This window comes from Pelobates fuscus, chromosome 1, assembly GCF_036172605.1.
Source record: "Pelobates fuscus isolate aPelFus1 chromosome 1, aPelFus1.pri, whole genome shotgun sequence".
NCBI classification, from domain to species: domain Eukaryota; kingdom Metazoa; phylum Chordata; class Amphibia; order Anura; family Pelobatidae; genus Pelobates; species Pelobates fuscus.
In genome coordinates, this window is record NC_086317.1 from 321,854,054 (window position 1) to 321,926,142 (window position 72,089).

The 72,089-nt window shown below is 42.4% G+C and overlaps 1 protein-coding gene across 1 annotated transcript; it reads right to left on the minus strand.

Moving 5' to 3' along the window:
• Positions 1-9,355: 9,355 nt before the first annotated feature.
• Positions 9,356-35,387, minus strand: LOC134594741 (cytokine receptor-like factor 2). The gene is made up of 6 exons (XM_063444663.1): positions 35,324-35,387; positions 30,253-30,401; positions 24,038-24,224; positions 14,227-14,356; positions 13,015-13,099; positions 9,356-9,838 (listed from the first exon to the last, which is right to left on the minus strand). The coding sequence occupies exons 2-6, from the start codon at positions 30,292-30,294 to the stop codon at positions 9,524-9,526; spliced, it is 759 nt and encodes a 252-aa protein (XP_063300733.1). The 5' UTR covers positions 30,295-30,401; positions 35,324-35,387; the 3' UTR covers positions 9,356-9,523.
• Between the last annotated feature and the right edge of the window lie 36,702 nt (positions 35,388-72,089).

Below are 72,089 nucleotides of genomic sequence, written 5' to 3' on the forward strand. Positions count from 1 at the left end.
ATGGATTTTGCCAAATAAAGAACTACTTGAAAATCCCAGAATGCCCGTTTTTTTTTTTTTAATATTTAGAATTCATGTGACTTGGCACCGGGTAGTGATTTTTAAGTTGGTGTGCATGGGCCTGGACATTGTATGTATGTATGTGTGTATATATATGTATAATATATATATTGGTATATTTGGTTTTCTAATTCAAAATATTGGTCCTTTTAGGGTAATTCAATTTTACAGTAAAGCATACTCACATGCAGACACAGGCAATCTCACTGACACAAGATCCTTGATGGCTTCCCCTGACTTCGGCATTCCACAACTACTCTTCTGGTAATCCTTGCCTGAAGGCTCACAGACAATCTCATTGATATTCATAAGCTCATTGACATAAAAACACAAGCTCACTGATGCACACAAATAGGCTCAATGACAGACAATCTCACTAACACACACAGACAAGCTTACTGGTACACACACAAATTTAGTACAGACAAACTCTGATACACACACACGCTTACTAAAGACAAGCTTACTGACGCTCACACGCTCCCTACAGAAAAGTCTATTTACACACACATGCTCCCTACAGAAGAGCTCACTAACACACAGGTTCACTACAGACAAGCTCACTGACACACACATACTAACTAGAGACAAGCTCACTGACACATACATGCTCACTACAGACAAGCTCACTGACACACACATGCTCACTACAGACAAACTTACGGTCACACAAATGCTTACTACAGAAAAGTTCACTGCACACACATGCTCACCACAGCCAAGCTTACTGACACACACATGCTCCCTACTGACAAGCTCAGACACACTCATGCTCCCTACAAACAAGCTCACTGACACACACATGATCCCTACAGGCAAGCTCACTGACACACATACAAGCTCACTCACTAGCAGACACATAAGCTCACTCACTAGCAGGCACACACACTAAAGCTTACTCACTAACAGGCACACACACACAAACTCACTAGCAGGCACACACACACACAAGCTCACTCACTAGCAGATGCACACCCACACACATAAACTCCCACACTAGTAGACGTACACACACAAACTCACTCACTAGCAGGCGCACACACACAGGACCTCACTCACTAGCAGACGCACACACACAGAAGCTCCCTCGCTGCCACACACACACACACACACACACACACAAACAAGCTCCCTCACTAGCACACACAAGCTCACTCACTAGCAGGCACACACACACACACACAAACTCACTAACTGGAACACACACATACAAGCTCACTCACTATCAGGCACACACTCACAAGCCTCCTTACTAGCAGGCACACACATACAGAAGCTCATTCACTAGCAGATGCACACACACACACACACACAGAAGCTCCCTCACTAGCAATATGTTTGGAAGTATTGTGTGTGTGTGAGAAGGATGGTGTGTGTGTGTGTGTGTGTGTGTGTGTGTGTGTGTGTGTGTGTGTGTGTGTGTGTGTGTGTGTGTGTGTGTGTGTGTGTGTGTGTGCGAGGGGGGTTCTGTGTGTGAATATGTTTGGAGGGATTGTGTGTGTAAGGGAAGGCAGATTAATATAAATATATTAAATATGTATTTATTTATTTTTAATTAAAAACAAAACATTTCTCCCCCCTCCTTTATTACCTTTTGCCTGGGAGGGGGGAGAAAATAGTGGTGAGTGGTAGCTAGAGTTCACTCTCGCGAAGTCGAGAAAGTTACCATGGTAACCGTGGCAACGCTCCGACCTTGTGCAAGGACCTTGGCGGAGCTGCAGCCAGCAGGTCCTCTCTGCACCAGCTGTCTAGTAAACTGCCTGTGGGCTGGTAAGGGAGATGTTTGATCTCCACACCAGCCCTTGAAGGCACACAGCAGTGCCGGCGCTCGGAGAGTGCCAACCCAGTATGGGCTGAAAGGGGAGATCCCTAGATCTCTCCTGCCAGCCTCAGCCCATGGCCATTGTGGCCCACTGAGCTTTTGACCTGGTTTTGTCTTGTCTGAAACAATGCCCACAATGAAGCATAAGACTGGAAGCCAAGATAGAGGCTACTGAATAATAATAAGAATATGCCCATATTAGAGACTCTGGAAACAGTTAAACAAAAACTGACAACACTGGCAAACAGACTGAGCAGATACACTAGAGAAACAGAGGCTAAGAGAATGCATGACCTGTTATCAAAGTACCATCCAAGATGTATGCACTTAAGACCCAATCACAGCAGAGACTGAACAATACTGGAAGAACATCTGGAAGAACCAAGCATCACATAACACCTAGACATGAAAGCAGACCATGCTCCCAGAACAGGAACCAGTCACCATCACAGTGGGAGATATCCAACAACGAGTTGCCCACATGAGGAGTTGGTCAGCCTAGTAGCACAAATGAACCAGTTACAAGCAACAGGCTCCCACTCTGACTCGCTAACTCAAAGCAGAACAATACTGGTCGTGAAGGACTCTCACAAAGGAACAATGCGATCTAATTACCGACCAATCACCTGCCTTCCAACAACATGGAAGGTCCTGTCAGGCATCATAGCCTCCAAGATTGATGGGCATATAAGTCAGTACATGATCAATACTCAAAAGGGGATTGTAAACCAAACTGGTAAACCAAGCAGACACATATGATTCTAAGTCCAGACCGACCAATCTGTACAAAGCCTAGATTGACTACAAGAAAGCCTATGACATACACATGAATACTGAATGCTTGGCCTTATACAAGGTCAGCAGTGCACCAAAAACCTCCATGAACAACTTGATGGGTAAGTGGAAAAAAACCCTAGAAGTCAAGGATATTCTTCAGGCAATGGTTCACAGTAGAATGATGATGGAATGGGACATATGAAATCACTAAAGGAGGCCATTAGTGATCACTGTGTTACGATCTCCATCATGACATCTGGAAGGCCAGGTGGCTTCAAACTCTGGATTCTTGATGCTTTGGTCCTGGTCTCTTTCCTCTGAGCCACCCATCTATTCATGTTTTTGCCTAATGTCCATCCTTGCCTTGTCTCCAGCACTGGGGGCTGAACTTAACCCATGGCTGTTCATGTGTTATCTAGCACACCTGAAGCAGATCATTATTAGCTGGATATATAAGCACTGTCTCACGCTGGAAGCTTGGTCAGTTCATTGACTCTGGTTCTGCGGTTTGGTTCCTGATATTCCTATCTTGATCCAGCGCTCGTTCAGAGTGACTCCGGCTTCCGGCCTTGGCTTATTAACTCAATTACTCTGACCTCTGGCTTCCCCTGACTTTGTCTTTCCACAACTACTCTTCTGGTAATCCTTGCCTGTACTGCGACTTGGAACACTATTCCTGCACAGCCCCCGTGCACAGACTCACAGCCCAGGTGACTTCTTGCCTGGTCACCTTGGTCTGTGATTATTTGCAAGGGTGAGCGTAAAACTCTGCAAGTCGGACTCCACACAAGGTAAGATCCTGACACTCTGTAGTAAGTGTAAAGCACAAGTAATAAAAATATACTAACAGTGGATGGAACAGACTAATCACTCTCTGTATCAGGCGTGGGTGGTATAACCCCCACCTAGGATTCTTTGTGCGGTCGTCCATAGGGGTATATTTATAGTAACTGATGTGAGATCTTCCAAGCCCGCATCCACAAAGCATTTGTAGCTTCGCATATCCTTCTCTTACAATAGGTTAGTAATCCCATTCGTGTGTTCCTGCATCAGCCTGATACAGAGAGCGGTTAGTCTGCTCCATCCACTGTAAGAATATTACTATTACTTGCGCTTTATACTTACTACAAATAGAGAACACTCTTGGCCTCCTTTTACAATCAGCCACCTACTCTACATGGACGAGATCAAGCTGTATTCAAAAAGTGTGAGGGGCATTGACTCACTCACTAGGAAATACAATTTTCTGGAGCTTAAAATCAGCTCCAGATGTATTCGTCTGGACGGTATGATCCAGTGGTGTACACAACCCATGAGGCCCCAGTGCGAAACTGATCCATGGCCCCCCGACAGACACACACATACAGACAGAGACACACACAGAGACAGATACATACATACACACACGACACATACAGACAGACAGACACATACATTCAAAGACACATGCACACAGACAGACAGACACACACACACATGACATACATACAAACAGACAGGCACACAAACATACATACAAACAAACACACACACATTATATTTAAGTCACCCTCCTGTTTCCTACCTTTTAGGTGCAGGAGGGTGACTTTCCCTGGGGTCCAGTTGTGTCTCAGGCTGGTGGGAGTCAGAGTTCCCACTCTTACTCCCTCTGCTTCCTCCCGCGTGGGCTCTCAGTGTTAGCTGGCAGGAGTGACGTGCAGTCACTTCCTCCCAGCGTGTGATGATCTCATCACAGGGGGCTCGGTCAGCGTTGGGTGCTTTACCAGCGCAACCGGGCCCCCTGACAATCCATCTCCATTGGGTGGCACATGCTGTCAAGGCCACCAGATGGGCACCTTAACATGCGGCCCCTGTAGTATACCAGTGAGGGCTGTTTTCCTACTACACTACCAAAGCCAGAGAGCCGAACTGTTCAGGGCCGGACTGGGGACACAAAGCAGCCCTGAAAAAAAATAATCTATGCCAGCCCCATAAGTCATTGCGCCATGTATTGTTACATGTAATATGTAAGGCTATGTACTGTATACAAGGGCGGTAAATGTGATAAAGTGCAAAACAGTGCAGGATAGCCACTCAAATTAGGGGATCACTACCAAATCCCAGAAAGACACAAGTGGACAAGTAGTATAGTTAAAAAACATATACCAGTGAGGGCGCCACAGTCACAAACGTGTGTATATAGTTACCATAGTTGAGTTAAGCATGTATGGAGACAAAAGGGAATATATACATAGTGAAGTATTTAATGGCACAGTAAAAAAAAATATAAAAAGCAATAAATACAAAAGTAGTGTCACAAAAAGAAATACTTCTGTGCTAAAAAGCTTGTCAGCCACTGCTGGGCTAAATCCCCTTACGTGGAGTTTCAGCCCCAATGCCTCAGGATGTCTGTTTGTTCATTTTTCAATCTCTTCAGATGGAGTGAGAAGGTTGATAAGTCAGGCAGGTACAGGCTGTAAGGTAAAAGGAAGATACCACGTAAGCTTTATAGGATTGAGCAAAACTTCACTTTGCTCTCCTTTTGTGAGTATACCTAATTTTATCCTTTTTATTTCCTATTTATCCATATAGAGAGTGCTATTTTCTGTTTTTATATTTCTCTGCTGGTGTACCTTTGCTGCTGAAATACAATGCACTGAAAGAAAACATCCCCTTTAACTGGTAATTGCTGCCCACTGCTGACAGGCCTGAGGATATCTCCTAACAGAGAACCAGGACCTATACCAGCATATCCATAGACAGGGATCATACCACTGGCATACATACCGCGGTTGCAGGGGTTGCTACTGCGACCGGGCCCGTCACTCCATCATCATTATTAATGCTTTCCTATGGACACTGGCGTCTTCTCACTGTGAAAATCACAGTGAGAAGCGCGGAAGCGCCTCTAGCGGCTGTCAATGAGACAGCCACTAGAGGCTGGATTTACCCTATTGCAAACATAGCAGTTTCTCTGAAACTGCTATGTTTACAGAAAAAAAGGTTAAACCTAGATGGACCTGGCACCCAGACCACTTCATTAAGCTGAAGTGGTCTGAGTGCCTATAGTGGTCCTTTAAACACAGCATCGCTCTAACAAATTTAACTCCCATAAAAACGTAACCCCGCCCCTACTGTATCTAACCCCGCCTCTCCCCATCTGAAACATTTTAACCCCAGCCTGCCTTTGCCCCCTCCTACCAAGAGCCTACTTACAGTCATCATGTCCTTTGAAGAGGAGGACAAAGCTTTCCCATGCTGCACCGGGCAGGGAGTGTATCTCCAGCAGTCATACCAGGATGATGTAAACGGTACTGACTGCAGTTCACAGGGAGGTGTCAGGAGCGGCAGCATCCAACCGCTCCTTACAATGCTCAGGACTCATGGCCACCATGGGATTTGGCGGCCAACATGCTGTAAATGCCAGAATGAGCATGGGACAGGCTGCTGCTGGTAATTTGTGCTGTGTGTGAATGTCAGACAATGTGTACTTGGTGTGTGTATTAGTCATTGTGTGTGTCAGTGTAGGACCTGCCTAGCGGGGGTCTGCCTTGACGTTGACAGGCGGGCATTCCTTCCAATTGCCATTGGAGTAACTAAATGACCTCTATTTGTTTAAATATACATAGGGATTCAGGAGAGAGAGCAGGTAACTTTTTCTTTAGTTTATAAAAATGCTGATTTCAAAAGAAATCAGACCTTTTATTATTGGGGCAAAAACACCTCTTTGTCTGTCAAAAACCTAGGAAGATTTTCTTTCACTTCCTTTAGCAGAGCTATCAAAAGAGGTAGCAGTGCTGTTCTAGTGTTCGCCTGCCTTCACCCTTTCTCAATGAGCTGAACTAAAGCTCAATGGAAAACATAGCAAAGCTCTGATCTAGTGTGCATGCGCACAATTATGGATTCAGCACAAATGTGCGCATGCACAATTAGAAGCCTCTGATTGGAGGGCATGCAGGAAAAAAGCACATTTTCTTTGTGGGTGTATCTACTGAAATGTGGGGTGGGGAGGGGAGAATCGGTGGAATGCTTCCTTTTCGCATATAGTGAATACACTTGTGACACAGTGGAAATCTCAAGAGGGGGCACCAAATGGATCTTTGCCTAGGGAGGCATAATTTCTTGCACTGGCCCTGGGGGGCTCCAGTAAAATCTTGGCACCATAAAAACTACAGGGTTACTGCTATATTCTTAAGTCCTTTATCAAATTGGATTGCAACTAAATTATTATAGTTGGCTTCTTGCTTACATGATTTTTTTTTCATTTTTAAATTCACAGATATTACACACATTGCATTTATTTAGACAATTGGGCAGACTAGATGGGCCGAATGGTTCTTATCTGCTGTCACATTCTATGTTTCTATGTTTGCATTTGCAATCTTCTCTCAGCAGTGAACACACTCATTGATAAGGTTATTAAATTAAGATTTATTTTATTTGCAATCCTATTATCTAGTTGTCTATTTTATACACCACAATTAAATGATTACTACTATTAAATAAGGACTATATTAAGGTTGGTTCCAAAATCGCACATTCTTATGTCATTGTTATCATAACTGTGGCTTCCCGGCTACAAATTGCACAAATTACTCGGTTCTTTGTATTGAAGATATGATGATGATCATGGCTTAGATATAGACAGGGCTGGATTAACATAAGGGGTGATGGAGCTGAAGTACCAAGTCCATGCCCATGGAATAGGCACAGTGATAAAATAATAACAATATATATTATATGTTTTCACTTTTCACACGTTCTAGCATTGTGCAAAGGAAATTAAGTATGGAAACTTAAGAAGGATGTAGAGAAACACTTGCGTGAACTGGTTGACTATAAATTAATGTAAAGCGGACTTGGCACACTGTGCAAATGCTCTTGATGCTTCAGTCTCTAACACTGTGACATGTTCCCTTTCTTCTACACTCAATACATCTACCTTTTCTCTGTCCCAGGCTGTATACCAGGAGCTTCTGACTGCTAATAAGAAGGTAAGAAGAGGAGTGAGCAAGTGAGTGCTAGGGGAGAGTCCACAGAAAGCGTAAAGCGAGTGCATCATTAGACGCATTTATGCCAAGCTCAGGGAGCTGTCTGCATAGTACGGCCTTAGTTGGCCAGCCTGCATGACTGCTGAGCATTCTTGCATGCATTCACGCCAGGCTGGCCTTCCAATTATTTGCCCCCTTTCTGGGCATGTGTGCCCTTTTGGGTGATGTCGGTTATATGATTCCACATGCCTGTGGTCCATTCTTTAACTCCGTCCACTGATGCTCTGCTTCACTGGACACTGCTGTTTAAGGGGAGTGGGGACAATTTGCAGGTATGCATTAAGGACAACAGAAGCCAGACGGAGGCATCAGATAAGGTGAGATGGGGCGGGATCAAGCGGACAAGTGGTGAGGAAAGAGGAAAGGCGATGTACAATCACCTCCTATTCGGTAGCTGGGGACAGTCCAAGTGCGGTTGAGAGAAACAGAAGCGAAGAAGGGAGAATTATTCCCTTAACTTGTTATACTATTATGACTATGTTTTGACTTTCACGGAACAGGGTATTCATAGTGAGCACCCTAACACTGGTTTCTGAGTGGTTTCTGTTTTGGTTTTTTTGAGTAATTCATTCTGTGGTGTGGTATATCAGCATCTAAACAACATCCAACATGCTATGTAATCTAGTACAATGATATTTACATTTCATACTACATGATAAATAGACAATATTACACTTCGGTTTCTGTTTTGCTTTTTAATTGACTTCATACAAAGTCAAACACATTCTACATGCAAGTAGATTAAATGTAATTTTATAAGCAGCATTTCCAAAAAGTGCAATTATACTCTTCAGGAGAGAATGAAAACTGCCAGAATAATGAATAATGTTATTATGTTAACATTAAATAATATGAGCTTTCTTTAAAGGAACACTTTAAGCATCATACTTCCTACAGGACATTGATGTAGCCTTTGTAGAGGGCCTTGGTGCCCTACCAATGTAAGTAATAAACCATATAAGAACAGTTTGACCATTTGCAGAAAAACCCGCCGCCACCTATACACCCTAGACATTCCTGCACTGAACAAAGCCAAGTAGTGCAGGGAGGGATTCAAAGGTTTAGAGCAATCAGTTTGACACTTTTGGCCAGGGTACCAACCCTGAACTGGAGGGCTTAGCTTCATGAAGCTAACAATAGCACCTTGCAAGAGCTTCACACTCCAGAGGAGGAGTTGGAAGACGGCTGGCAGACACAAGGTAAGTTTCAAACCATTCTTAAACAGTATGCCTACTTGTACTGGTATGGTGCCAGGGCACTCCTGACTCCATAATCAATGCAGTGAGCCATAGTGGTTTTGGTGATTGGAGAGTTCCTTTAATTGGTGAAACAGTATATATAGTGTATATGTTAGCACTGAAAATCTTTATTTTATTTACCCTTAAACATCTTAGAAAGCCTTATGAGCACCCATCCTACTTATTATTTTAATTAATACAAATCCAATATTTCTCATTCTGTTAATGCGACACTTACTCAAAAAAATAAAGCATACCTCCCAGCAGTCCCATAATCAGATTTGGAGTCCTCCTGTCCTGCCATCTCGGGTTTGTGCTCATCGACAGTCCTTAGTGATGGTGGTCAACATGGCTGTCAGTCAGCCTGGCGTGTTTTCACACCACACTGATTGGTCCCATTTCTGGGTGAGACCATCTAAAAATATTACTTTCATGTGGAATGTCACACCCCATCATTCCAATTACAGTTTTGGAAGGTATGACTAAATACTGCTATATCCATACATTACCTTGCTATTTACACACATATTTACGATTACTTTAGCTTATCTGCTCTTGATACCGTTCACCCAACCCTTTTCAGTATTTTCCATTTATTAAAGCATTATATACATGCTGTCATTCATTGTGTATGTCACATTTCCAATGCAAATATCAGAATCATTCTCCAAAGGTTCTGCAGAAGTCATCATAATATTTTTCATTTGTTCTATTGCTATATGGTGAATATCTGGCAAAACAGTGTAGTCTTTCTCTGGAGTATGCTTTTCTTCTTTGCACTCATCTTCAACAAAATACTCTTCTTTTTCCATTTGCTTTTGCTTGTCACACCTTTCTTCAATAATGTCCTCATTTTCAAGGAATTCCAATTGTACATGTTTTGTTTCATTTCCAGAAATCTTTGTCCACTCCTATAATAAAAATCAGTGAATATATGTAAGTAGATAAACTAGATACTCCACAGTAACAAAGCAATTGTTTTAGAAAAGTACCGTATTTTTCTATGTATGACTTTTTTTTTCCTAACATTTTTTAGTCTAAAATTGGGGTTCTTATACACAGACTGTCTCTGCAGGGGTTAAAAAACAAAACTCTTAGGCGCGAGGCTTGACCGCTAACTAAGCTAGTCGCATGTGGCTGGTCCTTTAAAAATCTAATTATTAAGCCAAATACTTAAGGCATTACTCCGCACAATTTCAGCACAAAACTTGGCTACTCGCTGACAGAATAGTCAGCTGGCTGTTGTGTTTGCTACTGTCAGGCTCCTGCGGGCATAGGCTGTGTTGTACACCTCTGACACCTTGTGACATAATTGAAGCAGAGGATGTGCTTCTCTGCGAATTTGATTGATTTTGTGCGCTCGGCAGGGCCGCCATCAGGGGGTGACACCATGACGGTTGTCACGGGCCCGGCGGCCCTGGGGGGCCCGGACTGCTTTGGCAGTCCTGGGCCCCACTTTCCCTCTCTGCACACATAGATAGCGAATATCGCTATCTATGTGTGCAGCCGCGGGCCCCCCGGCTTCCCTGTTACTGCAGAGGGGGCTCAGGCAGCACACAGCCTCTTCTCTTCTCGTCTCTGCTAATAACTCTCGCGCGACCCGGTTGCCATGGCAACGCTCCGCGGGTCTCGTGAGAGTTATTGGAGGAGAGAAGAGAAGAGGCTGTGTGCTGCCTAGGCCCCCTCTGCGGTAACAGGGAAGCCGGGGGGCCCCACCATGGATGGAATCTCCCCCATCCCTGGACAAAGGTAAGCAGGGAGGGGGGAGAAACAATTTTTTTTATTATTTTTTTTAATAATTTTTTTATAATTATTATTTAAGGATCCTGTCATATACAAAATGTACTTTATTTTATTTACATATACCCCCATTTGAAAAAATATATATACATTTCTTTTCAAAGCTTGATGACAGGATTATTACATTAAAAATTGTTTCGAGTTGACAGTTGTCCTTAAGTATCAAATAAACATTACTATATAAATCTCTCTCTGTGGTAGATAGATCTGTCATAACTAAGCTGCTCAATACCTTCACACATAGTGGTTGCATTCAACCATCCTAGGCACCAGAGTCCTAACACTCTAGCACAAGCGTGTCAAACATAAAGGCTAGCACGGGCCAAATAAACAAGGTTTAAGTTTACGTGGGCCGCAAAAAAAAAAAAACACTATGTCATAGAAATGTAGGTTTATTTTGAAAAGTAGAGTATAAAAACACACCAACACCCCCCTCTACTAAACCCCAGCACCCTCCTTTACCAAACTCTAGCACCCTACTCTACTAAATTGGGGGTATACCCCCAAAGGCGCCCTCCGCACTCTGTTCCAAAGCAGATCCTCCTGCTACTCCTTGAAACCCTGTGAAGGTGGAGCCCATTGACGTCACGTCGGAATTTGATGCGGCGTTGCATGCCTCCGTGCACCTCCAGGTCCTCCACTGTTCAGCCACGGCCATCGCAACACTGACTGACACACTCTCACTGACCAACACTGATGCTAGCCTCAGCAGCTCTGGCCAAAGGGGACAGAAAACTCGACGTTAAGCGACAACAAATAGGCAAACAAAGGCCACCCAGCGTAAGGGGACATCGGGGAAAACACACAGATACCAGTCAGGTGACACATTAAACTGTACGCACCCGACACCCTGGTGGGGCCCACCAGCATGAGATGGCTGCCATGAACAGCCCGAAATCTGACCCAGCGCCGTCGTCCGACCCACCCCACCCTTATGGCCCGGCGGTGTTTATCCCGGACCGCCCACTGACGAGCTATACACAAGCAAGACAAACCAGAAGTCCTGAGGTCACAGCTAAGGTCTACAAAATGGCAGACAGCTCACGCAAGGCAGACATATGCAATGTCAGAAAAGAAATAGAGCTCCAACTCATGTATATCTTTGGATTATTCTAGGAGAAGCTGGAGGCACTTGGTTGGCCCCTGGAACCGGAGGCACCACCGACAGCACAATGCAGGACTCGACACGGAGGTCAAAGAGAGGGGGAGGGAGACCCCCCCAAGACCCCACTCCCATGGTAGGCAGGCACGGAAAAGAGCCCCCCTAAAAGCAGCAGCATGGAGACCCGCTACGAGAAGACGCGGCCTGGGAAAAAACGGCCAAGCCAAGGGAACACCAGTGAGCAAGCACCAAATGCTGCATCACCTACAAGCAGTGTCACAATGAAGGCCCCAGAAAGGCACGGCTCACCACGACCAACAGACGACGGCGGAACACAAGGCCAAACATAGAGGCAGCAACAGAGCAACCGCAGGGGACCAACTGCAACCCGCAACCACTCCTAAAAAGAAGGCCCATAAACGGGTCTATAACCTACCAAGCCAGACCTCCACAACTGGACGGCTCTACCCCGGCACTCCCGAGCCGCCGGGGTCGAGACACAGACCACCACAACAGGACGCCACTGAGATCCCACAGGGCATCGGCTGACGGCCATAATCCTTGGGCAGCCGCACGCACTCTGAAACTGCAGCCTCTTCCAAAGGCACACACAACTCTTAGGGGACCACCACACACACTTACAACTTAATGGCCGAGTTTAAGCCCACTCCACGTACCTACACCCACTAGACCTCACACACTAGAAAATGAAAACTACCACCTGGGGGACCACCACCACTACTATATCACGACAAGCACCTAAAAGCCGACGCAGGACACCACACAACCATCAACAGCATCCCAGTCAGCTTGCATACCCTATATACACGTACACTGAGATAACGAACCGCTGACACCCTGATAAATACTTGCATATCTTTATTTTTATCAACCTGACGCTCAAGCTTGAAACTCTTGAACTTTCGTCAGACCATACCACTGTTCTTATACTTAAAATTGTGCCTATGTCTCTTAATGCTACTATTGCAGTGCATGAAAGATGCTAGAGGACTGCTGTTGGGGCACCCCGAGCTTGCATGTTATAGTCATTATGCACAACAAAAATACAAAATTTAATTATTTTTTAAAAAGACAGCTTTAGAATGCTAGACTTATATGAAATAACACTGTGTGACACACATTTGTTATTTTCAAACGCAGAATTTACAAATAAAAACACCGTACCTGAAAATTTCCTCTATAGACTTCAAATAGACTAGAAAATGTATGTTTCGGGTCAGGTATAACTGGAAACACATGTTTTTTTAATCTGTAACATAAAATACAAATGCACAGATTATTCTGAACAAAATATTATATCCATATTACACATTTAACCTCTCCATTGATAGCTAACCAAGACACTGTTTATATGTTTATAAACTTACTTCCAAACACCTAAAGCGATTCAACTTGCAGGGTCATTCACTAAAGTGAGAATTCAAAGTGAATTCAACATGAATTTCAAATTTAAGGTCAAAATAGCCACCTGGAAAAAATCTCTAAGTCAACCATGCTTTCCATTCAGCTTCCCTGCCCTTAAATTTGAAATTTACTTTGATTCACTTTGAATTCTCATGTTAAGCATGTTAGTGTGTATATGTGTTTATAAAAGTGTGTGCACGATAGTGTGCATCTGTGTGTGTGACAAATGCGGATGAATGTCTGTGGCAGTGTATGTCTGGGAATGTATGTGTATCTAGATTAGTGTTTATTTGTCTGTTAGTATGTCTGTGAATGCATGTATTTGTGTTTGTTATTGTTTAGAAATGCATACATATAGCACTGCATGTGTATCTGTGTTTGTGTGTCTGGGAGAACACATCCATGTGTGCACATATCTACAAACATATGTGTCTGTGAGTTTATATCTGTCTGAATGTGTGGTTGTGTGTGCCAGGATAGAAACACAAAATGGTTTGGTAAGGACCCTGCGATATCTGATGGTAGCTCACATGCTCTCTATTCTCACTAGTAAGTATCTCCCTGGGTGGAAAGGAGCCGCAGCAAAAAAACTCTTTAGAGGTAAGTGACCTCTAACGCAGCATTGCTGGTGTTCATCGGGAGCCCTCTGTATGAAACAAATCTACTCGACTGGCAAAAAAAAACATAAGAGTACAAGAAAATAGACCAGCAAAGTTGAGAGATGGGACACTAATGCAATTAGTCTGCCCTTTTGGGAAGATAACACCGGTCAATAATGTGCACTCTGCCAAAACAGCCAGAGGGCAGACAGAGTGAATTTCATCTGATCGAGAGTGCAGAAATATGGCAACTGAAAGTAAGGGAGGCAGGTAATTTACCCACAAATGCTTTAACAGCATCATAAATTCTTTTTTTTCTTCACTTTTGATGGGTAGTATATCTATAGATTAAAAAAAATAAGCTAGCACGTACCTTTTCGTAGCACATGCAAGTGACGTAATGAAAATTACCAATAAGAGAAGGGCAGATGAAATATACAATAAATTGGCAAATCCGTAAGATACAGAATCTTTGCGAATATCTTCATTCTTCATACAGGTGTCTAACAAAGAGACATAAACAGAAATAAGTAATACAACCAATAACTAAATAGGCAACCCTGTTTTTTTATAATTTTCTGTAATATGTGCCACTCATATTTCGATTGATGCATAATTTGTCTTTCTTTTACAATGCATTCTCTATGTCTGACTGTGGCATAAATAAAGAATGTAAAAAAAAAAGCAACCTAAATAAACAAAACACAACCATAGAAATTCATGAACAGGGTTTCCAAGTACTCTGGGGTTATTTTTAACTATTTGGGATTTTGGGAAACCCCTGGTTCTATTTGTGCAGAGCTGCAGACCATGTGACTCGCGAGATTTGGCCAATCAGAGCGTTGCCGCGGGTTACCACGGCAACGCTCTGAAATCTCGCGAGATTACACGGTCTGCAGCTATGCGGAGCTGCAGACCGGAAGCAGTGGCCACCGGACCACCAGGGAACCCACTGGACCACCAGGGAAAGGTAGGCTCTCCCTCCCCATCCCCACCACCCTCACCCTCACCCCCCACCACCATCACCACCCTCAGCCTCACCCCCCACCACCATAACCCCCCACCACCCTCACCCCCACCACCCTCAGCCTCAACCACCATCACCCACCATCACCCCTCCCCACCATCACCCCCCACGACCCTCAGCCTCACCCCCTACCACCATCACCCCCCACCACCCTAAGCCTCACCCCCTACCACCATCACCCCACCCTCACCATCACCCCCACCACCATCACCCCCCACCACCCTCAGCTTCACCCCCACCACCCTCAGCTTCACCTCCCACCACCCTCAGACTCACCCCCACCACCATAACCCCCCACCACCCTCAGCCTCACCCCTACTACCATCACCCCTCCCCACCCTCACCATCACCACCCCCACCATCACCCCCCACCACCATCACCCCCCACCACCCTCAGCTTCACCCCCCACCACCCTCAGCTTCACCCCCCACCACCCTCAGCTTCACCCCCACCACTCTCAGCTTCACCCCCCACCACCCTCAGCTTCACCCCCCACCACCCTCAGCTTCACCCCCACCACCCTCAGCTTCACCCCCACCACCCTCAGCCTCACCCCCACCACCCTCAGCTTCACCCCCCACCACCCTCAGCCCCACCACCCCCCCACCACCCTCATCATCACCACCACCCCCCACCACCCTCAGCATCACTCCCCCCACCACCCTCAGCATCACCCCCCTCACCACCCTCAGCCTCACCCCCCACCACCCTCAGCATAACCCTCCATCACCACCCTCAGCCTCACCCCACTCACCATCACCCCACTCACCATCACCCCCCTCTCACTCTCACATTACCCCCTCTCACTCTCACATTACCCCCTCACTCTCACATTACCCCCTCACTCTCACATTACCCCCTCACTCTCACATTTGCCACCTTACTCTCACATTAGCCCCCTACTCTCACATTAGCCCCCTACTCTCACATTAGCCCCCTACTCTCACATTAGCCCCCTACTCTCACATTACCCCCCCACTCTCACATTACCCCCTCTCACTCTCACATTACCCCCCTCACTCTCACATTACCCCCCTCACTCTCACATTACCCCCCTCACTCTCACATTACCCCCCTCACTCTCACATTACCCCCCTCACTCTCACATTACCCCCCTCACTCTCACATTACCCCCCTCACTCTCACATTACCCCCCTCACTCTCACATTACCCCCCTCACTCTTACATTACCCCCCTCACTCTCACATTACCATCACCCCCCGCTCCCTGTCACATTACCATCACCCCCCGCTCCCTCTCACCATCACCCCCCGCTCCCTCTCACCATCACCCCCCGCTCCCTCTCGCCATCACCCCCCGCTCCCTCTCACCATCAACCCTCCGCTCTCTCTCACCATCAACCCTCCGCTCCCTCTCACCATCACTCCCCGCTCCCTCTCACCATCACCCCCCGCTCCCTCTCACCATCACACCCCCCGCTCCCTCTCACCATCACACCCCCCGCTCCCTCTCACCTTCACACCCCCCGCTCCCTCTCACCTTCACACCCCCCGCTCCCTCTCACCATCACACCCCCCGCTCCCTCTCACCATCACACCCCCCGCTCCCTCTCACCATCACACCCCCCGCTCCCTCTCACCATCACCCCCCGCTCCCTCTCACCATCACCCCCACACCATCACCCCCCTTTCACCATCACCCGCCTCTCACATCACCCGCCTCTCACCATCACCCCCCCCCATACACACAACACACTTCAAGCAGCTACCCCATACACATAGGGTCTCAGACAAAAACGCAAACATGCTCACAGAGACATACATTCAGACACACAAGGATACTCTCTGTCAGATACACTCTCAGGCACATACACAGGTAGACAGTGCATCAATGTGTATATGTGACACTTTTTTGTTAGTGGGGCCTCATGTTTGCGTTTCGCCTAAGGCCTCATAAAGTCTAGAGCCGCCTCTGCTACTGTCCTTCCAGCTTAAAGACGCCATCATGAGAGCAGCACGTGCTCAGACCATCACCTTCCAAGATGCCGCTGTTTCGCTCTACCAGGACCTGTCTACCCTCACCCTGGACGCAAGAAGGGCGCTGCGGCCACTCACGCATATCCTCCAGGAGAAACGTATACCCTACAAATGGGGTTTCCCCTTCAGCCTCCAGGCCAAGCGGGGGAACACGTGGTGCTCCCTGAGGTGGCCCAACGACATACCCAGCTTCCTGAGATCGATGGACCTGCCACCTGTCAACGTTCGCAATTGGATACTGGACCATCCTCCGCCACGCCCGGACCACCCTGAGGTTCCAGAGCCGCTCCGCAACCGAGCACGTAACGACACGCAACCTATCCGCTGGGGAGGCCCTAATGGGCCCGAAGAATGATTGAACCCGTTTTGATCCCGACCCCGGTGTCACCTGGCCCTCCAGAACTGCCCCCGTATGATGATGTGCCTATCTGAAAGCATCGACGACAGCTAAGTACACACACTGAACCTCATGTGGGGGGCATAGTTATTACCCTCTCCACGCAGGCCATGGGGACCCGGGGCCGACATTTTGGGGACACTCCAGATATGGGGGGGGGGCTCTCTTTCACACACCGTTTATTGCTTTTGGGTGGGGAGCGGGAGTAGGCCCCCACTATTTTGTATCGGGACTGCCCACCGGCGGATTTTTCCCCGACCAGGGGACTGGGGTACTCTGCCTCTTTCTGACATCCGACTCCACCAGGGTCGGAGATCGGGACGCTACCCAGTTTTCAGCCCAGAACCGCCCGACTGCCCACGCCGAATGGCGAGACTCCCCTTAATTTTACAGGACTCCCTGGAACCGTTAGCTGCTTCAACGGCTAGAATTGGGGGGGTCCAGTGTCAGGTTGGGGTGGGGCGCTGGATGGGGGGGGGGGAATTGGGAGATTCTGGTTATGAGTGTTATATTGCATGCCAACTGCATTGTAGCCCGTTATGTAAGATACTAGTAAATTCGCCACTGTATGCATGTCTTAGCCTGTATAACCACCATACACCCCACCCTTCTGAAGTTGCCATTTTCCCGGATCTGGCACGTCCCCTTGCTGTTGATGGAGCGGCCGCCCGCTCCTTAGTTGGGGGGGGGGGAGGGGGGCTTGCGGGGAGTTTCGAATGGGCCTGGGAGTTGCACGCTGCACGGGGCGTTGCATATAAGATAGTGAGCAGCCTGCACCGCCCACGCCCTGTCAGACACAGTACGATCCCAGGATAGCCGTTATACCGGTTGCGCCCCGTAATGCCGCAGTTCTCAATGACCACGGGTACTGGCGGACCTCCCTTTGCCCAGTAGCTAAGACATGGGGAACTGTGAGCATAAGGGGAACTTTGCTAAGGTTTATTTACTGTTAAATCTGAATAATGTTGCCTGTACTGTATGCTCTCTGCAAAATTGTTCTCCCTTTATCAGAATGTGTGCAATTTCCCTGCCCCGCGCACCCCTCCCCTCCCCCCCCCCCCCCCCCCTGTTTCGCCCCGACCGACTGAAGTCACCCCAAGTTCCGGATACTGAGACCATTATTGGAACCCCGCCCTCCCAGCCACGCTTGGGATACCCAGGAGACGTCCCCCCCCCATGGAAACCAGCCTGACGAGACTGGGCGCCCCCCCGGCTCCGACTCCCGCCGTACCACGGCTTAGTCCCCTGTTCCGCCCCACGCCAGCCCGCACGGAACGCCCAACGTCTGATGATTCCGTAGCCCCTCAATAAGACCGTTGACTTCACATATATTGTTTATTCTATTCGTCCTGATTCGCACGACCCCTGAGTGTTGCTGTCCGCCCCTATGTGGTCCGGGGGAACGTGACACCCGGTACCACCTGACGGACCACATACACGTGACTTCCTAGTCCCCCAGCAACGGACCCACCTGTATATTAGGTCACCCATACCTGACCTAGGGCCACGGTTGCCTATAACCCCTGACTCAACCCCTGACCCGACCCCTATCTACTCCCCCCCGTATCGCCTTTCCTTCCTCTACCCCCCTCCCCCCCCACGCGTTCCGTGCCCGAACACAGCCATGGCATCGAGCTATCTGCCCTCGCCTTTGCTCCTACGAACGCATAATGTTCGAGGCCTTAACTCTCCCGAAAAGAGGAGACACTTACTACGCTCCCTCTGGGCACAAAGGACCTCTGTGGCATTTATTCAAGAAACACACTTACAAGGTAAAGATGCCCCCCTGATTAGCGATAAACGATTCCCCCTAGGCTACTACGCCAATCACCCCGAAGCCAAACGAGCGGGGGTCGCCATTCTCTTCTCCCACAGTACCCCTTTTGTCAGCTCCGCCTCGCAGGCAGACCCCCTGGGCAGGTACATATTTGTCAAGGGTGAAATCGCCGACCATAGGTACACTTTCGCCACGGTGTACTGCCCTAACAAGGGTCAACACCGGTTCTTAACAAAAACCCTTGCACTATTAGAGAAATTCCGGGAGGGAACACTGGTCCTGGCGGGCGATCTCAACATTCCTCTGGACCCGCGGATGGACTCATCCGCGGGCACCAGCACCATCCCCTCACACTGTATACGCCAGGCCAAACAATCCTTAGCTAGATCAGGCCTGATAGATTGCTGGAGGGTGGCGCACCCCGAAGACAGGGATTACACATGCTACTCAGCGGCCCACACCAGATACAGCAGGATAGACTATATATTCCTTGCACAGGAATACCTCCCCTTCCTGATAGACGCCTCCATTGGCATACAGCACGACTCGGACCACGCACCGGTCCAGGTTACAATCAAATCTCCGCTCTTTAAACCCAGTGAACGCCACTGGAGACTTAATGAAAATATCCTGACTGACAATGATATCACCACACAAGTAGCCCAGACACTGACCCAATACTTTGAGGAAAATACCACACCAGATGTCGCCCCCCTCACTATATGGGAGGCACATAAATGTGTAATACGGGGACACTTGATCAGGCTATGCACTCAACGGAAGAGGGAACACGGCGCCAAAACCCAAGCTCTGATACGTGAGATTTCCACCCTAGAGACGCGACATAAACTTGACCAAACGGACGACACTTATCGACACCTCACGGACACACGTAGACAACTCAAGGACCTCCTATCCCAGAACCTATTACACACCATTCGCAAGTCCAACAGACACTTTTATGAGTTCTCTGACAAATGTGGTAGGACACTGGCACGCACACTGAAACAGAGACAGAGACTGCATCACATACACCAAATCAAAGGACGGGACGGGACAATGAAAAGGACCCCGACAGATATCCTGCAGACTTTCAGGCTCTTCTACGAAGAGCTTTACAATTTGGATACCACCGACCGAAGTACTGACGCGCGCCAACATCGGCGCAAAATAGATGACTTCCTCACGGACCATATAGGCCGCACGCTCCCGGAAGACCTGGCTGAGGAATTGGAACAACCGCTTACGGTAGAGGAACTAGCTACTGCACTCAAAAGTTCCAAAACCCATAGGGCTCCAGGCCCGGACGGACTGCCCACTTCGTACCTGCGCAGGTTTAGGGACATACTGCTCCCATGCCTGGTGCAAGGTTTCAACTCTCTGCTAGAAGAAGGTCGGTTCCCAACTGATGCCCTACGCGCCACCGTAACGGTCATACCGAAGGAAGGAAAAGACCCCGCGGAATGCGGGAGCTACAGACCGATCTCCCTCCTCAACGCCGACCTCAAACTTTTCGCCAAAACCATAGCCATGAGGCTCTCCCGTGTGCTCCCCACCCTGGTCCACCCGGACCAGGTGGGATTCCTTCCGGGGCGTGAGGCGCGTGATAACACCACCCGAGCCCTACACATGATCCACTCTGCCCGGTCGACGAAGAGGAACCTAATCCTGGTCTCCACAGACGCGGAAAAGGCGTTCGACCGGGTAGACTGGATGTACCTTGAAGCCACCCTCCGCCACATGCAATTCGGCCCTCATATCCGCTCATGGATCCTCTCCCTATATACGAACCCCACGGCCCGTATTCGGGTTAACGGCGCTCTGTCTGCCCCCTTTGCCATCCGGAACGGAACCAGACAGGGGTGCCCTCTGTCCCCCCTCCTGTTTGCCCTCACTCTAGAACCCTTCCTGGAGGCGGTCAGACAGGACGGGGGAATTAGTGGGTACAGACTCCACAACGTAGAACACAAAGTGGCCGCCTATGCGGACGATATGCTATTTTTTCTAGATAACCCCACAATCTCTTTTCCCAACCTGCTCCGAGCCTTTAGGACCTTCGGCGGTATATCCAACCTGAAACTTAACTTGAGCAAGTCGGAAGCCCTGCCGATATCTCTCACGGCAGAGAAGGTCGCGCACCTAAAATCGCAATTCCACTTCTCCTGGTGTGACTCCAAACTTAACTACCTTGGCGTCTGGCTGCCCAATGACCTGTCACTCCTATACCGACTAAACTTTTTACCCATACTCGCGACAGTACAGTCAGACCTCCAACGTTGGAGGAACCTCTACGTTTCCTGGTTCGGCCGCATCAACGTGGTAAAAATGAACGTGCTGCCACGTCTCCTGTATCTGTTCCAGGCCGTCCCTATCACTATCCCCAGAGCATACTTCCAATCTCTGAACACAGCCATTCGGCAGTTCGTATGGAACGGGAAGGCGAGCAGGGTCAGCAGGGCGCTATTGGAGCGCCCCAAAAGCAAAGGGGGCGCGGGCCTCCCATCCCTTCAAGGATACTACCACGCGACACACCTACTCAGAGTGATAGACTGGCATGCCCACCCCACGGTTAAACTGTGGGTCCCCATGGAACATGGGCAGGCAAGGGGAGCGCTCCCTTCCCGATTATGGCTCAGCTCCCTCACGCTTTCCTCACTGCAAACAGGCAATCCCTTGATTGACGCTACACTACGGGTCTGGTGCTCGTTGAGGTATACACGTCAACTCACCTCTACTGACAGCCCCCTCACACCTATTACACACAATCCGGGTGTGGGAGGTGGTCTCACGCCAGCGGACCTACACTCATTTCCCGACCCCGACTGGCTTAGCTTCCGACAGCTCCTGCAGGGACAGCAACTTAGACCCCTCACGGACCTCATGGGTGATAAGGTACCCACTGGACTGGATCACTTCCACTATGCTCAAATACGGGCTTACTATAAGACATTCCCAAACAAACAGTGCCTACACAGACCCCCCACGCAGTTCGAATCCCTATGCATCTCTCGAACCCACCCAGACAAGGGAATCTCAATGCTGTATGCGACGCTTTTACACAACGAACACCAGACACACCCCAGATATGTGACAAAGTGGGAAGAGGAGACAGGGACTACTCTAACAGCTCAGGAATGGGACAAGATCTTTATACTGACGCACAAAACCTCCATCAGCTCCAAAGTTCAGGAGACAGGCTATAAGATTCTCACGCGCTGGTACAGGACCCCTGATGTTGCTCACCGCATAGACCCTGGGATCCCTAATGAATGCTGGCGTTGCGGAGGGCCAGACGGATCCTTCCTCCACATATGGTGGAATTGCCCTGATATTGTCCCTTACTGGACACGGATCAGAGAAGCTATCCGCCTTATAACAGATATCACCCTACCCCTCCACCCCCTCACTATGCTCCTACACCATACTGACATGTCTATCTCTGCCTACAAAAAATCCTTGCTTAGACACCTACTGACTGCAGCCATAGCGCTCATACCTACCATGTGGAGACAAAAGGGCGCGCCCACCTTCCAGCGGTGGCTAGACAGGGTTGGGGAGATACACCACATGGAATCATGGCACGGCATGCCCTGCAAGGCAGATTAGAGAAATGTGACCACATCTGGATGCCATGGCTGTGGTACCTTATGATGGACGGGACCGGAGCCCGTGGATCCCCCCCCTCCCCCCCCCCTCGTCCCCATCCCTTCCTCCTCCCACACCCTCCCCACTTACCTGCGATGAAACATAGGCTAACCGTTACCCAAGCCCTGCCCCGCTTAGACTGCCTGTCACCCATATCTCGACCTCGGATATAGGGTTGATGACATCCCCCGACCTTGACTGTACCGAATCCAACCCCGACGAATGCCCGACACTACGGACCCCGTATGACCTGGACCCCTAGACTATAGACCCAGACGAACCCTACCTACACTCACCAGACCGCCCCGCAGACACTCCACGACCAGGTGTGGCGAACCGTCCTTTGAAACTGGGGACCCCACCTTTCCTTTACGTGACATGTTCCAGGCCGATACACCGGTAGCCCCAGTCACTGACAGCCGCAGAAACTGGAAACTCAACTACCACTATGGTCAATCTGAGAAACCCCACAGGTGGTCCCCACCTGGTTTCACTGTTTTGGGCTATATAACCTCACACAGCCCACCCGCGTTAGCCCCCTATGTTTCCTGAAACTACACGTACTTTACGCCCCGTTTCTGTTACCCTCATGCGAGGCACAACTCATAATCAGGAGTGGGTCCCCACATGCCCAACGGGCTAGAGGAGTCCCTTCACTCCCCCCCATAGCACGATACAGGACACGCTCTATTGCCAGCGGGTATTGATGATCATGAACACCTGAATGTTTTCTAGCCAATGAATGTGCTTAGACTGTGTCTCCTTATTACGTGACTCACCAATGCAGTTGTAACTACGCTTGTGGTATATGTTGATACCGTTACCACCACACATGCTACTGTCTACGTCTGGGGGTCTTCCCCAGTACGCCCTATTGGTTCGAGGCATCCTAAGTCTCCCCCACGCAGCACGGTACAGACCTCACGATGGTGTCAACCGCTGGTTACAAATATATGTACGTGCATGTCTACCAGTTGCTTAGTTTGGTTACTCTTAGGCACCCTATTTATGTCTTTGTTGTGATTTAATCTCGCCGTGTCATTACCACTTATGCCACTCATTTATGTTACGTTTTTATGTTATTGATGATGAGTACGAGCTATAGCCTGTCCTTGTCGCTCGTTATGTGTAAATTGAAAATTGAAAATAAAGATTGTCAAAAAAAAAAAAAAAGAAAGAGAATTATGAGCAATTTATGAACTCAGTGTTCATTTAATATTTAGGGATAAGTTTTTCAATTTAATATTTAAATAACAATATTTAATAAAATTTGGAAAAATCTATATTAGAGGCCAAACGTGAAAAATTTACATTACCAACAATAAATAATTTAATCTTACCTGAGTCCATTCCTTTTACTAAGGAGATGTTTGGACCCCATACACTTTCAATGTCTTCAATAAAACAATGACGTAATCCGAAGAATTGTAATTCGATTAGATAGCAGTTTTCTGGATCCAGGTTTATATCGTCAAATGTACAGTAAAAAGGTATGAATCCCATGCATTCTTTAGAAACTATAGGTTTCTTTTCAATCAAATACACAGAAACATGGAAACAAAAATTAAAATGTATTAGAAGGTGCAACATGTTAAACCATCACATAAATTCTCACTGAAAATATATTTACCTAAACCAGTCCTATCTCATAATTCTGTATGTTTACATTTTTTGAGTGTTGAAAAGCAATGCTAAGCAAATTATAGCCTACAAACTTCACCTCCATTTCTATTTGCTCCAGCACTGGTTTTAACCCTATATATGAATTTGTTCTTATGCCACTGCTCCATTGAATTTGTCTTTACCTTATGCATAGAGACTAAACAGAAGCTACTCTGCCTCAATGCACATTCTATTACATCCTTTGTAGGTCAAACTTTAAGGTGCCAGTCTAGCAAATGGGGAGTATACGGAGTATACATTATATTTACATAGCAACAACAGCCCATGTTTTCTCGTAATACACAGATGCTTGGTGTAATTGAGAAGGTGGGCATTAGGCCCATATATTGACATTATTTTAAACACTTGTGGCATTTTAAGAAACTATGTGTACTTCACTAAAGGTGCTTTTTAACAAGGTGCATTTTAGACACCTTGACCATTTCATCTCATTGAAATGGTCAGGATGCAGTGTCCCTGTTGTCCTTAGTCCTGCAATGTAAAACAGTGCAGCTTTTGAGAAACTGCAATGATTACTTTCCAAGACTAAGATTGCCTCTAGTGGCTGTCTTCCAGAGGTAATGCTTTCCCATGGGTAGGATCTAATGCACTTGCAGCAGTCACCGCGCATGTGAGTTTGACTGTGTGTCCATGTGACTGTCTGCCTGTGTATGACTGTCTGCCTGTGTGTGTGTGTGTGTGTGTGTGTGTGTGTATCTGTCTGCCTCTGTGTGTGTGTGGCTGTCTGCATGTAAGTATGTGTGTGTAAGAATGTATGTGTGGCTTTATGTGTGTGGCTGTCTGCCTGTAATTGTGTGTGTTTTTCTGCCTGCAACTGTGTATGTGTGTTACTGCCTGTACCTGTGTGTTTCTGCCTGATCATGTGTATGTGACTATCTGCCTGCGACTGTGTGCATGTGGTGGATTTGATAGTGTATAAGTATAACTGTGTGCATCTGACTGTGGGACTGTGTGCACATAACTCTTCAAAAATATACACCTGCATTGACACAGGCCTAAATGCATATTTTTATCTGAATTAAATACCCATCACACACAGCCAATAAACCCAGCACAAATATCACATACAACCAATACACGCATATTACACACAGTTAATACACCCATTACAAATATCACACACAGCCAACACATAGGATACATATCACACACAGTCATCACACCTATCACATACACAGACAACACAAATATTACATCATATTATAGTGAGATTTATTACAGTGGAGCTCTGGAATATAAAATGCACATTACTCTGTGTTTTACAGTTAGGGAACTCGGTGATACACTAATAGACACATTACTTAAGAGTTGTATTGTTGCGTAGTTATGTTATTATTTATAGTGTGGTATATGATCATGTCACAGAGCTCCACATTACTGGGAGTTTTATTGTTGTGGAGCTCTGTGATAAATGGAGAAGTAGTGCATTACTACAAATTTTTATTTCAAAGAGGTCAAGGTAAATAAGTATAATCCAGAGCTCCAAAGCAAAACCACTCACAGTATTATGTGACATACTTAGTCTGCTCGTCTGTAATGTAGGGAAGGCAGTCTGGCACTTCTGGCCTGCACTTCTGTTTGCTGCAGACCATAAGTAGCTGTCTTCCTAGTTTGGGATAATCAGAGCGCTGCCGCAGATTACACAGGACGCTGCAAGTCCCTGAGCAAGCGAGACAGTTACACATGGTCTGCACTCAGTGGAGGAGCAGACCAGATTCAGATCAGTATGCCCCTCTCCCAACGAGGTAACAACAGGAAAGGAGGAATGAAAATTTGTTTTTAAATCATTATTAATTTAATAAATCCCCTATACAATCACTACACGCCTAAGCACACACTATACATGGATGACGGCGGGGGCGCTGTGAAGATTTTTTGCACAGGGCGCCTAAAGGCCTAAGGCCGGCTTTTTTTTTAAGTGTATTGTAAATGCACTCAGACCCCTGACCAGTTCTCTTATTTATGAATTACAAATGATACATTGAAATGCTATTTTCAGAATATTTTAAAAACACTCTAAAAGTATATTAGTTGGAAAAAAAAAATGTAACGCAAAATTAGACAGTAATAGGTGATAAAAGGGCCCAGTGATAAGATGTCAATATTAAAGTTGTCCTCTTTTGCAAATGGTATGCCATAATGGTGTTAAGTGCATTTGGGGGCTACTATTTTGTGTTAAAAGTGACACTGTCACAGTAATAAGTTACTAGCTGCCTCCCTCCTTCATTCCCTAATTCGGTCTTTCCTTTACCCCCTTTTAACATGTACACTCTATTCCCACATTGTTTTTCACATTTCTGCCACTCTGTCTCTAGTCCCCTAATCCTTATGTAACTAGTGCAATATCTCCTCATATCATATGCCCATTTCTTCTTTATGTCAATGTCAATAGACTAGTTCAATTTCTTACTCCAACTTAGATAAGGCTCTCCGTGGTATAATCCCCACTCAGGGGTGAAACTGGATTTTTTTCTCTTTGAGTTTTCACAATGGAAGTGGCACTTGAAAGAATAAAAACAGGATATAGTGCTCACTGTTTCAAACCAATAAAAGTGTGTGGAAAAGTATGAAAATTAATCACAATTTTAAGAGCACCTTATGCTCCATGATATCAGCTTAGGTGTAATGATCCCCACCGAGGATTTATATGAGTAGAGGTAGATGTTGTGATGGTCCCTGGAGAGGCTCCTGTAAGATTATAAAATAAATGCAGGATAAAAAAATAAAAAAACCTAACATTTTAAGGGTAAAAAGAATATGTATTGTAATATACCATACAAAATGAAATAAAAGCAAATTAAAAAGTCCTTCTGAATGGAGTCTCTCCAGGGACCATGAGGATGAACTCGGAAAATGTCTGGAATTTAGAACACGATAAAACATTAGCAGCAGTGTCACAAACTCCAGGAACATGTATACATTCTATGTAAGAACTGGAATATAGCCGCTAATCAAGTTAATTTCCTGACTAATTTCATTATAGTAACGGATTGTGACTTTCCTTTATTTATAATGTGGCAAGCTACTTTATTATCAGTAGAGTACCTGACTGCTTGCCCTTTCCACAAATGTCCCCAAACAGATGTTGCCACTACTAGGGGAACATTTTCAAATAGAGGAAAATTAAGGAATTAAATAAATGAAATAAAATGAAGGCATTTGAGACATTTTCTAATTGGGAGGTTTCAGGGGGCCATTGAGATAGGACCCACTCGCTTTAGTATATAGCTGCATAGCCTAAGGTGACTGCTACATATGTCCAGACTATATAGGAGGGCTATCGGAGATAGGGGGAATAAACATTGATCTACCGTTTCATGTGGTTAGAAATAATTGCCACATGGTAATGTCTGCCCTGGTTTATGAGTTGAGAGTGATCCTACTACCATCATCTGGAACTCCATGTAAAATACATAACAATCTACAGATAAATAAACAAGCTTGGGGTATGATTCTCATTTTAAAATGGAGAGACACTAGTAGTGATTGTAGTTCCTTCCGTGTGTTAGTAATTGTTAGTGTTAGCAATGTTGCTTATCATCTATGACATTATAGAGTTCTATTATTGCTGTTTTTGATCTCTATTAGTGCTTGTCTACTTGCTTATCATAGTCTAGATCTATATCAGTTAAGTGTAGTGCATACTACTAAATTAACATTCTAGTCATGTTCAGAAAGGAAATGTTTCATAACCAGCTACTCACTATGAGTCATCAACATGCAAATGTTTAGTGAGCTCTGATTCTCAATCTGGATTGTCATTAAATAAAAACATAAATCAGTTATAGGATTAAAGGAACACTATAGCGTTAGGAATACAAATATGTATTCCTAATGCTATAGAGCCCTAGTCACCTAAACGGTGACTAGGGCCCCTTCCGTGGTGAATGAATGGTTAATTAACCATTTATTTGCTTACCTTAATCCAGCGCCAGTCTCTCTCGGCGCTGGTGACCTCTCCTCCGTCGACGTCAGCTGCCAGTGGAGACGAATGCGCATGCGCAGCCAGAGGCGAAAGGCGCCTTTAAACCCTCCCATAGGAAAGCATTACTCAATGCTTTCCTATGGGGATCTTTTTTTTACGCTGAAGGTCTGTGAGGACGTCCAGCGTTAAATAAGTGCGATTTACTCTGTTTAAATCGTGAAGCGCCTCTAGTGGCTGTCAGGGAGACAGCCACCAGAGGCTGGATTAACCCTGCAATGTAAACATAACAGTTTTCCTGAAACTGCTATGTTTTCAGTTGCAGTGTAAAAACTAGGGGGAACCTGGCACCCAGACCACTTCATTGATCTGAAGTGGTATGGGTGCCTATAGTGGTCCTTTAATGAATTCTGTTTTACATGTATATGCCAAAATCTTTCAACTGGGAATCCCCTGGTCTTAATTAGGAAATGGTGAGGATATTGTCATGGTCAGAGCATCTGGGCATTAGTGGAGCCTCTAACTATTTGGCACAGAGGACTGGGCATTCTTTTGGTCTTGGGGGTTTAGGGACCACTTAGCCCATTTCAATATTTTATAACCCTTGACTTAATTACTCAGGAGATTTCTCCACCCCACACACAATAGGTGGAGGATTGGGTACAAACCATTTGCTGTGTCCTTATCAATTTTCTGTTTTCTCCACACCTACCACATGTTGTTCAAATACTTGGGTATCTTCTGGCCTCCACATAGAAAAAATTGCATCTAAACTTTATCCAAAACTAGGTGCCCTGTACAGAAACAAATCCTGCCTAAGCCCTACAGTAAAGGAAAAGATTGTACAGCAAATGCTGATGCCAATCATCGGTTATGGGGATGTAGTATATGCACCTGCACCGCAATCCCACATTAATAAAACCAATACATTGTATAACTCGTTCTGCCGATTTGTGCTACAATGTAATTACAGGACCCACCATTGTGACATGCTAAAAGAACTAAACTGGCTGTCGCTGGAATCCAGACGCACCCCTCATCTTTCCAGCCTTGTGTTTAAGAGCTTTTCTGGGAAGCTCCCACCCTACCTAAGCAGAAACCCACCTCCTATAACCTCAGATCCAGTACCAGCACTTTATTTAGTCTACCTCAATACAAAAAGAAAGCAGCCCGATCCTCCTTTTCCTACAGAGCACTGCAATTATGGAACGACCTCCCGCACACTTTAAAATCTTCCCCAAGCCTAAAGTCCTTTAAGAGACCCCTCTCTACATACCTCAAAACAGAATGCACGTGTCATGGTTGATTATATATTTCCTACCTGTTCTATGTTAAATTTTGTATATTTTGTGTATTAATATTGTTTTTGTATTTTATTGTACTCTATTGTATCAATGCAATGTTCTGTGGACCCAGGACATACTTGAAAACGAGAGAAATCTCAATGTATCTTTCCTGGTACAAATTTTTGAAATAAATAGGGCCAATAGAAGAAAAGGGCCATCTTTGAGATGCTGTGTTTTTATATATGGCTGGCAGCATTATGACTACAATGTTTTGCTGTTTGCAGCTATAGTTTTTCACTTAAGCCATTTGTCCATCATGTTTCTCCTACAACTGTGCAAACTCTGTATGTACACTGGAAAACTCACTGGAACTGACTTTTTAACTTAAATGTAATCCTGCATTCCATTGTGTAAAATAGCGTACATCTCATATCTGAATTCTCTTTAAAAATAATTTTACAAATATGCCAGTTTTTCCAGAAACTAATAAATCAATTGACACATAGAACACAATGCTAGCCATGTGAAGAATGTCTAACAATATACAATAAGAAATAGTTTTAAAATCCACACTACTATGCATGTGGTTATTGATCATTATTGACATTAATTTTCACGTGCTTTCTAAATCAATAATATTAAATATAGCAATAAATATACTAACCTCCCAATGATTTGTATTGCTGCTTTTGAACCTCATTTTCATTTCATAGCATATACTCTGGTAATCAATATCTGGATTTTGACAATAAATAGTGATGTTATTTTCGTGCCATTGAATTGTCACATTTTCAGGAGGATTTATGATGAAAGCTGAGAACAAAGAGAAATTATAAAATATTATTTATTATTTCACTTATAGGAGCAACATAAGATGTTTGTGGTTAGAACTAAAATGTGCAGGGTTATCAAAGAGAGAACTCGAGCTCAATACAAACGGAATTTGAACTTTATGAGTCGCATATAAAATACTTTTATAAAACTTTTTAGAAAATATTGAAAATTAGAAGGTTAAAATGATAGAATGATTATATAATAAAAAGACAAAAAATAGGGGAGCAGGCTATAATCTAGACCTCGATCATTTGGCTTTTAATTATTTGATTATTCTATAAATTTGAATTGACTTAAAGGTTCCTTTCCTCACACATGAAGAACTTCAGCAAGCTGAAGTACTTTAGTGGTCTGCAGTGTCTCCTTTTTTTCATTTTACAAAAGGTGCAGATTTCAATAGATATTGGAACTTGTATAGATTAACCTTGTAATGCCCCCTGGTTGTCAATCAAACAACCGTTACTTTCTTGTTGAGTAGCTCAGTGGAGCAGAACTCAAGAGGCAAGGAATAGCTTAGAGCACCTGTTTTTTCAAAGACTTCTCCTTGAGCTGCTTTGGAAAGTCTGTAATTGGACAGCCCAGTAAGTCTGGGTTGAGGAAGACAGAGGGCTTACAAATGAATCAGACTAAAGATCTGCAGGTTTTGCAAGCTTCTTTTAGATATACCCCAATGGAAAAAAATGCATAATTAAATGCAATATGTTTTCATTGGGGATATATATACAAAACAGTGTGTTGTTGTTTTTTTTTTAATTTGGGCAGTGGAATGTCCCTTAAGAGACAGGCATATCTCTTGTTATTGAATCACAATTGCCGCATGTGTGTAAATGAGGATAAATGCTATGTAGTTTCCAATGTTAATGGGACACTATAGTCACCAGAACAACTACAGCTAAATGTAGTTGTTCTGGTGAGTATAGCCTGTACCTTCAGTCTTTTTGCTGTAAATACTGCTTTTTCAGCGATAAAGCACTCTAGGTGCTTCCTGGGGCAGTGCTTATTTGACATGCTGCCGTTTGCCCCCACCCCACCCAGCCTCCTTGATGATCTCATCAGTGGTGGAAATAAGGTAAGTTCTTTTACCTTTTAAGGGGGGCAAGATATAGCAAGCCACCTAAAAAGTGGTTTTAACACTATAGGGTCACATATGTGTTGCTGACCCTATAGTATTCCTTTAAGTTTGTCTCTTCTAACAGACTCCAGTCCTGAATGATCGATCTGTTAAATAATTGTCACATTTTCAAAAGGGCTGAGCATGAAAGCTGATTATAAAGATAGATGATTCATTAGTATTTCACAAATGAAATCACCTAAGTACATGTTTATATTAGTAATACAAAACTGCAAAATGTAAAGCTGCACTTCCTATTTTTTAGAGCGGTGGGGATTTTCACAGCTAAGGTAGTAGGATGCACGTTTGGGGTTAGAATGAAGATATTATCTGTTGCTCCATTTCAAAAAACAGTGACAGCTGCAAGCCTGGTACTTTCTCCAATTTGTTGGGTTTTTTTTAAATGTCAAAAGTTAGAAAGTCAAAATGATGATAAAAAGCTGAGTGATTTAGGAATCGATTATAATCTAGCCCTGGATCATCTGACTTTTAATTTATGTGACCATTTCTGTCATTTTGAGCGATAAGAACATCTCTGGTTATTGAATCACAATTGTCCAAAAGCTGTCAATTAGATAACTCATCTGTAATCAATATCCAGTGCTAATTTATCGGTTGTAAAAGACTCCAGTCCTGAATAATACCTTTATAGAATAAGACATTGAATGGTTAACTACAATATGCAGTAAAACAAGTGAATCAATAGGATATTGCCTGTTTTTGTTTGTTCTTTTTATAATCACAGCTATAGAGGGAATTTTCACCAGTGGAAAATATACTGAGCAATATTATATTCACATCCTAGTTACTTGATAAAAATCAATGTGACCCAAGATAAATGTTGCTGTCCATTTGGCTGTGATGTGGCTTAGCATACAAGAAGCAAAAGCTTTTAATGCAGATAGTTTCCTGGGTGCCTGGATTTAGTGGAGAACGAATGTTCATAGGTATGAGTGTAAATGTTTCTTGACAGTGTTAATATGAAAACTTACCCATTGAAGACACTCCAAAATGTTATGTATCATATAATGACATAACACCCAATACACAGTATGCTTAGGTGTAAGCAAAGGTAAATTGAAACCTCATACACCTGTGTGTTGCACAACAAATCATATTAAAATGTACTAGCCAAAATACTTCCAGAGCATCATGTAGTTGTAGTTCTTCAAAGCATCATGATACAATTGTTGGTTTAAATTTTAATATAACTTGAGGACTAATATGACCAGTGTTATTCATTAGGCCTTCAAAAGAAGTCTATGATACAAGAGTGACCAAAAGGTAGGCCCCAAAGAATTGTGGGAGTTGTAGTTATATAGCATGTGTGGATAAAGTTAAGGTCCATATAGGCTGCAACAAATTATCAACATGAACATTACATGTGATGAACATGTGTAATGTTAAAGGGACACTCCAGGCACCCAGACAACTTCTGCCCATTGGAGTGGTCTGGGTGCCAACTCCCACTACCCTTAATCCTGCAAGTGTAATTATTGCAGTTTTTTATAAACTGCAATAATTACATTGCAGGGTTAACTCCTCCTCCAGTGGCTGTCTACTAGACAGTCACTAGAGGGCACTTCCGTGTCTCTAGCACAGATTTGTGCTCTGTGCTAGAGTGTCGCTGGACGTCTTCACGCTGTGTGAGGACCTCCAGCGTCGCTCAATTCCCCATAGGAAAGTATTGAAAAGCATTTTCAATGCTTTCCTATGGGGAGCTCTAATGCGCATGTGCGGCATTGCCGCACATGTGCGGCATTGCCGCGCATGCACTTTAGGTCTCCCCGGCGGGCGGGATCCGTCTCGCCCACTGGCCGACGTAATGCAGAGGAGGAGCGGCAGCGGAGGAAGAAGCAGCAATGTGGGACATGTCGCTGTCTCTGGTAAGTGACTGAAGGGGTTACCACCTCTTCAGCAACCGGGGATTGGGAGGTGGGAGGGAGAGGGGACCTGCAGTGCCAGGAAAACGGATTGTTTTCCTGGCACTGGAGTTTCCCTTTAATGATGGTAATCAGGTGTCTCATCCAGAACAACGAATAACATTCAAAACTAATTTAGTAGTCAATGATAGAGCAAATTAGTATGTATGTGATTTAAAACTCAAACCACACATCACATAAAGAGAGAGATGGGTGTTAAAGTTCACAGATAGGTCAGAAGCTAATATGTTATACAGCCATAATGCTAACAACAGTAATCACACAAACAACAAAAATCAGTTCAAATGAAGAAAAAAAACTGATTTTGCGATTCACAGTACACTCTGAGTCATCTTCTTTAAATGCGGGGTTGTTTGGCCTTCCCCTGTAGCTTTGACCTATTCTAGGAGTGGGTTGGAATGGGCTTACAACATTCTTAACTGATATCAGGGTTGATGATGACGATACAACAGGAGCAACTTGGGATGTGATTGTGAAGGTGGCAACTACATTTTCTTCAGGTTCTTCAGACAGTGGTGTGGGAGATGCTCATGGAGTTGGTAGAGCAGGAGGTACAATAGGCATTTAAGGGAGAATGGTACAAGTGGACTCAGTATTCTTAGTGATGGTGACAAGAAGGTTAAGGGGTGGACTCCTTATGGAAAGAATCCTTAGAATCTATATGCTAGTAGAATGTACTGAAATTGTCCAGTTGTCTGCATGCCTTTCTGAATGCAGAGAAAAGATGAAAGGCAAAAACAATTCTTCAGCAATTGATGAGTGCATTCCCGGTACCAGACAGAGCTCTATGATTGGCATTGAGACTTTCTATTTTCCTGCAGGAGGTGGTGATTCTTCAGCTAAAATGCAATATAAGAAATAATGAATAAATGTAACTAGTTTGTAATCAATCCATTATTTATGTTAAAGCATGTGTGACTATATAAATAGCTATTTATACATAGCTATTGCAAATGCAATGGTTGCTATGTGCTGTTGCAAAGCATCAATGATAATAAATTAATTTGCCTCGCATCCTAATTTTCAATAAACTTAGTACCACATAACTATATTTTTTTCTATTACATGCATTTCACATTTTCCTACATGCATTCTTAAAAGACCAATAACGAATCAGAGGATTTCTCATCTAAATCAGCACTTTTATAAACTGGGGTTAAACAAGGGTAATCCTCACCCATAACGCACTTCAGCAAGCCCAAGTGCTTTTGGGGTGTGGAGTAGTCATTTAAGATCATATAATCATTAGCTTGATAGATACACCTTAGTACCGCTCACTACAATCTTCACATACGAATCATACCTCATACAGATCTATGTAACCCTAGTATTAAATAATACTTTTAACAAATGCACATGACGTATAATATTCCATAGGTTTAAGAGGCGACCTAAGCACCATAACCACTACACTCTGCTGCAGTGGCAATGCTGCCAAGAGCCACCTGGCACCATCCCATAGTAGTCAAAACATTGTCATCCCATAGTAGTCAAAACATTGTCAAATGCTGCCTAGTCAGTTTCCTTTTCTGATATTGCCAATATGGCTCACTATTTCTGCATTGCTGACTTCAATCCATTGGCTAAGAATTAATTACATTTTCCTAGATAGTCATATATCTATTGTGGAAGAGGAACATTTGCTTAAGATGTATCAGAAAAGGAGGTGTTACTGTAGGAACACAGGTGACCAAAATAAGTGAAACCGGAAATGACTTGATAGTTTAGCGTGGGATAGTGCCAGAGGACATCTGACGCCCTAACTAGACTGCCCTTTAATATAATATAACATTAAGTTATAATATAACATCAAGATGTAGTTACTATAAGATATATGTGTTACTTACCAGATGCCTGAATGGAGATGGTGTTAAAGTCATCTCTTCCAACCGATCTCTCGCTTATTGAAGATAGTCCCTCGAGATGGGGAAGTCACCCGTAACACTCACATGCTTGTGCACCTTGGGCATCTTTGTCTTTATCAGGTACTTACAGTTTGCCAATCACTTTTCAATGATATCACCACTCCTTGGGTTTGAACCCCACATGTTTACAGCATTTTTCACAGCCATTCATGTTTGTTTCTCATAGTTGCTGGCTTTTCACTTGAGTAAAAGATGTCCTGCTTCCTGGCCCAGAGTAGCCTGGACCATAGAGTAAATTTCCCTCTGAGTAAACTTCTACACCCTCTGTCTCTCATCAGTTGATTGGCCAGTACTTTCCTGATTACCTGTGAGACCTTAAAGTGTGTATTAAGCTATTCTTCATCCTTTCCCCCAATTGCATATGTAGCTGGTGTACTGGGTATCCCACCAACTCATTTTCTTTCGCTCTTTGACTTCTTATCTCCCACTATTTATCTTGTTCTATAACCTACTTCACATCTCCCCAAACATTCCCCATTTAATGCAGAGTTTGATTTATATAATTTCTCGTAACAAAGGAAATTGAAATGGGTATTTTATTTAAAGACTAACTCTGTAGATTTAAATGCAGAGTTCAATTTATATAATTTCTTTTAACACTCTTTTTTTTTTTAATTTACACGCTGTTTATGTGTCATGTTTGCTTCTAAGTATACTCTATATCTGTTTTTATTAATTTTATCAGTTTTCTATTATATTTTTATTATTTATTTATTTTTATCAATAAAGTACTTTTTAATCTTGGAACTTGTTACCTGCTGCTTGCTTCTTGACCTTCAAATCCTTGATGGGGATAGATAACACCTATGCTCCCAGGATTGAGCAAACCATATTTTGCTTTGTTCTGTGTAAGTAGGCTAATATTTTGTCTTTTACACTTCTTTTCTGAATGTGTGCACAACCTAGGTGCTACACCAATCCTTCTGCTTTTACCTGACTGTTATTCTATTGGACAAGAGACACTGGTTTCAGTTGTTAAGCTGCCATATTGAACTATTTCAGTATAATACAAGCACTGCATTTCGCTCTCTTTTTACATGTGAAAATGTAAAAAAAAAAGGTGGAATTAGGGCAGCGTGGGCCCTAGTGTCCCTCTCTAGCACAAGTATGGACAAAATGTAGATCCTTATCGATTGTACAATTCCCATGATGCTTTGCCATCTGGGGATCTACCATTTGCTCATCCTTGCAGGGTTGTATTCGTGAGCAGTGTCTGTGTGTTTGAATGTAAGCATGTTTTTATGGAGTACGTATGCATGAATGTGGAGATGTATTTTCTGTGGAGATGGGTTTCTATGTACTGTTCACATTTGAATGCAGTGGTCTATTTGTGTGTAGTGTTTGTGTTTGAATGCAGGAATGTGCTTGTATGTAGTGTTGGCTTTTGAATGCAATTGTGTCGTTTTTGTATCATTGGCGTTTGAATACATGAGTGAATTTGTGCATTGTTTTGGAGTTTGAATGCAGGGGTGTGTGTGTGTGTGTGTGTATATATATATATATATTATTTTTTTATATATAGGGGTGTGCCTCTCTGTGCCTATTCCTCTCAGTCACCATGTGGTGCTCCGTAAGCTGGGAGGAAATGAAGGGCCACAGGTTCCTGATCAGACATATCCATTGGGTAGTCCTAAGAATGTGGGCCAGTAGATAGGCCGCCCACAACTTGAGGGCCCATGTGTGGCCGAACCCAGTGCACTACTGGTATTTCCACTGCTGGTTACGCAATGGAAAAGTCACCAGTAACTCTAAATCCACTGAACGTCTATTGCTTTTGCACTTTTATTAACCCCATAAGCAGGATAAGGTAACAATGTAGGAGAAAATGGCACATCTGTTTTTACATATTTTACTGTCTTTCATAGAATTTAGCCCTAAAGATGATAAATCGTGGCCAAACTTCATTAATTATTTTTATTCTGAGAAATTCCAATTTATATATGTATTTCTCAGTATGTTTAATATGCCAAAAGGGTTACCCTAACATTGTGCATATATTGCCTTAGAATCCTTTAAGCCTAAACATATTACTAAACCTAATTACTAGTCCTAATCTCTATCTCTAATTACTAACCATGAACTCTAATGTGGACCGCTCATTGATACCCTTAATGCTAATATTAACATTTTAATTCCTAACTCTAAACCATTACTCTTTATGCCTAAACCTAACCTATATCTTCTAACGCCTATACCTGACCCCAACAGCTCTTTTCGAACCTTAACCTATACCTCCTAAGGACTAGTACTGATGCCTAGCCACATATCCCTAACCCATATGATTAATGCCTGATTTCAGACCCTAATTCCTGTGCCAAACTCTAATTTACAATACCTAACATTCTTCTATTTGGCTGGACATTTCTGGAAAAATGTATTATTTCAGAATATAATAGTTAATATGTGGTAACCACTTGTTAATCGAAGCAGATATCAGCTTGCAATTGTGTAGTTAAGAATGATTTTTTTTCCCCTTTGTGAAATAAAATGAGGTTTCTCACCTTATTCTTTATTAACAGCTGTAAGAGAGATGTATGAAAGGTTGAGTCTTTTTTCAGATTGCATTATTTTATTACTATACATAATGTTACTGTCTAACATTTTGCTGTCTTTACGTCATTTGATTTTCTGTAAGCTTTTGAGTTACAATTTGCAATTCTATCATTTGCCATCCTACCACGAATGCACATAGAAGGAAACAATTCTGGAAGCATGATGGCATCTAGGAAACAATATCAGAAAGGCAGAAAGACATGGTCTAATAGATGTTAGAATTGTCAGGTATTAGAGAGGGAATGGAAGATTTGGATGAAATCCATCCTAAAGCAAAAGGGCTTATCCAGATGTGAGAGTTAAAGGGGGCAAAGACTGAACTTTGTGGAACTCACATTGGACAAAGGTTGGTTGAGGTTGATGAATTGCTCAAATTAACTATGTAGGGACAATCAGAATAGTACGGAACCAGTGATCCAAATCATAGCCACACTGGATATAATGGTATAAAGGTCGATCAACTGTATAAAAATGTATATGGACACTATAGACACCCAGAGATGAAGTGGTCTTGGTTCCATGCCTCCTTCACATCTGTTTTAACCCTGCAGTGTAATACAAAGTGCAAAGTTTTCACTGCAGCGTTTAAGTGCCTTTCGCAGAGACTGGCGCTACGAAGGAGAAAATTTAAGTAAAACACTTTTTTTATTTTTTTTTAAACTCCCTCCAGTTGGGCACCAGTAACCTAAGCGGCCACCATGTCTCTGTAGTGTTAGAAATACAAATTTGTATTCCTAACGCCATACTGTTTCTTTAAGGAGAATGAGGTTTGGTAGGAGAGAGCATGCAATGTTGTGCTTGAGTGAAAATATATGAGAGGGGAAAATATAAAATATTATTTATGGGTATTTTATTTCTTATAAAATGTTAATGATAGGTTCGCTTACCCATAAAAGTTACACTGCCTTGTATGTATTTTTTTGATTGTTTAATTATTATAGGGTAGATGAATGAGATTGAACGTGTGTGACAAATAGTTGTCCAGGAGTAGTGGGAATCTGAGCGCAAGATTTAGTTTTGTGTACAAAACTGTTACCTATTTATCCAACTAATTTAGAACAAAAACAGTGCATATCTTTTAAATAGACAACATTTTTTAAACATATTTATTGTCATTTACAGTCATATTACTGTGAGTATTATTGCCATGGAGCACTGGTATCCACTCGGACAATCTGCCATTCTGATCGGCTCAATCGGACAGTTTGCTGTCTCCCGGGTGCTCGGGTCCGGCATGTTGCTGACAGAGTGGATGGATTATTGGGAGGGGCTGGGGATGACCCAGCGGTCATGGTCCATGTTGGTACCAATGACAAAGTAAGAGGAAGATGGAAGGTCCTAAAGAATGATTTCAGGGAATTAGGTAGCAAACTTAAGAAAAGGACCTCCAAGGTGGTATTCTCTGAGATATTACCTGTGCTACGCGCTACAGTGGAAAGGCAGCGGGAGATTAGAGAGGTTAATGCGTGGCTGAAGTCTTGGTGCAGGAAGGAGGGTTTTGGGTTTTTAGAGCACTGGGATGACTTTGCGATTGGGTACAACCTTTATAGTAGTGATGGATTGCACCTAAACGAGAGAGGGTCTGCAGTGCTGGGGGATAGGATGGCTAGAAGGTTGGAGGAGATTTTAAACTAGTAGTAGGGGGGGAGAGTCATAGCAATTTACAAAATGGAGATAGGACAGAAAGGAGATGTGCTTTAGCACAGTATAAGGAGGGTGGAGATGGGGGAGGGGCAAGCTCAGAACAGAGAAGCTATGTAATGTTGATAATTCACAAAATATACAAGTGATGCATGATATTAAATGTATGCTTTCTAATGCAAGGAGCCTAAATAACAAAATGGGGGAACTAGAGGCATTAGCATACACTAAACAATATGATATAATAGGCATAACTGAAACATGGTGGGATGAGACACATGACTGGGCAGTTAACTTAAATGGGTACATGTTATTTAGGAAGGATAGGAAAAACAAGAAGGGTGGTGGGGTATGTTTGTATGTCAACCATGATTTAAAGTCAAATCTTAAGCAAATGGAATGCGATGAGGAAAATGTGAAAGCTTTATGGGTAAATATCTGCTTGGGGGAAAAGAAGGGAAACCAACTATTGGTTGGGATATGTTATAAACCACCTAATGTTGACGAGGAACAACAGCTGTTTGAGCAAATTGAGAAAGCTGCAAATCTGGGTAACACTTTAATTATTGGAGATTTTAATTACCCGGACATAAATTGGGACAGAGGGACTAGTAGCTCAGGAAAGGGAATTAGGTTTTTAAACTTGTTAAATGACACCTTCAAGTCACAACTAGTACAAGCACCAACTAGAATGGACGCTTGTCTGGACCTGGTTTTAACAAACAACGTTGATCTTTTAACCAACATTCAAGTAGGTGAGCACTTGGGAAATAGTGATCACAATATAGTGTCCTTTGAAATAAACTCAAAAAAACAAAAGCACATGGGGTATACTAAAACATATCATTTTAAAAAAGGCCAATTTCAATAAGTTAAGGGAAGCTTTACAATATATTGACTGGCATAAACTCTTTAGTGAAAAGAACACTGAGGATAAATGGATCATCTTCCAACAAATATTCTCAGTATGTACCATTGGGAAATACATATAAAAGAAACAAATTAAAACCAATGTGGCTTAGTAGAAAAGTAAAACAAGAGATTAAAAATAAGAAAAGGGCATTTAAAGCATTTAAATCGGACAAATCAGATGCATCTTATAAAAATATAAGGAAGCAAATAATGCGTGCAAAAAGGCAATTAGACTTGCTATACTTCAAAATGAAAAAATTATAGCTGAAGAGAGCAAAACCAACCCCAAAGCATTTTTTAAGTACATAAATTCTAAAAAAAAATTTAAAAAAAATGAAAGTGTAGGTACACTAAAAACTGAAACAGGGGTGTTAGTCAATGAAGACCATGAAAAGGCAGGAATTTTAAATAACTATTTCTCCTCTGTATATATTAAGGAAGAACCCTTGGCAATAGATGTGCAAATGATTGCTACTAAAAACTTGCAGAATAATTGTAATTGGTTAACTCAAGACAAGGTGCTGCAGTAACTAAAGAAAGTTAATATAAACAAAGCTCCAGGGCCTGACGGTATCCATCCACGTGTATTATTATTATTATTATTATTATTGCCATTTATATAGCGCCAACAGATTCCGTAGCGCTTTACAATATTTTGAGAGGGGGGGATGTAACCATAAATAAGACAATTACAAGAAAACTTACAGGAATAATAGGTTGAAGAGGACCCTGCTCAAATGAGCTTACAGTCTATAGGAGGTGGGGTATTAGAAACATTAGGATAGGAAATATCAAGTAGGAGTGAAGCAGAGCTGGAGGAGAGAGCAAAGCACTATCCCATAGGAGAGCAAGAGACAGGTATGTAAGGGAGAGATTACTCTGGGAGGCCATACGCTTTCCTGAAGAGATGGGATTTAAGGCCCTTCTTAAATGATTGAAGACTAGGGGAGAGTCTGATGGCAGTAGGCAAGTTATTCCATAGGAGAGGAGCCGCCCGTGAGAGGTCCTGCAAGCGTGAGTTGGCCGTACGGGTGCGAGCAGCGGTCAGGAGGTGGTCGCGGGCAGAGTACTTAACCCCTTAAGGACACATGACGTGTGAGACATGTCATAAGTCCCTTTTATTCCAGAAGTTTGGTCCTTAAGGGGTTAAGGAACTAAGTGTAGAAATAAGTGAACCTCTGTTTTTAATCTTTCAAGATTCTTTTCTTTCAGGAAGTGTTCCGGAGGATTGGAGGAAGGCAGATGTGGTTCCTATATTCAAAAAGGGTTCAAAATCCTTGCCTGGAAATTAGAGACCTGTGAGCTTAACTTCTGTGGCTGGTAAAGTATTTGAAAGGTTATTAAGGGATAATATTCAAGAATTCCTTGAGAAGAACATGGTTATCAGCAAAAATCAGCACGGTTTTATGAAGCACAGGTCGTATCAAACTAACTTGATTGCATTCTACGAAGAAGTAAGTAGAAGTATAGATCAGGGTGTTGCAGTGGATGTGATCTATTTGGATTTTGCCAAGGCATTTGATACAGTTCCACACAGAAGATTAGTGTTCAAACTCAAGGAAATCGGTCTAGATGAAAATGCTTGTTCTTGGGTAGAACATTGGCTTAAAAACAGAGTACAAAGAGTTGTTGTTAATGGTAAATTTTCAAGCTGGACAGAGGTGGCAAGTGGTGTCCCTCAAGGGTCTGTTCTGGGACCCCTTCTATTTAACATGTTTATAAATGATCTTGAAGACAGCATTGGAAGTCATGTTTCAGTGTTTGCAGATGACACAAAACTTTGTAAAATAAAACAATGTGAGAAAGATATTACTTTGCTGCAGAGGGATTTAGATAGACTGGAGGACTGGGCACTCAAATGGCAGATGAAATTTAATGTTGAAAAATGCAAAGTTATGCACTTCGGCGTAAAGAATACACAAGCAACGTATACCCTTAATGGAAGCGAATTAGGGATAACAACACACGAAAAGGACTTGGGAATTGTTATAGACAACAAACTATGCAACAATGTGCAATGTCAATCAGCAGTGGCCAAGGCCAGTAGGGTATTGTCATGCATGAAAAAGGGCATTCATTCTCGGGACGAGAATATCATTTTGCCTCTTTATAAATCACTGGTAAGACCACACATTGAATATGCTGTGCAATTTTGGGCACCTGTTCTAAAGAAGGATATTATGGCACTAGAAAAAGTGCAGAGGCGGGCTACAAAATTAATAAAAGGAATGGAACATATCAGCTATGAAGAAAGCTTAACAAATTTAAACCTATTTAGTTTAGAAAAACGTCACCTGAGAGGGGATATGATAACATTATACAAATATATTCGGGGCCAATACAAACCACTGTGTGGAAATATATTCACAAACCGGACTTTACATAGGACACGAGGTCATGCGTTTAGACTAGAAGAAAGAAGATTTCATCTAAAGCAAAGGAAAGGTTTTTTTACTGTAAGAACAATCAGGATGTGAAATTCTCTGCCTGAAGAAGTGGTTTTATCAGAGTCCATACAGATGTTCAAACAGCTACTAGATGCATACTTGCAAAAACAGAATATTCAAGGATATAATCTTTAAATGTAGGTTAATAACTGCTTGATCCAAGGATAAATCTGACTGCCATTCTGGGGTCAAGAAGGATTTTTTTTCCTAGCTTGTTGCAAAATTGGAAGTGCTTCAAACTGGGTTTTTTTGCCTTCTTTTGGATCAACAGCAAAAAACATATGTGAGGAAGGCTGAACTTGATGGACGCAAGTCTCTTTTCAGCTATGTAACTATGTAATATGTAAGAACACCAGCTCATTCAAAAGAGGAACAAGACAGAAAAGAGCGAAAGGGGAATTTAAGGCCAAAATAGGGACTGTCCCTCCATAATAGGGACACTTAGAACGTATGGCGTTCTGTTGTAATACTTGGTGGGTTTTATTCACTAGGAAAACCACTAGATTATATGAAGAGATAATCTTATCTGTTGTAATTCAGTAGAAGTTTTCTTTAAAAAGTCACTGGGACAACTGTTATAGTTATCGCTGGTATTTATTTATTAATAAAATATTTTACCATGATGGATACATTGAGATTTCTCTAGTTTTCAAATATGTCCTGGGTCCCCAAAACATTGCATTGTTACTATAGGATGCAATATTACAAAAATACAATATATATATATATATACACACACACACACACACATATATATATATATATATATATATATATATACATACACACATACACACACATACACACATAAATACATACAGACACACATACAGTCAGGTCCATAAATATTAGGACATCGACACAATTCTAATCTTTTTGGCTCTATACACCACCACAATGCATTTGAAATAAAATGAACAAGATGTGCTTTAACTGCAGGTTTTCAGCTTTAATTTGAGGGTATTTACATCCAAATCAGGTGAACTGTGTAGGAATTACAACAGTTTGTATATGTGCCTCCCACTTTTCAAGGGACCAAAAGTAATGGGACAATTGGCTGTTCAGCTGTTCCATGGCCAGGTGTGTGTTATTCCCTCATTATCCCATTTACAAGGAGCAGATAAAAGGTCCAGAGTTCATTTCGAGTGTGCTATTTGCATTTGGAATCTGTTGCTGTCAACTCTCAATATGAGATCCAAAGAGCTGTCACTATCAGTGAAGCAAGCCATCATTAGGCTGAAAAAACAAAACAAACCCATCAGAGAGATAGCAAAAACAGTGTGGCCAAATTAACTGTTTGGAACATCCTTAAAAAGAAAGAACGCACCGGTGAGCTCAGCAACACCAAAAGACCAGGAAGACCACGGAAAACAACTGTGGTGGATGACCGAAGAATTCTTTCCCTGGTGAAGAAAACACCCTTCACAACAGTTGGCCAGATCAACAAAAGCAGCAGGATAAATTCTGGAGTATTTCGGGCAATATTATCTGCTCATATTCAGCCAAATGCTTCAGAACTCATTGGAAGGCGCTTCACAGTGCAGATGGACAATGACCCGAAGCATACTGCAAAAGTAACCAAAGAGTTTTTTAAGGGAAAGAAGTGGAATGTTATGCAATGGCCAAGTCAATCACCTGACCTGAATCTGATTGAGCATGCATTTCACTTGATGAAGACAAAACTGAAGGGAAAATGCCCCAAGAACAAGCAGGAACTGAAGACAGTTGCAGTAGAGGCCTGACAGAGCATCACCAGGGATGAAACCCAGCGTCTGGTGATGTCTATGCGTTCCAGACTTCAGGCTGTAATTGACTGCAAAGGATTTGCAACCATGTATTAAAAAGTGAAAGTTTGATTTATGACTGTTAATCTGTCCCATTACTTTTGGTCCCTTAAAAAGTGGGAGGCACATATACAAACTGCTGTAATTCCTACACCGTTCACCTGATTTGGATGCAAATACCCTCAAATTAAAGCTGAAAGTCTGCAGTTAAAGCACATCTTGTTTGTTTCATTTCAAACCCATTGTGTTGGTGTATAGAGCCAAAAAGATTAGAATTGTGTCAATGTCCCAATATTTATGGACCTGGCTGTATATTTAATACATAATAGGTGATAAATATATTCAACCAGGATAGGTGCATTTCTGTGCTTCGGTATATTGCCATAGATCTCTTAAAATATTTTAGATTGAACAAAGGTGATCAATATATTGTATCTCATTTTCCACATAGACACATGAGAAGTGTGGAAAAATAGCACAAGCCAAGTTAGTGTTTTTTTTATTTATCATTCTGTTTATATAGTCTGTCATACATTATTGTCTATAAACTATATAGCAATGTATTGTTGCTGTATTTGGACTTTGCTTGGTATTTCTTGAATATTATTTCCCTGATTTGGAGTGCCTGTATACTTTGGAGGGTTCTCAATTATCTGATCGCACCCGTATTTTTTATGTACGCTTTATCTGTTCACTATTACTTACTAACCTGTGTGCTTCCTGTATACTAATAATTGTTGCATTGTACAAATGTTAAATAAAGAATGTAAAATAAGTTCATATTAAATAAATAACAAATGTTAAACTTTACCCATTCATCTATTTTGTCCGATCAAGAGTGATTCATTTGCCAATTATCTTAATTTTATATTCTGTCATAAATAAAGGTATGCAGCAGAAAGAATATCAAGTGAAATAGAAATAGCCTACCGTCAAACTGTTAACTATTAGAAATCAATTATAGAAGGCATAGACATGCATTATACTGTAAGATTGGGCAATGAATTAAGGATTTTACTTGGTTATTTTCTTTAAGAGACATGACTCATGCCAGTTTAAAAATAGTTATGCAAACACGTGCTAAAGGACATTAGAATGCTGTGTAATAAGCAACATACATTTTGTGGTTTTTCTCGTTTGTTTTTTTCCAAAATATTCATATGACATTTGAAAGCCACAGTCATCTGTCTATTATTCCTTTCCCAAAATGGAAAATGGCACTCAAGGGAAACTGTGCAATAATTTTTTCATGTTTGTGTTCTCCATTTTTGTATAGGAGTATTTTTTTTGTAAATTTGCAGTCTACTTTTCCTTTTGTCTGTATGCTTTCACGATTGTTATTACTTTTATGCTTATGCAGCATCTTTCCCTAGAAATCAGTGGAGACACAGATATGTAACGTTCGTATTGTACTGATTTCATGGGATGCAGGAAATTAAGTGAATTCTAGGGCAAAGTGGAAATCTTCGAATGATTAGTGGAGCCTAAAAACGTGCTGCATAATTCACATTATAGAAGAGAAACAATTTTGTTGTAATTTTTTACTATTTGCTTATTTTGAATCACTCTGTACATTCAATGGTATAACATTATTGCTGGAAACACACCAGGTAAATTCTACTACACAGCCAGGCTTATTCGCTGAAGTGAGAATTATTGGGATATAAAGTGAATTTCACATTTTAGACCACAGCTAAACTGGAAACATAGTTGACTTGGAGAATGTTAGTTCAGCTACTTCGGTCTTACATTTGAAATTCACTGATTCTGATCAATTTTCACTTTAGTAGAAAACCTTGATAGCGGAGTTGCAAAACTTTGCCACTTTAGTTATTTTGAGCTAAAATTGGAGTATCCTCGATTGTTGGCAATTCCCTATAATTCTCAGTTCACGGGGTTATTCTAAAGTGAGAATTCAAAGTGAAGTTTAACTTAACAACCATAACAACTTTTAATTATCCCTTTAGTGTATAACACTGTTAGTAAATAACTCTGAATGCATTAAAAATGATGGTGAAAAAAACAGTCAGCAGTGTTACTTCCAGATCCTTTCAATGTATCTTTGCGGACAGATAATACATAGCTTCAGCAACAAAAAGTTTGAGTTACAAAGAATAATAAATTAAATTGCTTTTTAACTCATTCTTTATGGTACTTTGAGGACAGAAAATAAAATGTGACATTGCATATAACAAGTGTATATTCAAGCTAACCAAGTTAGGCACAGCTATCCACTAAAGTGAAATTCAGAATTATTTAAAAGTTTTTGAGATAAATATATATTTGGCCAAAATAGCTGACCAGGAGAATTTTTCCAACTTAGCTATTTTTTGCCGATAATTTAAAATAATCTTAAACAGAAATTGAATATGATAGGAGAAACTTAAAAAAAAAAACACTAGAATTTAGTTGCTAAATAAACATTACCAATACATAATATTTTACTTACCATTTAGTTGTGTGACAAGCAAACAACTTCCTAAAATAATGCTGCGGATCAAAGTGCTTGCCATTGTCTGACTTTGCTGTATATCACAGCTTGATTTGAATCGTTTAAACATTTATAACAGCTAAATAAGCATGAGTGAGTAAAAAAAAACTCCAGTGACGTACATTTTGGAGTTGACTTTAAGGAAATGATAACAGAAAAAAAAAATGTAAAAAAAAAGATAATGCATCTATGTACACAGGATAAAGCCTGTCTCTGGGTTTTTATGCTGAAATCTCATTCTCAAGCTAAACCACATTAACTGGCATTGGAGGCTCCTCTATAAGGGCAGCTGGGGCAGCTCTCCATCAGTTATCGTGAAGAAAAAAAATGAGAATACATTTTTGTAAAAATAAATTTTGGTTGGGTTTTTAACTTTTTTTGTGAAAGCTATCAATTTTAATACGTGTCTGTTTGATAAAAATGTGTCCTGTCCTATTAACATTAGTGCTGCAGTTCCAATAGTTTCTAGGGAGAGTAAAAAAAAATAAAAAAAAAATCTAATCAGATATTTGGCGACTTCCGAAAATCTGATTAAATCCCATGTGAAATTGTCTACTTCAATGTCATTGGCTGCCTGGCAGTCCCTTATTGTTTGTTAACGGAGCCCATTAGGGCAGCAATAAGCGTCCAAAAGCCACCCTAATTAAAAAGCACAGAATACTGACCTGCCTACAGGGCTCTCATTGGCTGTGTGCACCAGGGGGTGAAGTTGTCAGAACTCCACTTCCCCTGGCGCAGTTGAGGAAGATGATTGCTAGTCAATGAGGTATGTGGCTCTTGTTCCCTCCCTCCTGCTCCTACATCTCCCTTCCAGCACTAACTGCCCCTCTCTCCTTTCCTCACAACCCCGTCTAATCGGTGTGCTGCATAATATATGATTAATATAATATAATGTGTAAATCTTGCAGTACACTGATAGGTGCATTTTCCATCATTTGATTTACAGAGTAGGTGAGATAAACTAACCAAAAGAGGGAACAACAAGAGGAGCTGTAAATAAATTAAAAGTCTATGTGTATATATTTATTAAAATATGTAATATGTAAATATATAAACATAGATGTATTTATTTTTTTACTGCTCCTCTTGTTATTCCTTCTATTGCTGACTGTATTTGTAAATAAAATCAATATTAATGACTGCCCCCTAGCCATCAATCATCTTTTTTTTTTGGCACCAGATACAATTCAGAATAATGAGGTCCACCCAAACATGTTCACGGTTCAGTTAGTCTGTAATTCAGGTAGATTTTGGCTTGGAAATTGGAAATTCGTCCCAACACAAAATCTGTTCAAATTCAATTTTGGCCCAAAACTAATCGAAGGTTCGATTTTTTTATATCCCATAAATCTGTGTCCAGCAGGCTTTGTGAAATATGCAGGTCAGGCGCCAGCTGCAGTCTCACTCATCCCATAGGAAGAGGAACTGCTCAATTACTGAATATTTTAATCCAACCCCATTCACACTTTTTAAATAGTAGGATCAAACATAATAGTTGCAAGTATGCAAGTATATAGTACAACTTAAGAAATGCAATGCAAGAATTAATTAAGTCTGATACTAGACTCAAATGCACTCAAACTGCCAGAATCATAAACATTTATTAAAGTGATAAAGAAAACTGTTCTAAAAGGGGGGAGATTAAAATTAAAAACGAAAAGTAAAAAGAAAGTATATCAAAGTTAACGGTCAACAAAAACAGAAATTTCTATATCAGAGCCTTTTGTGACTGATGCATCTTTAAAAAAAAATGTATGACAGACTAGTATGGCCAACCCATATAAGAAAATGCAAGAGCAAAGTGGTAAGGAGTGTTCAATAGAGTCAGATTAAAATTGCCCAGGGCCCTAGGCAGGATGCCATATTGGGGCCCCTTCTCTCGCTCTGTTCTTTGGTCGTTGTGTGTGGTGGAGTGTTGTATGTGTATGGGTCAGACTCAGTGTTGTGTTTGTGAGAGTGTAGTGGCTGAATGTTGTCTGTGCAGGAGGCTGGTGGTCTGTAGTTGGGGCAAGGCTGGGTGTGCCTGTGTGTGCTGATTTAGCTTTGTGTGTGTGGTAGCTGAATTTTGTGTGTGAAGAAGGGTGAGACTGAGTGTGGCTGAGTATTGTGGGTGGGGGGGAGGGGTCTGCTATGTGGTATCTGGATGTTAGGGTGTTAGGGGAGAATGTTAAGTGTTTGTGGGGAAGCCTCTAATTTTAATTTTCCACCTCATGCTTACCTTTTGGCAGGAGTGGGGTATAATCCCTGGTGACTTATTCAACTCCATTCTGGTCTGGATCTTTGGGAGTCCAATGGGTGAGAACCAGATAACTCATAAGGCAGCATACACAGCTGCCCTTTGACCGAGCTGAATCTAAATTCACCTTAAATGACTGAAATTAGACATAGCATGATGCATCCTATATAGAATTGAGGCCAAATGGAACTTGTGTGCCTAAAGTCGAGATCCATTTAGACTCAAAATATTTAAGAAGTTTAATAAGATCACCTTTATGACCCCTTGGTATAAGCCTTTACTGTACTGAATTTTCTGTATTTTTTAAACATTTTAATTAAGCGCCATTACGTTCACAAAATTGTCTAGCAACTGGAATAGAGTTTGTATTATGAAAATTGGCAATAGCATAACTGTGTTCCATTTCTTCCATCCTAGCAGTTTGCCTGACATAGTGTTTGCAACATCTTCTACAAGTCAGTAAATAAATAACATTAACATTGTTGCAATTAACATATTGGGTCTTTTTATATATACCTTGCCAGTAGACGTGCTTCTAAATCGATTTCCAACTGATTCATACCTACATGTTTTACTGCAGTGTCCTGCAATCTTTTAGCACCCGGGGACCGTCGAAAAGAGGAGAAATATTTCGCAGACCGGCGTCAGCCAGAAATAAAACCCAATGGTATGTGTGAGGGATGCAGTTTGTGTGTGTGTGTGTGTGTGTATGGGGGGTCAGTGTGTGTGTATGGGGGGCAGTGTGTGTGTGTATGGGGAGCAGTGTGTGTGGGGGAGTTTGGGGGCAGTGTGACCGTGTATGGGGTGCAGTACGTGTGTATGGGGTGCAGTGTGCGTGTATGTCGTGCAGTGTGTGTGTATGGGGTGCAGTGTGTGTGTTTATGGGGGCAGTGTGTGTATGGAGGGGCAGTGTGTGTGTGTGTGTGTGGGGGGGAGGGGCTGTGTGTGTGTGTGTATGGGGGCAGTATGTGCGTGTATGGGGGGGCAGTGTGTATGGGGGCAGTGCGAGCGTGTATGGGGGGCAGTGAGCATGTATGGTGGTAGTGTGTGTGTGTATGGGGGCAGTGTGTGTGTGTATGGGGGCAGTGTGTGTGGGTTCATGTTTGTTTGTGCCTTGCCCAGTGCCATGAAGGTACTGACATAGTTATCCAGTCCGAGACAATAGAGCTGAGTTACCCAGTCCGAGTCAGTAGAGCCGATCACATCGGACTCATCCGAAACCTCCTCAGAATCTGAACCAGAGTCGGGAGAATCAGTCAGGGCTTTAGCCCTCTTCCATGTCCGCACCGCTTTTGCCCGGCGGATGGCTCGTTTACGTGGGGGCACCACGTCTTCAATGGTAACAGGATGCAACCAGTCCATTTGTACAGTTTTGGAGTGGGACAAATTGTAAATGGCCTGTGGGACAAATTTGATCATGGTAGCGTCCAAGGAACTACTCCGAGTTCATCTGCTCCATTGATGCTTCGTCCTCTCCCTGATGGGTCAGGGTTCTAGTAGGAACAGTGGCCACTCGCTGCCTAATGGCACTCCCAGAGGTGATAGGAGCATTAACCTCCAAATCAGTAGGGGTCTGCATAGTGACACTATATAAGATAATAATACTCTCCACACTAGTGATGAACTAAGAGCAAAAAAATAATTCATGCACAGAAAAGGAGGTTCTGCTGAATCAGGGGCTGTCAGGCACAATAATAATACACTGGGACAAAGCACAGAGTATACTGGTTACCTCACCAAGTGTTCCCTCAGGAATAGCCTCAGGGCACTGGCAAGCAACTCAGGCAGCCAATCAGCTTGTGCCCGCCCCTTAAACCAGTGGTGTGAGCCGGGAAAAAGTGCTGCAAACATGCAAGATGGCCGCTGCGATACGCAGCCGTAAGCTACGCATGCACAAGCGGCGCCAGTTGTGGTATAGGCCGCAAATCGGAACACAGTGAAGGAGACATGCCCTGAGGCCAGAGGGAGACCGCGGAATGTCGGGGTCACCAAGGCCAGGCCTGAAACGGGTTATAAACTACACTAAGAAGTTAGGAAAGAGAGTTAGCCGCGGGGGGAAACCCTGAAAGGAAAAAAATGCAAAAATTAAAAAGGAAAAGCCTGAGACAGAGGGCTCTGCTCCTAATACATAGTGTAATTAAATTTACCAATAACACAAGTAATTAAGAAGTAATTAGCAAAATACAGAAAAACATAGAGCAAAAATTCCATTCCATGGTACTTAGCTGAGGCAGCAGCAAAGAAAGAGGAGGCTTAGGGTCACATGGAAGTATATCGAATGTGTACTGCTCTCATTGGCTAAGATTTTACATGTGAAAAAAACAATTATTTCCTGGAGAACCAGAAAATATAGATGGGTGGATTGGCGCTACTACTGAAAGATGCAACAACTCCCAAGTGCTATATAATCACCAGAAAAGCACAACAAGCATACATAGAAAAATAGCAAATTGGATTTAGGGAGGTGCAGTCAAAGATGGATAATAAACAGATTATACTTATACTTATGTTAGGTATGTCTTGATTTCAACCTAAAATAAAAAGAAATCCATAGCATAATACTGTAACATTTAAAAGTAAATAAAATCGGAGGTAATGGGTCACTCACGATCTGCAGAGCCTTGGAAAGCAGGCTCTAGCTATAAAAGCATGTGAATAATAAGCTTATTCCAGCTATCTCCACCGGTTCCTGGTGATAGGGCACTTTTTCACACCAACAGACACCACAGCGGAATATATTAAAGTAGAAAAAGTTTTACTTGATAAAAAGTGATATAAACAAGGGCACAACGCGTTTCGACCGTAACAGGTCTTCCTCAGGTGCATAAACAATATACTGCATTGGATTCTAATTTATACATACATGTTAATTAAACAATCACAAACATATGTTGATTGGAGGACCATATAAGGTCCTTCCGATCAGCCTCCGCCATATTGGGAAGGTCAAAATTTACAAAGCTTAGAAAACTTATACAATCTCCTACAAAACATTTCAAAATAACGTTATAAAACCCATTCCACATCATGTACTACATGGACATTAACATTACACAGAGTACATGTACTTAGCAGGGCTCCAAATCTCCTCGAATTTTTTCTGCTGTATCTTCCATCCGGGATTCCAAGATGGCGGACGGATGTCTTCCGGTCTTTCTGACGTCATGCCGTCAGCGTGATTGGTCCAGCGTGTCATGTGATCGAGAGTTTCCTCTTTTCACATTGTAGTGTGGGCAAAAAGTCCACTTTGCAGAAAAAATTGCCATAATGGAAGCTGGCATGAAGTCCACTTTGACAAATATATTTGAAGAAAGCATACTATTAGATAAAATAAATATAATAAATGTCACAGTGTTATTAATCATCTCCCAACATACATATTAAAAAGCCTATCACAAAGAGAGGTTAGAAATAAAAATAGAAATAAAAATAGAATTGGTTGTTAGTGTATTTGAATTTATATAAATATCTTTGATTTTAGGGAAAAAATGATTTTAAATACCTTTAATGGAATAAAACTAAATTAAAGCTGCCATTTCAAAATCCAAGTTGAGCCCACCCGGAGATAGGGTCTCCAAATTGAAGATCCATCTCATTTCACTACGATTAAGGGTGGACTCAACTTGGCCCCCTCTCCAATGGCAATTAATTTGTTGGATGGCAAAAAAGATAAGCCCGGAGGGGTCTCCGCCATGTACCTCAAGAAAGTGGGAGGACACATTATGTTTTAGAAAACCTCTCTTTATATTGTATATGTGCTCACGTATCCTTGTCTTAAGACTTCTAGAAGTCCTCCCTACATACTGCAACCCACAAGGACACGTGAGCACATACACCACATTTTTGGTATGACAAGTAATGAACGACTTAATTCCAAAATTCTTGACACCCCTTTTTGAGTTAAATTCTTTTACTTGTTTGGGTTTATTTTTAAAGTTGTTACAACCCATACAAGCTCCACAAAAGTAGAATCCCTTCTTCAATGTTTTAAAATTACTCAAAAAAATTTTAATTTTTAGGGGAGCCAAAAACTTAAAGCAAAAATTAACCTCTAGCTATTTAGATGTGCCCAAACAAAAAGACAATTTTTTGAGTAATTTTAAAACATTGAAGAAGTGATTCTACTATTGTGGAGCTTGTATGGGTTGTAACAACTTTAAAAATAAACCCAAACAAGTAAAAGAATTTAAGTCAAAAAGGGGTGTCAAGAATTTTGGAATTAAGTCGTTCATTACTTGTCATACCAAAAATGTGGTGTATGTGCTCACGTGTCCTTGTGGGTTGCAGTATGTAGGGAGGACTTCTAGAAGTCTTAAGACAAGGATACGTGAGCACATATACAATATAAAGAGAGGTTTTCTAAAACATAATGTGTCCTCCCACTTTCTTGAGGTACATGGCGGAGACCCCTCCGGGCTTATCTTTTTTGCCATCCAACAAATTAATTGCCATTGGAGAGGGGGCCAAGTTGAGTCCACCCTTAATCGTAGTGAAATGAGATGGATCTTCAATTTGGAGACCCTATCTCCGGGTGGGCTCAACTTGGATTTTGAAATGGCAGCTTTAATTTAGTTTTATTCCATTAAAGGTATTTAAAATCATTTTTTCCCTAAAATCAAAGATATTTATATAAATTCAAATACACTAACAACCAATTCTATTTTTATTTCTATTTTTATTTCTAACCTCTCTTTGTGATAGGCTTTTTAATATGTATGTTGGGAGATGATTAATAACACTGTGACATTTATTATATTTATTTTATCTAATAGTATGCTTTCTTCAAATATATTTGTCAAAGTGGACTTTATGCCAGCTTCCATTATGGCAATTTTTTCTGCAAAGAGGACTTTTTGCCCACACTACAATGTGAAAAGAGGAAACTCTCGATCACATGACACGCTGGACCAATCACGCTGACGGCATGACGTCAGAAAGACCGGAAGACATCCGTCTGCCATCTTGGAATCCCGGATGGAAGATACAGCAGAAAAAATTCGAGGAGATTTGGAGCCCTGCTAAGTACATGTACTCTGTGTAATGTTAATGTCCATGTAGTACATGATGTGGAATGGGTTCTATAACGTTATTTTGAAATGTTTTGTAGGAGATTGTATAAGTTTTCTAAGCTTTGTAAATTTTGACCTTCCCAATATGGCGGAGGCTGATCGGTAGGACCTTATATGGTCCTCCAATCAACATATGTTTGTGATTGTTTAATTAACATGTATGTATAAATTAGAATCCAATGCAGTATATTGTTTATGCACCTGAGGAAGACCTGTTACGGTCGAAACGCGTTGTGCCCTTGTTTATATCACTTTTTATCAAGTAAAACTTTTTCTACTTTAATATATTCCGCTGTGGTGTCTGTTGGTGTGAAAAAGTGCCCTATCACCAGGAACCGGTGGAGATAGCTGGAATAAGCTTATTATTCACATGCTTTTATAGCTAGAGCCTGCTTTCCAAGGCTCTGCAGATCGTGAGTGACCCATTACCTCCGATTTTATTTACTTTTAAATGTTACAGTATTATGCTATGGATTTCTTTTTATTTTAGGTTGAAATCAAGACATACCTAACATAAGTATAAGTATAATCTGTTTATTATCCATCTTTGACTGCACCTCCCTAAATCCAATTTGCTATTTTTCTAAGATTTTACATGGATAACCCTCTGAGGGTAATTGTTTTGTTTTTTTCTATGCATATTTATATATCCTTTCTTTGCTGCTGAGGAATAAAAAAAGAGATAAAGCATAATATGAGCCTCCATGTCCTTTAATAGAATTCCATAGTATACAGAGGAACTGGCTAAAAGGGACATCCACACGTTTATGATATGCATGACATTACTATGGGCACAAAGTATGGAATTGCAACTGCAAGGTTTACGAAAAAGTCCAGAAACTATTTTTTATTCAACATACTGTATATATTGCTCATGAAACATCATAGTGAATTATAAATTAGACTGGTTGATATTCACACCAGCCTCTAATTGATCCCTTCACCATGCATATATGAAGTCATGAATGTAGTTATTGAAGTGAACAATGTACTTCCCCATGACTCAGCTATCCCACTTGCAAAAATGTTGGCCTCCTTCCATCAAACCATATAGAGGTTGGGGCAAATTTTGCCCCCACAGCCACTTCACATTCCGGCAAGTAGAAGAAGTGACACCAAATCTAGTATAATTCAAATAAACTCATCTGACCAAAGTAGGACAATTTCCTTAGCATCTCTTACATATGTAGTGAGTCTCATAACAAAAGGTTGAATAAATCATCAATAATCTCAAAATGATGTTCATTATGGGTAATAATATCTAATATAATGAAGCAGCCCTAAGGAATAGTACCCTCAATATAATTAGCAACTGTTGGCTATAAAAAAAGTAAAGAAGGACTATTCACCTTCAAATAGCCAGAAGCTCCTCCTGCAATAACACCTTGAGAAACAACTCAATTGACTATTTAAAAATAAATAATTTTAAATTTAATTCTGGGATTGAAAGTTAAATGCTGGAATGTTGTCACTCAATTGTCTATGTACCTCTTTCATATAGTCACCGGAGTTTAGAACAACAATACAACCCCTTTATCCTTTTGATTAATTACAATATCAGGATTATCTTTCTCTGAAAGTTACTTTACCTGTAGTATGTAGATTTTTGATGTGAGGTTAAATAAATTGAAATTCCATTTCCACACGATTCTGAAATAAATCCATGTATAATCCTCTAAAATAAACAGGGCTAAAACTAGAGGTTTTTTTACACTCTTGTAAGGTATCTTGTTGAACATGAGAAAAACATACATTTAGACATGTAAGGACTCCTAGACTCAAATAAAAGAGAATGCAAAGTTTGTTCACTGCAGGCATCAGGGTAGTCAAAATAAGTATAAAATAAAATCATTTAGTTGAGGTAAGCTCCACATTGGAGAAGTTCTACATTGGAGAGTCCACTATTGACTGAAATAGGTTTATTTCTGAACATATTTGTTTACATTAGGGGTAGTCAACCTGGCCCCCCCCTACTCACTAGTGGGCAGTTTAGGATTTTAGGTGAGCGGTGGTGGGTTCTGCAGAAAATGCCAAGCGGACCTCAATGGCCATGGACCAAGTCTGGCAGAAGAGATCCTTTCATCTCACCCACCAGCCTATGCAGAGCCAGCCTTGCTGTAAACCTTCTCGGGCTGGTGGGGAGATCAAAGTTAAGTTGGTTCTTTATATATATTTTTTTCACTTCACGTTGGTTTTTGTTGGTGAAGGTTTTGAATACATTTACATATGCTGCAAATCAACTGGGAAAGTCGAAAGGTAGGGGAGCAGAGACCTTAAACAAGCATCATGGTGTGTGATGTTTCTACCAGTCAAAGTAGAAGAACAAGCCACAAGGTCTGTTTATAGAACAATCTTTGGAAAGTGTTAGCCTAACAGTAATCCTCACTGAGTAAAAGCAATTGGTTCCAAAATTGTGAGAAATAATAATTATTTTTGCTCAAAATCAACATGAGTAAGGGGAGTTCTAGTATTCCGAAGTTTGCATTTCAGGTCAGAGTAACTGAAATGTAGAAAGTCTCCAAATCAGCTATGTTTTCAGTTAGGCTATCTTGGTCTAAAATGTTAAATTACCTGAATATTTTCATCGCCGGCGGGAAACACTTATGAACTGAATTTCCGGATTCATTACTAGTGAATCATCCCATTTTGTGTGCTTATTTTGGGTTGAAAATTTCTAACTATGTATAACATAGTTGTCTGTGTATGCTACTTTGATCAAATCACCATTAACTTTATTTACAGTAGTAATAGTGTTTGGTTTATTATCCTTGAAGACAAATATACCATAGTCACTTGTCCTTTCAAACTGTGTGAAGTAAAAGATTAAGTAATCAATTGCTTCTCTGATTAAGTAAGGAACTAGACTGTCAATATGGTACTTAACACAAATTGCATTTGAGAAACAAATAAAAACGATGCAGTGTAATTTTTGGCAGCACAGTAGTATGTAACCAAAGTCAGGAAGATATAATATTGCCAATGAGGTAACGATTTGTAACAGATGAAATAGCAGGCAGTATTTTACTCAATCACAAGTTGATTAATAGGTTAAGTAATAAAGTTAAAATTAGTAAACTAACCTAAGAAGCTACGGGTACCCCGATGTGACACGGATACCCAGAATAAAACCTGAAGGGTATCCATAAACATAGGTAACACTAGTATAGGTAACACTAGTAATGCCCATCTCCTGATCTAGTACACCAAAATCAGATCACTAAATGAGCAATGAAATCATGTGTTATTTTATTCCCTTACTAATAGATGCTTAGTCCCATAGTGTGTAAGCAACACTAATGTATGTCGGGGAAACTCCACCGGCCCCTATTTTAACCCCTTAAGGACACATGACGTGTCTGACATGTCATGATTCCCTTTTATTCCAGAAGTTTGGTCCTTAAGGGGTTAAACTCAAATGAAAGGGATTCTATAGTGTAAGAAATACAAAGTTGAATCCTTACACTATAGTTCCCTCTATCCTTCACTTACCCGATCCAAATGCCCATCCCTCTCCCAAATTTCTATTTATGTGTGCTTATCACATTTAGCTCACTTGTTATAGAGCCATTGCAGTGCTCTTTGTGTAGTGCAGTGGAATCTTCAGTTTTGGAAATAAAATAGCTTCACTCCTTCAAATCTCAAGTAAGGTAAAAATACAGAGAGAAATATGATCAAGTATATTCAAATTAAAGCTATTTATTGTATAAAATAAAAGCCAATGCACTCACATTCAACATATGAGGATATAAGAACCACAAATGTACTTAAAACTGTTTCAAATCTCAGTCCATGGTCCTCCACAGGAGGATGACTGAAGATAGAGCTCCCAGCAAATCAAGTAAAACCTAAAAGCACAGAAGGAAATGAGTGGTAAAGACCAAGGTTCTGTTTTTCATAACATTCATATTGTTTTGGAATCGGTGTATACTGCACAGTGTTTTTTTTTATATATAATTCTAGTGTTACACATGATTCCTTTGGTAAAGTAGTGTTCGGCAACCTTTTTTTAGCTTGTGATTTGTTACCCCTTAATTATCTACCTCTCTCATCCTCCACACTGCCTTTTATTTTCCATCTGAATACGCAGCCCCAGCCCCAACATGTGTACACATACATATTCCATATGGTTCTTGCACATGTAGACCTGCCATTCAGACATAAACTCATAATAGCTCCTCACATATCCAGAGATATATAGGCCCAGATACTCAGCACATGCATGTACAAATAGATCCAGCCCCTTACACATGCCAATAGCTGTACCCAGACAATCATATATATGCACACATACAAATATTATTAACTCCTTTATGAAGCCACAGTCACTTAGATTTCTATACAGTTTTACATTTATTCCCAAAGACACTTTTATATGTGTGTATTTTATTTTTCCCCACATTTGATCAATTTATGTTTTTCTATCCTACTCGTCTTTCATTTTTATTTATTTTATCTTCAAATTTATATCTACCCACATAGAAAAGCATTCTTTCTGATGTCTATCCACCTACACTCTGACACCTACTAACACTCCATCCTACAAAGCAAATTATTCCAATTAAATTAATCCTTCCCACATACAAATATACAATCTGATGCTTTCCACAGAAAAAAAGCAGTGACACCCACATCTTCTCTGTGAAATATCCCACACAAAACATTTACACCATTAAAGTGACCCTATACCTCAGTTTTCAAACTTTTAAATTAGTAAACTAAAATGTTATATATTTAAGACCACAAATATTCAATCAAGATATTTTTTATTTTATAGATAGTTCTATTTTAAGTTAAGTTATGATCCATGGGCATACCACACAATATTTCAAATGAACAAATAGGGGCACTTAAATTTTAGGAGTGTTGTTAGGGGCAGAGCTGTTTAGAGAAATTTTAAGTGACTTAGTAATAACTAATGCAACTAAAATGTAATTTAGAACATCTAATCTAATTTACAGTACACAGTAATGGGGAAATTATGGCTTTGGATATCTGTTGTACAGTAATGCAAACAAGCAATATCGAGCTCCTAAAAAAAGAGGCAACATATAAAGAGAGACAGAGGGATTAGTGCCAAAAATAAGGACTTTCCCTCCTAAACAGAGAGGGACTTGGGAGGTATGCACAGCACCCAGGCACGGAAGCTCAAAATTCAATGCAGGGAAGTCACCTTGCTGTGGCCAAGTGTCACCTTCAGCACAAACGTAAGCCAGTTGATTAGATTATACTTTAAATTAACTTAGAATTACATCCCTAGAATTTTAGTGTGCATTATTTGTCATTGTATGTAGCACTATGTATTCTGTATCAAGTGTCGAATTCCCATTTCCCATATTGGTAGCATAGTACCCAATGCCCCTCATTTTGATGTTGCAAATACATTTTAATCAGAATATGGATCTATCCACATGAAAATGAGTCACTATATTCGGCTCTGTATAGTCTGCAAAATGAAAATATTCAATCCAAATATACACAGCTCAACCCAGTTCAGTATATGGACTTTTTCTCTTACAATCCTCTTTCTATTTCCCAACCTTTGACCTCTCTGCTTCCCATGACCTCTGTCTTCACCCTGATTGTTGATATGCATCTCATGGCTCTAGTGAGGGCAAGCCAGTACTTCCTGAAACTTCTAACTCACAATCTCCAGGAACTGGGCAGCTATTCACTAAATTGTTTCACACAGTAAAGGAGAATGTAAACTAACACAAAATATATCCAACACTTAGTTTATCAATAATGTGATGGAAAAAAAAAACACTTATCTTATTAGATAGAGGTAGCCCTCTCCAGGAATATCCCAGACAATATTCCTTTACTATGGTATGGAAAAACAGCAAGTGTGTAGGAGAATATGGCTGTAGATCTACAGCTATAATTGGGAAACACAAAAAAACAAATACAGCGTAACACTGTTACATGAGATAATAAACTGTGCAGATGTGGATTGCACTCACAAGATGTTGTTGAATAAATCGCAGAAGGGTGCCTCCCCTGATAACACTGTGGGCTAAACCAGGACGCCTCTTCCTGTAGCAATTCGCTGCAACTCAGGATACAGGTGAAAAAACTGCTATTTATTTAATCGAGTGTAAATATAAAAATGGTAAAAAGCCATAGGATAAAAAAGGTTGCTAAGGAGTAATCCTACATGTTTCACCCAAAACAAGGCTTCCTCAGGGAATATCACAAGATTTACAGCAACATTATATAAAAAAAATACATAAATAAAGTAAATGAACAAAGTGGCAAGATAAAACACTATGCAATATTGGGAGATTCCCTGAGGAAGCCCTGTTTTGGGTGAAACATGTTGGATTACTCCTAAGCAACCTTTTTTATCCTATGGCTTTTTACCATTTTTATATTTACACTCGATTAAATAAATAGCAGTTTTTTACCTGTATCCTGAGTCCGGCTCTCCATACTTGCAGTGAATTGCTACAGGAAGAGGCGTCCTGGTTTAGCCCCCAGTGTTATCAGTAAAGGAGAATGTCCAACAGAAAAATGTTTTTTTTTTGTTTTTTAGTTTTTTGAGGTTCAGGCAGTTATCATTCTTCTTGGTGTACTATTTTTCTGGATTGCTTCCTTTTCAGATCAGTATGTATTCATTTGCAGAATATATGTTACTGTGCAGGCTGCCATAACACTGGCTGCAGTTATGTGCGTGGAGTACAAATAAAAATTGGAGACCTCCCTCACCAAACAACAGTAAAATGCCGGTGCCACATGGTTCAGAGTGATCGCGTTCCCAGCAGAACTTATCAAAAAAAGGAACCAGGCACATTGAGTTTTACAAGCTAAAGCAGTGGTTCTCAAACCAGTCCTTGTTTTATTTTTTTTTTCTAAAAACACTTTAGACACAACTGGTTACTCCCTAAATCCTGAACTGAAACCTTGAGAACTGATTCTGGAACCACTGAGCTAATGCTTTATTGGGTACACACTCACAATTCTGTGGCTCTCACAAGAGGCTTTCTTTAACATGGAGTACACGCACACAAGGGTAACTAGCAACTGTTCTGAATAGCTCATTCAGGTTTATTTACATTTACATAAAACTATGCTGTAGTGATCTCATATTGGCAGGAAAGCTCAGAGTATTTTTAGTGAGGTCCAAGAGCTGCTCTTATTGGGAATGTTCCACCAAATCCAGGAAGGATTTCTCCACTAATTTCCAAACTCTCCTTTTACATATCTCAAACCTCACCTGCCCTAGCTCTGCAACCTCCTTCTACAATTCCACCCTCTCCTCTCAACTAGACATCATGGCACCTCCTACATTTAAACGCAGCAAGTGGCCCCAACAACAACCTTGGCACACCAAGCTGACTCGATACCTCCAAAGATGCTCCAGAACTGCTGAACGCTGTTTGAGAAAGTCTCACTGTGCGTCTGAGTTTCTCCACTATAAATTTATGCTGCGCTCATACAGCTTGGCTCTTTCCTCTGCAACACCCTCTTAACCACACTCTCCTGTGAACCCAAATGTCTATTTCACACATTTAACTCTCTTCACTGACAAAATCTCTACATTTAGGGAAGAGATCTCTCATCTTTCTTCTTCCCCTAACAATACTTCCCCTAACCTCACTCCCTCTGCTGTGCTATGTTCATTCACACCCGCTACAGCGGAAGAGGTTTCCGCTCTGCTCCAGTCCTCCCGCCCCACCACCTGCTCCCTAGATCCAATTCCCTTGGATCTCATCCATAGTCTGTCTTCTTCTCTTTCTCTACCTCTCACTAAAATTCTCAATCTCTCTCTCCTCTGGAATATTTCCATCACCCTTCAAACATGCAACTATTCTAAAGAAAGCCCAATCTTGACCCTAACTCCCCATCCAACTACCGTCCTATCTCGCTACTGCCTTTTGCATCCAAGATCCTTGAAAGAGTTGTGTATGCAAGATTGACAGACTTCCTCGAGTCCAACTCTCTGCTAGACCCGCTTCAGTCTGATTTCCACACTAAGCACTCTGTGGAAACGGCACTGACCAAAGTATCCAATGATCTACTCACTACAAAATCTCGTGGTCACTACTCTATCCGAATTCTCCTTGACCTTTCTGCGGCTTTTGACAATGTTGATCATCAACAGCTTCTTCTCATCCTCCGCAATATCGGTCTACAAGATATTGCTTTCTCCTGGTGCTCCTCCTACCTCTCCCAGCACTCTTTCAGTGTTTCTTTCTTCGGCTCTGCTTCTTCTCCCCAACTCCTCTCTGTTGGTGTGTGTCAGGATCCTGTTCAAACAAGCAAGACTTTTGTTATGTATTTCCTGTTCCTTTAAAAAAAAAAAAAAGTTTCTACATTGATTTTTGTTTTACCACTAGTGGCCTCCCTTGCCTCTAGTTTGACCACTCACCTTATTGCTCACCTGCCTGGACTAATTTGGGTTCCTACAAAAGGTAACTCGCAACTCACCACTTTGCCTTGACATTGAAGTTGATGATTGCCTGAAAAGACTTCATAATTCTGGCTCCTGAGTTAACCTCTGGATTTTCCTTATTGGCTTCATAATCTGCTATACTCACCAACCTGCTCCACATTTACCTGTACAACTCTTCATTCCTGCCTTATCTACAAACCTGCAGCAAACCAACCTGAACTCCCTATATTCCTGCTGGACATCCAACTTGCTTAAAACAACACTGGATATACTTTGTGGCTATCCATTTACTCCTACATCGTATTCACTTCTACTCCAAACTATATTTGCATCTATCAAAAAGGACCTGCTACTACAATATAACCTCTTATCCAAAGAGACTGAACAACTACAACCCTAATTAAGTATTCATTATATTTCTGTCTAGTTCTGTTTAGTTATTTCTTTATATCCTGTTCTGGGGCATATTGCATATTACAATTATAGGATATCCTGTTCTTACTAGAATGTCTAAGATAGCAAATTAACCCCTGTCCACCCACACCTCCCATGCCTCACCCTTCTGTCAGTCCCTACATTGGCTTCCTGTAAGATATAGGGCTCAATTTAAAATTCTGGTTCTTGCTTTCAAATCTCTACATAATGCTGCTCCCGCCTTTCTATCTTCCCTAATACACAAGTTTGTCCCGTCTAGGCCCTTACGATCTGCTGAACACTTGCGTCTATCTTCTGTTTGTAGTCCCACCTCTGATGCTCGCCTTCAAGACTTCGCCGGGCTGAACCCACTTCCCTCCTCCGTTAGATGCTCACCCAGTCTCCACTCCTTCATTAAAAACCCACTTCTTCATAAAAGTGTATCAATTAAACTGTTAATAACTCTCCACTGATTCCTCTCTTGCAACTGTCATTAGTCTAATACTATCCTTACCTGTGTAATTTTACCCCACTCCCTCTAGCATGTAAGCTTATTAAACAGGGCCCTCAACCCCTCTGTTCCTGTGTGTCCGACTTGTCTAATTACAACTACATGTTTGTTCGTCCATCCACTGTAGAGCGCTGTGGAATTTGTTGGCGCTATATATATATATATAATAATATGCATAGAAAAACTGTAGAGGGCCCCCATACCAAAAATTTGTCTTATCTTGGTAGGATATCTACAGCTGTAAGGTATTTGCTGACATACATAAACTCACATAGTGTGACGATATCATATTGTGGTGGAAGCTCGGTAGAAATTAAATTTAGTAGGCCGAGATTTCCACGTGGCATATGTGTAAATGTTGGTGTATCAGTTAGTCAGTTAAACGTAGCTAAGATACAATCAACACTGTACTGAGCAAGCGCAGGAATGCAGAAACTGAAAACACTTCCCCTCCTCCATTGTTCTGGGTGAGCCATGTGGTCTAACAGGTAAGGGAAGTTAGGCTTTGTTCAGCTGATTGGGTAAAGAGTATATGTGGGTAGAGTTAACTATAGGAGGAGCTATATGTCTATATCATGCATTTACACAGTCAGTTCTGGGCTCAGATCTTGTTGTATTTTGGTGACATTAGTCCCTCTGAGCCCCGGTCGGTGAATCGAATAAAGAATCTCTTCCTTCCTGAAGTAACCTGTGTCCACTTCTCTGTGCTTGGCTTCCGTCAGTTTCTCCGGTATCATTTGGTGCAATTGGCCGGGAAGCTCATCCTTAACGGTGGCTAAGAAGCAGAGGCGTGAGACGGTCTATCTTTGCCCACGCTCCCTACGGCTGCACCCCTGAACTTCTGCGTGGACCTCCTTTCGTCTCGGCGCCACTGGTCTGTTGTCCAGGAGATCATCGGCCTCTACGTAGTAAGTGCTGGGGTGCCCCCGTCGATGAGTGTGAACCCAGGTTCAGGAACGAGGAGGTAAGACGAATACTGTTTTAGACGGTGGACCCACTAGGGGTATTGGATACCGATTGTGCGGTAGGCCCATAAGGGGTTATTTGTGTATGGAATCTGCCCCCTCAGTAGAAGGAAGGAGCGAAGGCGCACCGCTCAATTAAACGCACTGTAGTCAGCCCGTTTAATTTTGGTTTGGAGTCAGGCTGGGTTCTGTGTAAATAGCCCAAGCCAGACACCGGTGTCTTGTCTAGACTAGCGTTCTAGGGTGTATATCACGTTCGCTAGGTCGGAGGGACCGGGAGACTAAGCGGCGTCTGTGTAAATTCGGTCCGCTAGATCTCAACCTATCTTGGCTAAGTGGGAAGGCGTGTAAATTTGGAACCCACTAGATTTTTGATAGAGTATATAGACTAAGAGGGTTCTGTGTAAATTCCGCCCTCTAGTTTGCTATATGTGGTGCTTGGGCAGCGTGGCTAACCAAAACGGATGTAAATAGTTTTAGGTAGTCCATCAAGGTACTGGACAATAGATTAGTTGGGAATTGTAAATGTGTTAAAGATTGTTGTAGTAGAGTGTATATCTTGCCAGATAGCGTGAGCTCTGCCGTCTAGCGAGAGTGTGAATAGTGTGTAACTGTATTATAGCGCATGGTACCATAACCATGTATAATAACTACTGATAATGTAAATAACTACTAATAACTGTCGTCTATGTTGTATGTTTAACACCATAACCACTACTAATTGAACTGTGACTTTAAATTGTACTCTAACCAATGCTAACCGTACTATAACTACTGTTTGCAAAGACGATGTTACTGGGGTATGTTATAGACGGGTAATTCAGATATAGGGAATTATAGCGTGGGTGACTGTATAGTTTCGCCAAAGGGCACAGTATTAGTTATTTAGTGACTGGTGTAACAGCTGTGTGTGTATGGGAATTCCCTGTATGTTTTGTTGTATGAGTTTGACCTAGTAACTGTGCCACATGGTGCTGTTGCCAAGGAAACGAGTGTGACTGTTGGAGGTGTGTTTGTTGTGTTTCTTTGAATTAGACGCTCCGTTGTTAAGTATGGGGGCGTCGGATTAAAAAATTAATAATCCCTTAGAATGTATGCTAAATAACTTTAAAAAGGGATATAATGTGTGTGATTTTGGGGTTAAATTGGCTCCAAATCACCTGACTACCTTATGTAGTAGATAATGGCCTCTGTGGTAATCTGTCTTGATTTAAATCTAGTGCAGCGTGTACATGTGGCTGTATCTATTATGCTTGAATTCTATGACCAGTTTCCATATTTTGACTGTTAAACCGTTTGTGTTACTAGATGGTTACCAAAACTGGTTTGTCCATCCCCAATGGAATCTGACCCATCTGACCATCCCTCAACTAAATTCTTTAGCAAGAACTGGTGCAGCTGGTATGTCCACCTGTATGTCTACCTACCCCTCCCCCCCCCCCCTCCCCCCAACTGGCTCTTTGTACCCTGAGGCCCTTTTTGGTGGAAGGATATTTTAGTGTTTTTTTTATTATTGTTCAGTTTTATTATTAGCAGTCAAAATTGTGAGGAGAATTCTTAATAACAGTAACTGAGTCCACTGATAACACCATAACCACTGACAATACCATAACCACTGAAAACACCATAACCACTGACAATACCATAATCACTGAAAACACCATAACCACTGATAATACCACAACCACTGAAAACACCATAACCACTGACATAACACTATAATTACTGAGCCTTGTGTGCCTTTAGTAACAGTAAATTAGTTTTGAAATACAACTGGATGGAATGGTCAATGGTATAGGACGCTGGAATACACTTTTACCATTTTTGGTTACTTGTCAGGCTCCTCCTAGCCCTGTCCGAAACATTTTGTTAACCGAGTTACTGACCAGTAAAATTAATTTATCCATTTCCACCTACCTCACCACTCCCCGACTGGAACCTATGACTAAACAACCCTATCTAAGTCCCACCCTAACCTGACAAATGACCGGTGCCCTCCAACTTTGACATTTACAAATGCCACTGCAGCTTACCCCTGGTCCACCACACATTGATATTAATGGTCAATTACAGTTGGCAGACCCTGTATTTGTTTATGTCCCTTTTACCATGACTTATCTGTTTAATTGGAAGACCCATAATTCCTTTACGAAAGCCGACGAGTCACCTAGTGCTTTCTATGAGAGATTGCTGGAGTCATATAGATTATATACTCCTTTTAATCCAGAGGCCCCTGAGAACTCTCGAATGAACAACTCAGCATTTGTCAGCCAGACCCAAGGTGATATCAAAAGAAAATTGCTAAAGTTAAAGGGATTTGTAGGAATGTCCATATCACAGTTAATGGAAATTGCAAGTCAGGTGTATATGAACAGGGAGATTGAAACAAAGGAGGAGGAAGAACGTAAAATGAGGATGAAGGCAGATATGCTAGCTGTAGCTATCATAAGTGTAGAGAGACAGGGAAGGGAGGTGAATAGAGGAGTTGAGAATAGGCTGAGTAAGGGAGGAAGTAGGAATCACTGTGCGTATTGTAGAGAGGAAGGATATTGGAAAAGTGACTGCCCACAGAGGGAATATAAAGCAAGTTATAGATAAGACAAGAGAGAAAGTTACGAGATGGTTACAGAGGTGGCTATAGAGAAAGTCTTGGAGGGAATGACAGTAGTAACAGAGGAGGTGTTCAGGGAAGTAGATACTATTCCCCTACCCAGAGATTAAGGGATAGAGAAGATAGAGATTTTGTCGGTCTGGCTGACACTGTCATGGAAGACTATTGATACCTGTAACGGATCACCTGGCACCCCGACTGGGTACCTCCGTTAATGGATGCTCCTAGTGCTTCCTGAGGACTCCAAGCACTCTGGCAGACACCACAATCACCGAATCCGAGAAACCTTTTAAATTCTCCCAAGCATATGAATGCTGTAGACCATTGAATAGGAACCATACGAATAGGCTTGTACTCCTAGCAGTCAACTGGAACAGCATACAATAAATCCTTCCCCCAATAATGAGACGACACTTCACTTTGAGGGTAAAACAGGAACTCTGGACTGGCTCATCCAGCCTGGCTTTTATTTCCAACTCACACATACAGGCCACACCCAGGGGGAGGCATAAAAGAACCAATGACATAGATGTTACCTCCCACACATCCCCTCCCCTTAGTGTGACACATAATCCCATTATGCATACAGTGTAACATATACTTTTACACAACTTTCATAACTTTAAAACCATACATCACATTCACATAAAAATACATATCCACAATCAATCCATTCAGGGGAACAACATATTAAAAAATGGCATGAATCCGAGCAGGGGTTAAAAAGTTACTAAAAGTATCTTTTGTTCCTTTCTGGCTGGCAGAAAAACATCCCCACAATGCACCCTGGTTTCCTCCCTTCTGCCCTGGAGTTAATTGGAGAAGTAATCCAATTACCCAGGACTAAAGGCAGACTCCATTAACCACATGGTTGCAAAACAACATAAAACACTTTAAAATACATAAAGTCACATTTACACATAACACACAGACATTTCACCTATCCCCAGATAGCTGGGATCTGCACGCACAAAACTACCGAATAGCGCGCAGATCCTACTCACACAGTACAATTGCCATGGAGCTAAAGTCTTTCCCATAGTCTTTCATTATATAGATAGGCTCCATGGTATGGCTATCTGGGGTATCACATTCCCATAAAGTCTGGTCCATAGTCCAAAGGCAAGAGGCGGGCAAGCAGCCCCCTCCAAGGACACGTGGCGAGTTCGGTTTCGCCACACTTCTCCCCTTTACCCCCCAGACTAACAGGGTATCTGACCTCCTGCCGGTCCGTGCCCTGGTTAGTCCAGCAACCCACCCATGAAGCACAAACAGCAGTACCTCCCACCCACAATAACTGGTTACTACACCTGGGTAGAGGAGAACTTTGTCCAGGTCCAGGTGCCTCACCACGGCTGTGTGGGGGACTGGTAGTCTGCCTTGGTGGGTTGCTGAGTGGGCAGAGACCAGCGGTACTCTGCCCTGGTGCCAGCGCTACCACTGAAGTAGCCTGATTGGAGCCTGGTTGTGGGAGGGGGAGACCGACCGTCTCTCCTCTGGGTACACAGCTCTGCTGCTGGAGACAGACTGTCTCCCCTTTGGCTAAACAGCCCTGTCGTGGGGGGGCAGGACCGACCGTCCCTACCCCCTGTGCTGGAAGTGCAGAGACCACTGTCCCATCTGCACAGGTGTGGGGCTTACAGTCTCCCCCTGGTACATTAAGCTGCCGCTGGGGAGAGGTGGTAACCAGCTCCTCTCCCATTAGAACACTCTGCCGCTGGGGAATGGAGACTGGGCTCTCTATTCCCTGTACATTAATGATCCGCCGCTGGGGAGAGATGGTAACAATCTCCTCTCCCATACATACTTCCCGTCTCTGCGGAGGGAGACCGACTGTCTCTCCTCCCAGCACAGAGTCCTGCTGAGGGGGAAAGGGGGCTGGGCTCTCCATTCCCTGCTGGATACTCTGCCGCTGGGGAATGGAGACTGGGCTCCCAATTCCCAACAAATCACACTGCCGCTGGGGAGGGAGGACGGCCCCTTCAGCTCCCTGTAAATTGGGCGCAGAGACCACGGTCCCATCTGCGCTGGTGTGGGGCTTACTGTCTCCCCTTGGTGTGCTAAGCTGCCGCTGGGGAGAGGGGGTAACAAACTCCTCTCCCTTACACACTTTCAGCCGCTGGGGAGCAGGGCTGACCCTCTGTACTCCCTGTAGGCAGGGCGCAGAGACCACGGTCCCATCTGCGCTGGTGAGGGGCTTACTGTCTCCCCTTGGTGAGCTGTGCTGCCGCTGGGGAGAGGGAATAACAAACTCCTCTCCCTTACACACCTTCAACCGCTGGGGAGAGGGGATAACAGGCTCCTCTCCCTGCACCGTAGACTGCCGCTGGGGAGCAAGAACGGCACCTTCAGCTCCCTGTAACGCACACTGCCGCTGGGGATCTGGGCCGACTGCCCAGCATCCCTGTAGGGCCGGTAGAGAGACCGCAGTCCCATCTCCACCTGCCATCTGTGAGTCTTCCCAGGACCAATCCGTGAGGCCTCTCAACATTTGTGAGTAAGGGCCACCTGCTTCCCCACCTGGCAACTCTGGCTGCTGCTGGGGATCTGGGCCGGCTGCCCAGCATCCCGGTGGAGAGACCTTGGTCCCATCTCTACCTGCCTGTTGTGGTTCCTCACAGGACCAGTCTATGAGGACCCCCACTTCGGGTTCTTCCCGCCGCCTCAGGGAAAGACGGCTAACCTCCTCGGATGCAGCCTCTACTCGGCTGCTGTAACGCTCCTGCTGCTGAGCATACTTCCTCTCTTTCGCCAACCGGAATTCTCGGTCCAGCCTTGTGTTTCGCTCGGCCATGACCTGGTTCCAGATCACCCGGCGTGTCTCCATGGGTATATCATCCCCATACTCGGCCACTCGCTGCCTCACCTCGGCCAGCCAATCATCTCCAGAGCCAGAACCTTCCATACTAGTCTGCTCCCAGGGGCGCTGCACGAGTGCTAGCGTTGCCCTCAATTTGTAAATCCAAACAGTGTCTCTGAGCTGCTTTACCTCGCACTAGGACGCCATCCCACCGCTTGCCACCAATGCAACGGATCGCCTGGCACCCCGACCGGGTACCTCCGTTAATGGATGCTCCTAGTGCTTCCTGAGGACTCCAAGCACTCTGGCAGACACCACAATCACCGAATCCGAGAAACCTTTTAAATTCTCCCAAGCATATGAATGCTGTAGACCATTGAATAGGAACCATACGAATAGGCTTGTACTCCTAGCAGTCAACTGGAACAGCATACAATAAATCCTTCCCCCAATAATGAGACGACACTTCACTTTGAGGGTAAAACAGGAACTCTGGACTGGCTCATCCAGCCTGGCTTTTATTTCCAACTCACACATACAGGCCACACCCAGGGGGAGGCATAAAAGAACCAATGACATAGATGTTACCTCCCACACATCCCCTCCCCTTAGTGTGACACATAATCCCATTATGCATACAGTGTAACATATACTTTTACACAACTTTCATAACTTTAAAACCATACATCACATTCACATAAAAATACATATCCACAATCAATCCATTCAGGGGAACAACATATTAAAAAATGGCATGAATCCGAGCAGGGGTTAAAAAGTTACTAAAAGTATCTTTTGTTCCTTTCTGGCTGGCAGAAAAACATCCCCACAATGCACCCTGGTTTCCTCCCTTCTGCCCTGGAGTTAATTGGAGAAGTAATCCAATTACCCAGGACTAAAGGCAGACTCCATTAACCACATGGTTGCAAAACAACATAAAACACTTTAAAATACATAAAGTCACATTTACACATAACACACAGACATTTCACCTATCCCCAGATAGCTGGGATCTGCACGCACAAAACTACCGAATAGCGCGCAGATCCTACTCACACAGTACAATTGCCATGGAGCTAAAGTCTTTCCCATAGTCTTTCATTATATAGATAGGCTCCATGGTATGGCTATCTGGGGTATCACATTCCCATAAAGTCTGGTCCATAGTCCAAAGGCAAGAGGCGGGCAAGCAGCCCCCTCCAAGGACACGTGGCGAGTTCGGTTTCGCCACAATACCGACTGGGCTCCATCCCCCTTTAGCTGAGTGCAGCCTATGGTCGATGTATCAATAGAGGGAAAGAGGAGCTCTTTCATGATTGACACTGGTGCTGAGTACTCTGTGGTAACTAACCTAGTTGCTCCTCCTTCAGGAAGACTATAACTATGATAGGAGCTACTGGGAAAAGCGCAGCTAGACCAATTCTCAGGAGTCATACTTGTATTCTAGGAGGCCATTTTGTTAAGCACCAGTTCCTATATATGCTGGAGTCTCCAGTTCAGCTTCTAGAACGAGATCTATTATCAAAGCTTCAAGCCCAGATAACTTTTAAACCCAACGGATCAACGTCTCTGAAGTTTAATAGATCACCAGGCATAATATCAGTATCGGTGCAAAGGGAAGAAGAATGGCACTTCTACTCTATAATAACAAATACAGACCCTAAGAGTGATGAATCCTTATTTGACATTTCAAGAATATGGACAGAGAATAATCCTCCAGGACTTGCTCGCAATATTCCACCAATACACATTGAATTAAAGCTTGGAGCGTATCCTGTTAGCCTTAGTTAGTATCATATATTATAGAGGGCTAAGAAAAATATACAAACCTATGTGGATAAGTGTGTAAAGTATGACATCCT

Bases quoted from the DNA above. Each gene is read 5' to 3' on its own strand.
- LOC134594741 (XM_063444663.1), bottom strand. From the start codon at position 30,294: ATGAAAATGAGGTTCAAAAGCAGCAATACAAATCATTGGGAG. The intron at 24,225-30,252 runs GTTAGTATATTT...TTGATTGAAAAG, and splicing joins GCAATACAAATCATTGGGAG to AAACCTATAGTTTCTAAAGA. The intron at 14,357-24,037 runs GTAAGATTAAAT...TCTCTTTGTTAG, and splicing joins AGTAAAAGGAATGGACTCAG to ACACCTGTATGAAGAATGAA.